The 72089-nt window shown below is 39.6% G+C and overlaps 1 long non-coding RNA gene across 2 annotated transcripts; it reads right to left on the bottom strand.

Annotated features, from left to right (window-relative positions):
* Positions 1-13884: 13884 nt before the first annotated feature.
* LOC129054416 (uncharacterized) lies at positions 13885-60966 on the bottom strand. Of its 2 annotated transcripts, none has more exons than XR_008519117.2 (4): positions 57904-60966; positions 57544-57591; positions 56895-57015; positions 13885-14211 (listed from the first exon to the last, which is right to left on the bottom strand). It is a non-coding gene; the product is annotated as an uncharacterized LOC129054416 (long non-coding RNA). The 2 variants fall into 2 exon arrangements; XR_010136485.1 differs by having other exon boundaries at positions 57799-57927.
* Between the last annotated feature and the right edge of the window lie 11123 nt (positions 60967-72089).

Genomic DNA, 72089 nt, shown 5'->3' with positions numbered 1-72089 from the left:
ATGGTGTGAACCCGGGAGGTGGAGGTTGCAGTGAGCTGAGATTGCACCACTGCACTCCAGCCTGGGGGACAGAGTGAGACTCTGTCTCAAAATAAATAAATAAATAATAATGGTAAATTCTATCATGTATATTTTACAACAGTTTTTACAAAGGCATAAAACTTCATAAGAAAATACCTTCTTTGGAGGCAACCTCTGCAAAAGACAATGTGGCTTTGAGGGAACAGGGCATGGTGCTGCTGAGGCCCAGCAGCGGTGCCAGTAGCCAGGCTCCTGCAAGCCCATCTGTATCCTGATCCCAGCTCTGCCAGCCCGGGGCTCTGCTCTGGGCTCCCCACCAGGGCTGCAAATTGATAAAGCAGCTCTACACATATCAAAACATCTAAGAAACATAAATGATTCTCTAACTTGTATAGTATGAATAATTATCCCAAAAGAGCATTTCCTCTTATGTGTGACAGATGTCAGACCATCAATATAGGAGTGTATTAGGGTTCTCTAAAGAAAGGGACCCAATAGGGGAGATATAGATGTATATCGGGTCCCAGAGATAAATACACAAATATTTGTATGTGTACATATGTATATATATAGGAATCAGTTCACGGGATTCTGGAGGCTGCGAAGTTCCATAATCTGCCATCTGAAAGCTGAAAAATCAGGAAAGCCCACAGTGCAATTAAATCTGAGTCCAAAGGCCTGAGAATTAGAGCACTGCTGTCAGAGGGCAGGAGAAGAGAGATGTCGCAGGCCAAATACCAACAAGGGATTCCCCTTTCTCTGCCTTTTTGTTCTACTTGGGCCCTCAGTGTTTCGGATGATATCTGCCCACATTTGTGAGGGTGATCTTCTTTACCAAGTCCACCAATTCAAATGCTCATCTCTTCCAAATCACACTCACAGACACACCCAGAAAGAGTGTTTGACCAGCTATGTGGGCATTCCTTAGCCCTCTCAGGTTAACACATAAAAGTCACCATTACAAGGGGACAGAGCAAGTGGGGACGTATGGACTATGCACCCTCACCTTCCCAAAGTGGGGACTATCAAAAGTAGATTGAGTTAGTCATGCATAATGCAAAACGTAAATCAAGGCTCTGCTTGTTTCATGATAGTATGAAAGATAGTATAAAAGTTACAATTTTTAAAGATAAAACAAACACAAAGTAAACAACAAACAAACAAAGCTCAGAGGTTGGAAAGTTTTCTGTGAACCAGAATTAGTAGAACTTGTCCTAAATGTGAACTCCGGACCTCCTCATAAGTAACTTAGTCACGGAACAACTGTGCTGAAGATGAACAAGCATAAATGTTGAGAATTGTTTGGTTTTCAAATGCAGAATCAAATTAGCTGTAAAGTCATTTCATTATGTAAGCTAAGCTGTGTCTCTCCCTATGGTAGTGTATATATATGATATTATGGTGAAAGGAAATGGAATAGAGCAGCCTTAAAACCCTTGATTGAATCCAACAAGTCTGGGACAATTACCTCATTCCTCAAATATTTTATTTAATGTCCTGGTGGTATTCACACTCTCATCCCCTAATGTAATTCTGTTTTATAATCAGTATTATCAATGATAAATTGGTATCTTTAATCATAATGAGAATTGTAGGCAAATCTTCTCCGTGCTTCAATAAGAAATCTAATTTTTCTTTTAGAAAACAAAGGATGTTTTCCCCTAGTGATACATATAACTACACTTCTTATTAAATAATTTCAGCTCGCTTGTGTTTTCTAAGCTTTCATTTTGCAGTTCAATAGTACTTAAGATAGGATTGAGTCCCACATCTGTGTTAGCATGCTGGTGCCGCCAAAGTACCACAAACTGGAGGCTCCAGACAACAAAAATGTATTAACTCACAAGTTCTAGGGCCAGAAGTCCAAAATCAAGGCTGTGGCAGTGCTGGCTTCTTCCTGGAGGTTCGGAGGGTGGCTCCGTTCCCTGCCTCTCTCCCGGTGCTTCCCAGCAATCCTTGGCCTACAGCTGCACGAGTGCAGTCTCTGAGCCGTGGTCCATCATGCTTTTCCCTTAGTATCTCTGTGTCTCTTCCTATGAAGACAGGAGTGATAGGAGGAGGGCCCACACTGATCCAGGATGAGCTCATCTTAACTTGATTTTTCTGGCAAAAACCCTATTTCTCAATAAGGTCCTAAGCTGAGCTTCCAGCTGAACAGGAGCTTTGGAGGGACACTATTCAACCCACACGACCTCCCTCTTCTGAAACCAATTTTTAAATAACCTTTCTTGTTATATTTTCCATTGATTTCTGATTTCTTGCTTCAGTCCATCCGTGTGGTGGTGGATGAACAGCAGTGGCCGAACAGTTTCCATGATCCTGTTAGCACTTGTTCTTGTTACACTCCCTGTCCCTTTCTCTTTCATAGCCTTTGCCATTGTTCAACAGTCGGAGGACCGATGCTAGGTGGACCACCAATACAGCCTGTCCACCAAACCTCAGTGGTCCATCCAGATGAGCAGGGGCGAACTAGAACCCTTACCTGGGACTTAATCTTAGAATTACACAGAAAAGCCTTTTTTCTCTCATCAAAAAGCTTCAACACTTCAGCTGCTATGGCATCAGCCTTATGAAGAAGCTGACCTGGGAGAATAAAGCCAGCACAAGAGAGAATCATATATGAAAGATAAGAGAGTCCCAACAGCACCCATGTTCCTAACTTCACACATTAAAGCCAGTTTGAAATGACCTAAGATCTATCCACTTTTTTTCTTAGTATTTGCTAATTGCAACCAAAGAATTCTGACTAAAATAGACATCGGAGGTGTCGTGTTATGTTTTCCCAGGGTTGCCACAACATATTATCATAAACTAGGTGGCATGTAAACAGAAATTTATTGGCTTACAATTCCAGAAGATCAAAGCCCGAAGTCAGGTGACAGCAGGGCCATGCTCCCCCTGCAGGCTCCAGCGGGAAATCCTTCCTGCATCTTCCTGGCTTCAGGTGGTTGCCAGCAATTCTCAGCTCACAGCTGCATCACTCCAATCTCTCCCTTCATCATTGCATGGCCTTCCACCCTCTCCACGTCTCTCTGTCTTTCTGTGTCTCCAAATCTCCCTCTCCTTGTAAGGACACCAGTCATTTCATTTGGGGCCCACCCTAATCCGATATGACTTCATCTTAACTTCATTACGTCTACAAAGACCCTATTTCCAAATAAAGACACAATTCCAGGTTTTGTGTCTATTACATTTACAAATGACGAACACGAAAATTTGACCTTGGCTGATTCAAGCTGTGACAGAGAACCTTGAATAGGCTCAAGGAGGCAAAACTACTTTGCTGCTTAGTGCACTGTGCATTCAGTTCTTCCCTTTTGTCACTTGGGAGTCAATCCCCCTGCATTCTGAAATGATTTAGGGGACCTTGCAGAAAATCAGTGCAGTCAATTGTGTCAACTACTTCCTAAGAAATTCAGTAAGATGCAATGGAAGCTTTAGAGAGAAGCCACAGGCTCAGTCAACCTGCCTAGACACAGAAATGGAACAGGTGAGCAAACATGCATGGGGAGTAGCATTTAGCCCATGTCCAAATAGCCAACACCATTTAAGGAAAATCATGCAGTGACCAGGAATGAGGACACTCAGGAAGCAGCAGAGTGGACTCCCTTAGGCAAAGGGCAACGCAGCTGCTGCTGTCAAGGGGCAGAAAAATCCCAGGCCAGTCCAGACTCAAGATGTGGTTTGTATACTCTCCTTGCTGTGGGAGATTGTATTATGGTCTATCAAAGATTCACTCTATTCTCTTTAACATCCATGACAGGAGCATACTTCTCTCCCCATTGATGTTGGGGATATGGCCATATGACTTGCTTTGGCCAATGAACATTAACAGACTTCACCCAAGCAGGGGCTTGAAATGCTCATGAAATGCCCACCCCTTATGCTTCTGCCATTGCCCCAAGGAGAGCACATGCTAAGCAGCATGGCACAGGAACAGCTACATGAAGCTGACTTGAAACCCACCTGCAGCCTGGAGCCAAGCCCAGCCCTGACTTAATCAGCTTAACTCCAAGCAACCTGCTGATGTGCGAGCAAGAAATCAGTGGTTGTTGCCATAATCCATTGAGTTTGGGGGTGGTTTGTTATGCAGCATATTTGTGAGAATAGCTAACTAATAGAATAGCTAATAGAGGTCTGCTCCCCAGATAAAATGGATAGACAACTGATTAGAGCATTAGAAATTGTATAGTTTTCCAATCCTGGCAAACAGGAATTCAAACCTTATTGTAATTATATTTGCTGAGCCAGAAACATTTCTCTGCCAAAAAAATAAGTTTAAAAATGAATATTCTTAGCGATCCCTGGCCCAAATAAAGCATGATACACATGCTGAGCTAAGTTGCATGTTCTTTACACATTGCTAAATAAGAATTTTCATTATCCTGTTTTTCCTCTACTGTTTCATTTCAGATGGTTGGGTAGCTAAATTTGATATGTGGCAGGATCCCATGAAGCTATTCATCCAGAACTGACCCAGAAAACAAACCTTGGCCACAGTTCTGAGTTCAGAGTTAGACCCAAAGCTGCCTCACTTTGACATTCATCCTTCCTCATCCTCAGCCTGCATGTTCCCTGGAGGGCGCTCCTGCGTGCCCTCCTTACGTGGTGCTTGCGTGCCCACCTGCACCCCAGCAGGAGCTCCCAGCTGGCCTGTTCCAGCCCCATGTCACCTCCTGCCAGATTCTGCCCGGGGCAACCCAGAGAACCTCCTCTCAAGCTGGTGAGCTGCAACCACACCTCCAATGAGGTCGGAGGCCCAGTCTTGGGGAGTGGGGCCCCTTTTCAAGTTTGTTTCTTCCTTGGGGACTCTCCCAGAGCCCAAATATTTTCTTCAGGTATCCCTTTATTGTTAACCCCATGTAACATTTGATATTATTTATATTGATTTTCCTTTCCAAATTACTATGTGGTTTCTGTTTCCTCATTGGATGTTGATTGATTCAATTGCAGAAACTGATACAAGTGTTTCCTAAATAAACATTAATTATATTAGTGACAGTTACTATTCTCTGGAAACCTAAATGACTTAGTTTTCTTTATTAAAATGTTTTGTTTAACAGCCTAAGCTAGGTAGTTTCAAGCTTATTAATTTTCACTACATTTTATTTCAAATACACACTGGTGTATGCAATCTCTCCATCTCAGACTCTATTTAGCTCTCCCAAGCTCCACCGGCCTCACTGTCTCCCTCTGTTTCTAAAGTGGCTAACTCACAGCACAATGTACACAGAGTTTGCGAACACCCTAACCACACTGATCTGAGGAGTAAAAGGAACTAACAAAATTTTTTTGATTTCTATATTGTTGTTTAATTTCTATAACAACTCTACATAATAAAGTTTTATTGTGAAAAAAACAGCTTCAGGTTAATTTGCTCAGAATCATGTGATCATAAGCAAACCTCTATCCTTCAAAACATTTTTTCCACTGTCATGCAACTTTTAAATTAATATTATTTTTAATTGAAAAATCATCATTGTACACATGTATTGGGTACAAAATGAAGTTCTGATATATGTACATGATGTGGAATGTTAAATCAAGTCAATTTACATATTCATAATGTCACTTATTATTTTCTGTGGTGAGACATTTGAAGCTTACTCTTCGAGCATTTTGAAGTGTACTTTTAAAATGGTGGGATCATCATCTGTGACTATACAAGAAATCTGTCAGTATGGTTATAGTTTCATAGAATTCCTTATATATGTGCACTAGGCAAAGAGATGGGAACAGAGTATTATTAAACTGGTGACTAGCACATAGTAGATTCACAATAAATACTTATTGAATACATAAAAAAAACAGAAGAGTACAAAGTGAATCTTAGAAGTTACAAAAAAGGTGGCAAATTTGGTCTGGAATCCAAGCAGCAGAGGAACAGGTGGATAATACGCATTGTTAATTTCAGTATCTGAAACTCAAGGAATAACGAAAGCAATAAAAACAAAAATGGCTGCCACTTATTGAGGATTTACATGTGCCAGATCTCTGTCATATTATTTAACCTTCAATGAAAACTTATTGGAATATAGCCTGTCATTATTCCCAGCCTGCAGATGAGAAAATTGCAGGACATGACCTACCTGGAGACTCAGATTAAGTGGCAAAGTCATGACTGAATCAAAATTCAAACGTTTGGCCAGGTGTGGTGGCTCATGCCTGTAATCCCAGCACTTTGGGAGGCCGAAGTGGGTGGATCACCTGAAGTCAGGAGTTTGAGACTATCCTGGCCAACATGGTGAAACGTTGTCTCCACTAAAAATACAAAATTAGCCAGGCATAGTGGCACATGCCTGTTATCCCAGCTACTCGGGAAGCTGAGGCAGGAGAATTGCTTGAACCCAGGAGGTGGAGGTTGCAGTGAGCCAAGATGATGCTCCATCCAGCCTGGGCAACAAGAGCAAAACTCCATCAAAAAAAAAAAAAAAAACCCAAACTCTTAGCTACTGCCCTTATACTAATTGTCAAGAAAGAAGAAAACACAACCCAAATTCTTGAAAGGAACAGGGTGTGGGCAGCCAGGGAGTGCTCCCAGGTGTGTGGGCCCAGCGGCACCAGACTCTGCACACAGGAGTGCCTCCTTTCCACCCAGGCCTGGTTTCACGGAATGCCTGCTTCACCTGCCAGCATTTGCCTCAGACACATAAACTTCCCATGGAGTATATGAGTAAGCTCTGACAGCTCCATTGTTGGTGAGCTACTGGATAGCAGGAATTATAACCCAATTAAATTCAATACTCTATGGAGAAGGAAAAGGCAATGCAGTCCATCTTACTGATAGACAATTTTAGAATAGGTGTCTGTAATAGAACACACACATTATTTAATCACCAAATAAGGGTAAAGTTTTAAAAGACAGTAAACCATAGCAGGCTCAGATATTATCTCTAAAGATTTTATTTGATATCCAGGATCCAAGAATGAAAAACATCCAACAATTATGAAACCAGCTTTTGCAATGGCTATCATCACCCAGGAAAAGGCATTGTTTAAAAATCCAAAGAAAATGGAGCAATGTTAAAACCAATTAAGCATTCAAGAACAGGTAAGAGATTAAATAGATAATGGTGAATCCATGTTATGAAATATTGGAGCTGTGCAAATGATATTTCAAGTAATCTTTATGACATGGGGAATATTTTCACTGTATAATGTCATCTGAAAAAACATGCGTAACGCCAATCTGTTTACACAATTTCATCTCAATTATTGAAAAGAACACATATCCATAAGAAAAAAAACCTAAAGGAAGAGGCAGATTCCCATGGAGGGCAGTCGTGCCAAGCAAAGGCATGGCCTGATGGGCTCATTGGCACCACAGACATTACTCTGTGGTGGGAAGAGGAGGCTGGAGGGCCAAATTCTATGATGTATGGCTCTCTGCATATACAGCTATGCTCACGCACACACACACACACACACACACACACACACACAAAGGATTTTCAACAGAGATGCAATCTACAAACTTCCTAGTGACAGGTATCATGTGGTGAGTAAACCCCCAAAAGGATCTTATGCCCATGAGACAGAAAATTACAGATTTATCAAACTTTCCCAATTATCTGTATGTGTCCCTGACCCTTTCCTCCCCTGTGCAGAGGATGTCTCATGCTTGTCTTCTCAAAAAATGACAGTTTTGGAAAGGCCCAATGGCTTCATCCGTGAGTCACTAAGGTGCCAGAAACCTTGCAGAATTTCCCGTGGTCTTCTGCTTTTTCAGTCTCTTTGAGTTCGTATTTAGGGGCAGAAAAGCAGGAGAGCCTGAACTTGAGGCCCTGGAGCTGCTGTCAGTAAACCTGGAGAGAAGGGCTGTGTGTCTACACTCCGAGGTGCTAGATCATTATCCCCTTCAGTCTGGGTGTCTGAGAAGCTTGGTCTATTAGTCTAGCAGAACAGACTGAAGATTCCACAGGAACTCAAGGGGAACTGACTCCCGTCCTCCCTCCAGCGCCCAAGCGTGAGAGGGCATCACTAAGTCCTCCTCGGGCTCTGGCTAGAGTTCATCTGCGAGGTCTTAGGAGACTTAATTTTTCCAAATTCTCCTTCTGCTTTTACAGAATAATCCCAAAGTTGATTTTTTATTAAAGAAAAAAGATCTATATTATAAGGGTTCTTACATAATTATTACAAAGGTAGCCTATATAGTGCAGAAATTGGAATTTGATTAGTATAAATGCATTTTTATCTGAATTTTTGAAAAGCAAGTTCAATAAGCCAAGTTTGATTTGTTGATATTCAGTGTTTATAATTTTATGGAGACGTGTTTTAACTTTTACTCTATTCCTGTGCTCAGAGAGTTGTTTGATAAGCCTGTGCAACTTGACTTCGGAGTTTTATTTCAAGCATATGTAGTTTTTATCAGGAAATCATATTTTTTAAGAATTATGTATTCATCATACAAAAATCCTTAATTAGCAGTAGTCAAGAAAAGCTCTTAGACTGAAGACTGATTAGCCTAGCCTCCAGAGGAAATGTACGTTAGTGGGACAATGTCCTCTAATAAAGGAACATTCAAGTCAGAAATCACAGCAAAACACCTTAAATTGTTAACTATGAAGGAAACAGCGCCTCCAAATTGATAAGGCATTTAGATCTGCCTAGGCGTTAGAGAAAGTTTCATAACTGCCCACACATATATTGCAAACATTGAATCATTAGCAATTACTTTAAATATGTTCTTTGCATTTAAAGTGAGAAGAATGCTTTCTCCCTGTGGCATGCTTACCCTGGGTTCTTGGAGAACTTTAGATCAATGATGTGGCCAGCGAGCCCCAGCCCAAATCATGAAATTCAAAGACGTGAGTGTATGCTGGCACTTACTGCATGCTGGGAGGGTCTCTCAAAAGCAGAAGGAACTCAGTGGTCACCTGAGGCGGAATCTTACACACAGCAGCTCTTGTGTGCAAAGAGAACATAGCGCCACTGTTTATTTACTACACTGATTTTTAAATTTTTATTTATTTTTAATTTTTGCAGAGCTGCCCTTGCTGATTATAAAGGAAAATTATCTATTAAGATTTAAAATATTAAACTCATAATTTAAACTGGTTTCTCAGTTAACGCTCAGTATCCTGTAGGAAAAAAACCAGTCTGCCAATGTTCTAGGTTACCCAGCCTCCCTGTGACTAGTCAAGAGGGCATCAGAAAGGCATCATAGCTCACCAATAGCAAATGTGTGTGTGTGTGTGTATGTGTGTGTGTGTGTGTGTCCACTCTGTTCCTAGGCACTGGGGACACTATTGGGAACAAAATGTCAAATTCTTTGTTCTCACACAGCTCATATTTTAGTAGGGAGTTGAAGAAAGAAAATAAACAAATACATGTGTCATATGGTGATAGGTGTTAAAAAGAAACACGGGACCAGGGGCTGTAGTGAAAGTAGTGCCGGGATAATGATTTTAGAAGAGGTGGTCGGGGAAGCCACACTGATGTGGTGGTGACTGGGAGCAGAGATGTGAATGCAGTAAGGGACTCAGCCACCTGGCTATCTGGGCTATGTGGGGAACACATTCCTACAGAGCAGAAGACATGATAGCTGCAAAGGCCCTGAGGTGTGAGGGCGCCCCCACCCCGGGTGTTTCACAGAAAATCTTCATGGAAAGCAGTGGGGCTCATGGGATCTTCAAGCCAAGGGGGAGAGTCAGGATCCTGGGTTGCCACGTCTGGGACAAAGGACCTCCTCATGTCATTGCTTCTTGCCTTGCTGACATTCTCTGCTAGGTCAAGGCTGGATGTTGCTCATGATTTATTTCACTCTGGCCCAAAAACTCAGCAGCCTTCCTGGCTGGTGCAGCCCTACTCAGGTGCACCCTGGCCCTACATCTGATATCTGGCTGCACCTCCAGTTTGGATCTGGACCAGGTGGGCCACTCTTCAGCCTCTTCATTTCTGCCAGGGTGACCCCTCTTGATCCCATATGTGTCCAGGAGCCAAGAGAAGCTCAAGCCCCGCACCTCAGGGCCTCTCACTTGTTGGCTGCGCTACACCACCTAAGGGCCTTGGCTGAGCCTGAGTTGGTGTGGGGGCTGCTTCAGGAGGCCAGTCTTTCCCCGAACCTGAAACATGAATGAATGGGGCGAGGGCCACCCTCCCCACACCAGGACCACAAAGGAGTGGGCTTCCCTTGCATTTTCCCACATCACATCCTCCACTCTTACAGCACCAGCTCTGTGCTGAGAGCAAATGAAGATATTTTCTGCACACATATTTGTAGAATGTGTAGGATTGGAGTCTTCCAGGCTTAGCCCACCCTCATCCAAAGGAGGCTTATTATACTGTGAAGCCTCAGCCAACAAATCAGAGGCCAAATATGACATTGTTCAGCTTCAGTTCCATTTGCAAAATATTTCTGCCTTTAGGCCGCACTGCCTAGTGAAGTGTGCCCCATTCCCTGCCTGTGGCACCTTTTGACTAATAGTCACACATGGACTGCTACATATTTTTTATTAGAGAAGTTACAGCCCCATTCTCACTGTTATTTTAAATTTGAAATTATTACTTCAATTTAAACCTTTACAAGAATTTTAGATATGGTCACATTGGTGAAATAGTGCAATAAACAATTGTGTAAGAAACACTATACGTATGTATACAATCTTAAGATTTTATATGTGTTGCATATAGTTGATTGTATCACTTAATGAACTCAACTGTTAAACTGAAATTTGCATATATATGATAAACGATAGAAAGATAAATGATAGAGAATAGGTTATATATATGTGTGTGTACAAATATATATATATAGATATATATAGAGAGAAATGTATATAATTCACTGAATGATTTCCTTCAGTTAGAAGGAATCTAGGCGCATCTATTTTTTTTCATCTTGTATTAGATGGAAGTTGCATTTTTTCCTTAGGTGTCACCATAAAAGGATAAAAGGAGATCAAGGGAGGCCAGAAGGGAGAGTGTCTGTAGCTACATTCCCAATAAGTTCTTTCCAACTGCCTCTTAGGCAATTGCTAGGCAAACTATCAGCAAAGAACGGGGCTTGCTTTGGCTTAAACTGTCAACACTAGGTTGTTTGGGTCCTCACGCTGATCTGTGCCAAGGTGCAATGCTTTATCAAGGCTGCAGACACCTTTGTAGTGGAAGCGCCACTTCAGCCTGGAGGAAGCAGCAGGGAGACACCAGGGCAGGACCTCAAATACCACAGCCATTCACAGGCCCTCAGGCAGCAGCCACCAGTCTCCCTTACTGAGAAATGACTTGCAGTTGTTTGCTTCTGTAATTCTGTCTTGGAAGCCACGTTGTGGTTCTTACTGGAGTCTGACTCATTTATATTCATGTTTTAAAGAAAAAAAAATTTTTTTTTGAGATGGAGTCTTGTCCTGTCCCTCAGGCTGGAGTGCAGAGGTGTGACCATGGCTCACTGCAACCTCCGTCTCCTGGGGTCAAGCAATTCTCCTGCCTCAGCCTCCCCAGTAGCTGGGATTACAGGCATCTGCTACCACACCTGGCTAATTTTTATATTTTTTTTCGTAGAGACGGGGTTTCACCATGTTGGCCAGGCTGGTCTGAGGAACACCTGACCTCAGGTGATCTGCCCGCCTCAGCCTCCCAAAGTGTTGGGATTACAGGCGTGATACACCGCACCTGGCCAGAAAACATTTTTTAAGTATAGAAAAATGAAATCAACTGCCATGATTCAGGGTTGGAGGAACTGAGTCAGTTGCTTTGTTTTTAAAAGTCTTGTGTTACCACAAATGTGTAGGGAAAGCATCAGAATAAGAGGCCATTTCTATCCACTCAAGGATGAAACAGGGCAGATGTTCAGTGCCTGCTGCCTCCATTCCAATTCAGCAGCTGCCTGGGGTAACAAGGCCCATATTTCTTTATCTTCTAAATGAGAATAAACCTGCTTTGAGCACCGCAGATGACTTCTTCTTTTTTTTTTTTTTTGAGACGGAGTGTCGCTCTGTCGCCCAGGCTGGAGTGCAGTGGCGCGATCTCTGCTCACTGCAACCTCCGCCTCCAGGGTTCATGCCATTCTCCTGTCTCAGCCTCCCGAGTAGCTGGGACTACAGGCGCCTGCCACCTCTCCCGGCTGATTTTTTTGTATTTTTAGTAGAGACAGGGTTTCACCTTATTAGCCAGGATGGTCTCTATCTCCTGACCTAGTGATCCGCCCGCCTCGGCCTCCCAAAGTGCTGGGATTACAGGTGTGAGTCACCGCACCTGGCCGAGCACCGCAGACTTCTAACCATGACTGGGCATTCTGAGCACTCATTCCCCAGCCTGACAAGAGGAACCAGGTGCGCCAAGCATGGGGGGGATGGTCACTATTGCTGACCGGTCTCCCTCGGGCGCTCCACTCTGGGCACCTGAGCACTCTGCGAGGAGATGGGGCAGAACCACCCCAGTGACCACACACTCCCACTCTGTTCCAGGCATAGCGTCCAGCCTCTCTGGGCTTCCTCTGGCAAAGCCCGTCTAATAACTGCATGGGGCACAGATCCTGGGGCCACCTCTCTCTGCAAAGCCCTCTCTCCTTGTCACCTGAAGAAATCTGGAGAAATTTACATAGACCTGAAACCCTGAAACCTACACTGGCCCCTCTGGGGTGCCAAGCTTATTTCTTCTCAGTGGCCTAATTTTTTCTTTAAATTCTCTTTACCACTTAAGAATGGGGAGAGGGAAGAGGAGGTTAAGGACAATCAGGATATCAACACCTTAATACCTGAGTGGACTCTCCTCACACTAGATTTACAAAGAAAAATTAAACTACTTTTTAGTGATAGGATCATTTTAACTTTTCTTCCTGTAACGTTTTCAAAAATGATATGTAAAAAACAAGGAGCTTATTTCAGGTGTTTTCTGCTGGCAGCCTGGGGAAGTAATTGTTATTCTACTATTTTTACTGTTATTTATACACCCCATAATATTTCAGGGAATCTGAGATGAAAGAAACTAGTTTATAAAAACCAGTACACATTCTCATGATTCAAATAAACTGTTGGCCAGGCGTGGTGGCTCACACCTGTAATCCAAGCACTTCAGAAAGCCCAGGCAGGTGGATCACCTGAGGTCAGGAGTTCGAGACCAGCCTGGTGAACATGGCGAAACCCCGTCTCTACTAAAAATACAAAAATTAGCCGGGTGTGGTGGCACATGCCTGTAATCCAAGCTACCTGGGAGGCTGAGGCAGGAGAATCGCTTGAACCCGGAAGGCAGAGGTTGCACTGAGCCAAGATCATGCCATTGTATTCTAGCTTGGGCAACAAGAGTGAAACTCCATCTCAATAAATAAATAAATAAATAAAAATTTTAAAATAAACTGTTATAAAATTTCTTATTCTAATAATTTAACTCAGCACAGTTACAATTAAATAGTGTAAAGATCTTTTGGATTTGGTTTTGGTTATTTTCCTCAGATCACTCTGGGTGGCTCCCTGTTGATGTTCAACCATGTCTGGTTTGGTGGAATATGTAAGTTGAATAGAATGGTATTGGTAGTGATTTTCTGTCAATTGGTAAGTTAAGAAATGATTTAATTATGCAAAAAGCAGCCAGTGCTATGTTATGAAAAGATCTCCTTGAGGGCTTGAGGTCTTTTCTTTCTCAGCACTGCTGAAACAGTGGATACCTAACAAGCTTGGGTACAGTGTCCAGCTGAGGCTTCCAGGGCAAACCTTCCAGCTTACAGAGCAAACCTCACTGCTATGCCAGAGGCTTGTCGGGAGAAGAGCTTGGATCTGGGATACACAATTAAGAACTCATTTAAAAGAAAGATCCTGCAATGTTAAACATCAAAATATCTGTGCATTTGTATATACAGTTACATACTTAGTATGACACTGGTTACCAACTTGGCTGAGTCTGCTGAGATAGAACACAAACACACACAAGTCATGTACGTGGATTTATTACTTACAGATAGGCAGCAAGGGCCAACAGCACCTGGGATTCATGGCAAACTAGTCCTCCAAGGCTGGGGAAAGCTGCTCGGGGGAGGTGTAGTCCTGTCTGTGCATGCCACACTTGTACCTCAGCTAGGGACCCGCAGAAGCAGCCCACCCTGGGTTTTATACTCCAAGGTGAAGTTACCCCCTGGACAAAGCATTGAAAGACATTCAGTTTCCAAGGGAACTGGAACAGGACCTGGGCTATTCTAGCCAGTCCTTTCTTCTCTCAGGATGTTGCATTCCCAGTACATTCTACAGTTATTCTTGAGAACTACAAAAGAGAAAGGGGAGAGAACTGGGTTGGTCCAAGGCCACCCAGAAAACTGTCCTGCACTTAGATTATTCTAACCTTTGCAATTAAGATAAATGCTGCTAATTAGTCAAACTTGTGTTATGATAATCATCCAAACATAGTCTTAAGTGCATTTACTATGTAACTAGAGAAATCAAAAACAAATAAACTGAGCATTCAACCCAAGAAGCTGGATGAAAATGCAAAAAAAAATAAGGGAAAGATATTAAAAACAAGTTTAAAAAATAAAAAAGAAAAATTTTTCAATGACATTTTCTGATTTTTTTCATGTTCATATCATTTGAATATTTTTCTACATGAATATTTGTAGTTTTAGTACTGACTTGTAGGAGCTGTAAATGGCAATTTATTGTTATATAGGATACAAATGTTTTTCATGTATTTATTCACTTTTCTATAAAGTTTATTTACACTATTCTCACTGATAACATTTAAAATTATAACATAGAATTTAACATTCTTCAGATATACTCATCATAGCTAAATTTGATTATTCTCTTCTGTGTTATATAACCATCTTCTGAGTTCTCTGTTACTGGACATTTGGATAAATAGCTTCAAGGGCATGTGTTGGATATATTAAATAAATACTTACTGAGGTACATTGTTAACAAAAACAAAAGTTCAGTGGAGCTCATATTGACCAGCCAGTTTTCCACAGCAGTATCTTCATTCTGTGGATGAAATAAAATCTAATCCTCCAAAAATACTGCTGTGTTTTTCCCTACATGTTCGTTCCTGACTTTAATAAAGTGTTTAAATCCTTCTAAAAGATTCTGCCTTATATCAAATAATAGAAACAAATACCCAGATTCTTCTGTTTTTTTAAAGAGTTTAAAGTCAACTGCTTTTTATTTAATTTTTTTCAGAAATGAAAAGTAGGATGTTTTAAAAATACTTCTTAGGGCCGGGCATGGTGGCTCACACCTGTAATCCCAGCAATTTGGGAGGCCAAGGCAGGCAGATCACCAGGTCAGGAGATGGAGACCATCCTGGCTAACACAGTGAAACCCCATCTCTACTATACATACAAAAAAAAAATTAGCCGGGCTTGGTGGCGGGCATCTGTAGTCCCAGCTACTCGGGAGGCTCAGGCAGGAGAATGGTGTGAACCCGGGAAGTGGAGCTTGCAGTGAGCCGAGATGGCACTGCACTCCAGCCTGGGCTAGAGAGGGAGGCTCCATCTCAAAAAAAAAAAAATACAAAACTTTATAGGATGAGACCACTACACTTTTTTCAAGTGAGATCACTAGATCATTCTTATCATTGTTTTTACTTAGCACTTTCCCACTGTTGGGATGTAGCCACTCTTAGATGATATGTGCCAATAGAGCAAATCATCAAAAATGGAAACTCATCTGTTTCACCAATATTTCAGTTTCACAATTAACTACTTTCTGATTTTAAGATGATGGCTGGTACAAAATAAACCCATTCCATTTTATTATACCATTTCCTTTTGAGAGAAGTCAAGCATCAATGAAGATCTGTAAAACTTAGTTGAGTTTTCATTTCTCATACAGAAGAATTTCCAGGGCTTTATAAACTTAAGAGAGAGCATTCTACTAATCAGTCCACTAAAATATGCTTTGAAAGTAGTTCCAAAATACCTTTTATAAGATTATTTACTATAAGTTTATTCTGCATAAGTTTGTATATAACCTTTTTAAAAATTATTAAGAATATATCATCATATCTTTCTTTAAATTCATCTTGAACTGATCCACACTACATAATACAAAATGAGAAACAACTAAAGTTGACACAGACAAAAATCTGTATCCTTTGGTACTCCTTTTATTAACCAAAAAATGGAAAACAAACTAAGAAATAAGTTATTTTATGAAATTAGGGATGCTACTATGAGGAAAATGTAGTAGTACTGGACCTGCCTGAGGTGAAAAGTTCAAAGAGAGAAACTTCCATCCACAAGCTAAAACCCAAAACGGCTACATAGCCAGTGTGTCAATCTCATTTCTGGAGTGCTGTAAGAAAATAACTGTCAGTCTAGAATTCTATATCCAGCACAAATATTCTTCAGGAATAAAGTGGAACATCAGGAGGAAAGAAAAAACAATAAAAGAGCAAAGCTTTGGGTAAATACAGGTTTTCCTTCTACTCTTGAATTTCCAAATTATGTTTGACTATTGAAGTAAAAATTATAACATCTGATGTGATTCTCGATGTATGTAGAAAAAAATATTTAAGACCGTTATATTATTATTATTATCATTTATTTTTTTTGAAACAGAGTCTCCCTCTGTCACCCAGGCTGGAGTGCAGTGGCACAATCTTGGCTCACTGCAAGCTCTGCCTTCCAGGTTCATGCCATTCTCCTGCCTCAGCCTCCCGGGTAGCTGGGACTAAAGGCACCCGCCACCACGCCCAGCTCATTTTTTGTATTTTTTAGTAGAGACGGGGTTTCACCGTGTTAGCCAGGATGGTCTTGATCTCCTGACCTGGTGATCTTCCCGCTTTGGCCTCCCAAAGTGTTGGGATATACAGGCGTAGGCCACCGCGCCCAGCCAAGACCATTATATTATAAATGGAGGAGGGAAAGAGACACAAAAGGGGATATAATTTCTATACTTTAACCAAACTGGTAAAATATTGATACCAGCAGAATATGCTGTTATATATGTATAATTTAATACCTAAAGGACTCCCAAAAAGCTATACAGAGAGATATACCCAGCAACACTAGAGATAACAAAAAAATGGAATTCAAAAAAAAAAATGAAGTAGCCCACAGTGAAACAGGAGAAAGAAAAACATAGATGTAAGAAACAAAGAATAGACACAAAACAAAAAAAGGAGACTTAAAGTCTAAAATATCAATAATTACATTAAATGTAAATAGTGTAATTTAGAAGATTCTCATAAAAAAACCCACAAAAAAAGTACACAAATGAAGAAGAAATTTGAGCTTTCAAGGGATAGGAATCATGGAGGTAGGAAGGTGACAATAAGGGGTTGCATGAGGGAGATCTCTGTGGTGAGGGAGATCTCTGTGGTGAGGGAGATCTCTGTGGTGTGGGAGATCTCTGTGATGATGGAGTATTTCTGTATTTTAATTGCTGTGGTGGTTACACAAATCTACACATGATAAAATGACAAAGCTATACAAATCATATTATGCCATTGTCAAAATCCAAACTTTGACATTGTGCTACAGTTATGTAAGATACATCTATTAGGGGAACTGAGTGAAGGGTATGAGGAAACTGTTATCTGTGAAATTTTCTGCAAACCTATAATTATTTCCAAGTAGAAGTTTAAAAGACTCCTACAAAGAAACACAGAGATAAAAATATCAATGATTCAATAAAAGGATGGCAAATATACTCTCAGATAAACAAAACTAGGAAAATTTTGCCATGATCATATTATTCTACATCACTAAAGGAATTTCTTATAAAAAGAAGGGAAGTGACAACAGATGGATGTTCCAGAATGCAAGAATAATTAAAGCACTGAGACTGATAAATATAGGAGTTAATCTAAGTGAACGTTGGCAATTGAAAAGCAATAGCATTTTACACACCTAGTAACAGATCCTCAAAATAGATGAAAGAAAAGTTGACATAACTGAAAAGATAAATATGCAATTCTACAATAATAATAATTGGAGACTTCAACACCACACATTCAATAAGAAATATATAACAAACAGAAGATATGTAAGAAAATGGAGGACTTGAACAACACTATAAATCAAGTGGATCTAAGAGGCATACACAGAATACTCCACCCAACAACAACAGCAAACAAATTCTTAAAGGCACATGAGACATTTCTCCAAGACAGACCATATGTTAGGCCACAAATTAAATCTCAATAGATTTTAGAAGATAGTTGCCATACAAATGGTATCTTCTCAGACCACAACAGGATGAAGTTAGATATCAATAACAGAAAGCAAACAAAAAAAAATGGAGATGTGCTATTACATGAAATGGACACTGCATTTCAAAAACTTAGTGTAATGGGAAAAGTTTCCTTATCCCCCAGCAGGGTGTGTGATGGGGGTGTGGCTCACTTCTTTGGTGCCCTGCTACTCGTACCTCTAGGGGAACCATGCAGACAGGCAGGTCATGGGAAGTGCTGGCACCATGGCAGCCTCTAGAGTTGAGTGTTTACAACTTCTGAAGCCCCAATGGGCATATATTACAGTTAACTCTTTCAGTTTTGCGGTCTGCAGGTGGCTTGTGTTAATTAGCTCAATTAGACGCTGTGCCTTATTTCAAGGACAGAGGGCTTTTTGTATCCTGGGTTCTTGCCTTGGTGTACCAAAAAAATTAGATCACACGTGGGTTTGGAGAATGAGTGCAAGGTTTTATTGAGTGGAAGTAGCTCTCAGCAGATGGAGGGGAGCCAGAGGGGGGATGGAGTGGGAAGGTGGTTTTCCCCTGGAGTGGAGCCGCTCAGTGGCCAGACTCTCTGACTGAATTCCCCTCAGCGTTTCGTCATTCCACTGGTGTCTGCCAAAGTGTTCTTCTGCCTGTGTGTTCCTCTCAATGTCCAGCCATTTGAGTGTTCCTCCACTGGTTTGTGTTCCTCTTGATGTCCAGCTTCCGTGTCTCTGCCCGCTAAGGTCTCAGGGTTTTATAAGCACAGGATGAGGGCATGGCAGGCCAAGGTGGTCTTGAAAAATGCAACACATGGGAACAAAAGCAGAAATATCTGTCCTCACCTAGGCCCATGGGCACGGGCCTGAGGGTGGAGCCCTAGCCAGGGACCTTACCCTTCTCTACCCAGCACTGCCCTGCCCCCCTCCTGTATCATTAGTACAAAAGAAAGAATGTAAGATATCTCGATATTAATTTCTTTCATTGATGATGTATTGGAATGGTATGATAATACTAAGAATATATTAAGCTAAATAGAGTATACTATTAAAAATATTTTTAAAGAAGGAAAACTAGAAAATTCAAAAATCTGTGGAAATTAAACAACACATTCTTAAACAACCAATGGATCAAAAAAGAAATTGCAAATGAAATTAGAAAAGAGATGAATGAAAATGAAAACACAACATATCAAAGCTTGTGGGATGCAGTGAAAGCTGTGCTCACAGGGAAATTTATAGCTATAAATAACTATATTGAAAAGGACATTCCAAATCAGTAACTTAACTTTCCACCTTAAAGAATGAGGAAATAAAGAACAAATTAAACTCAAATCTAGAAGGAAATAAACAATAAAGATTAGAGCAGAGAAAAACAAAATGGAGAATAGAAAAACAATAGAGAAAAATCAATAAAATCAAAAGTTGGTTTTTTGTAAAGATCAACCAAATTGACAAACTTACCTAGAAAGACTAAGAAGAAAAGGGAAAACATGCAAATGACAAATATTAGACATGAGAATGGGGACAATACTAGTGATGTTATAGAAATAAAGAATTAAGAGTACTGTGAGCAATTGTATGCCAAACAAATAACCTAAAATAAATGCATAAATTTCTTAAAACACACAAATTATCTAAACTGACTAAAAAGAAGAAACCAAAGTGATTAACAAATATAAATTTTAACAGATATAACAAATAAAGAAAGAGAGAGAGAATTCTGGAATGGCAAATTAAGAAGCACCAGGAAACTGTCTCCCCCAACTAGACACAATTGCATTGATAGAATATGTCTGATGTAATTCTTTTTTTTTTTTTTTTGAGACGGAGTCTTCGCTCTGTCAACCAGGCTGGCATTCAGTGGCACGACCTCGGCTCACTGCAAGCTCCGCCTCCTGGGATCATGCCATTCTCTTGCCTCAGCCTCCCGAGTAGCTGGGACTACAGGTGCCTGCCACCACACCTGGCTAATTTTTTGTATTTTTTAGTAGAGACGGGGTTTCACGGTGTTAGCCAGGATGTTCTTGAGCTCCTGACCTGGTGATCCACCTGCCTTGGCCTCCCAAAGTGTTGGGGTTACAGGCGTGAGCCACTGCACCCAGCCTGATGTAACTCTTTTGGAACTCTAGAGTCTGTCAAAGGTTTGCAACTTCCAGGGAAATGTTGGATGGTAAATTGCATTAATTTTGTCAATTTCAGCTCTTAGCACAGTAGCAACTATCCATCCCTTACCTCCAGTCACATGGCAGGTAGCTGTGCATGCATTCCAATAGCAGTTTCCATTCAGCTTGCAGAGGCAGGGTGGCCAAATAGTATCCTGTCCTCCAAATATCAGAGACCTATTCTCTGACTGCTAATTGCTGCTTCTGATCTCAGATATTCTGATAAAGGATTAATATTCAGACTATATGAAGAACTCTTAGATCAGAATATCTCAGACATTCTGATAAGGGATTAATATCCAGACTATATGAAGAACTCTTAATACTTGATATGGTTTGGCTCTGTGTCTCCACCCAAATCTTATGTTGAATTGTAATCCTCACATGTCGGGGGGACCTGGTGGGAGGTGACTGAATCATGGCGGTGGACTTCCCTCTTGCTGTTCTCATGCGAATGAGTGAGTTCTCACGCTAATGAGTGAGTTCTCACAAGATCTGGTTGTTTGAAAGTGTGTGGCACTTCCCCCTTCACTCTCTCTTTCTCTCCTACCACCATGTGAAGAAAGTCCTTGCTTCCCCTTCACCTTCCGCCATGATTGTAAGTTTCCTGAGGCCTCTCAGTCATGCTTCCTGTTAAGCATGCAGAACTGTGAGTCAATTAAACCTCCTTCTTCATAAATTACCCAGTTTCGGGTAGTTCTTTATAGCAGTGTGAAAACAGACTAATGCAATACTCAACAACAAAAAACAAACAAACAAACATTTAAAAATGGGCAGACAACTTGAATAAACATTTCTCCAAAGAAGACCTACAAATAGTCAATAAATACATAAAGAGATGTCCAACATCATTAGTAGATAGAAAAATACAAATCAAAACCACAACAAGATACCAAGTCACACCTACAAAGATGGCTATACAATTAATAATAATAATCATAATTGAAAAATAATAAATACTCGTGAGAATGTGGAGAAATTGGAACCCTTGTGCATTAAGGGTGGAAATGTAAAATGGGGTGCAACTGCTTTGTAAGATAATTTGGCAGTTTCTCAAATAGTTAATCTAAAGACTACCAAACGACTCAGCAATTCCTCTCCTAAGTATGTATAGAAAACAATGGAAATCAAGGACTAAAGCGGGTATTTGTGTACTAATGTTCATAGCGGCATTATTCCTAACATCCAAAAGGTGGAAGCAATCCAAGTGTCCATCAACAGATGAATAGATAAAGAATATGTGGCATTGTGATGGAATACTATTCAGGTATAAAAAGAAATAAAATTTTTATATTTGCTACAACATGAATGAACCTTGAAAATATTATGCTTTGTTTAATAAGGCAGATATAGCAGGACAAATATCGTACAATGCCATGTATATAAGGTACCTAGAGTACGCAAATTTACAGACAGAAAGTAGAATCAAGCTTACTAGAGGATAAGGAGTGGGGAAATGGGTACTTATTGATTAATGAGTACAAAGTTCATGTTGAGGATAATAAAAATTTTTGGTGTAGGGGACAAGCACGGTGGCTCACGCCTGTAATCCCAGCACTTTGGGAGGCCGAGGCAGGCGGATCACGAGGTCAGGAGATCGAGACCATCCTGGCTAACACGGTGAAACCCCGTCTCTACTAAAAATACAAAAAATTAGCCGGGCGTGGTGGCGGGAGCCTGTAGTCCCAGCTACTCCGGAGGCTGAAGCAGGAGAATGGTGTGAACCTGGCAGGTGGAGCTTGCAGTGAGCCGAGATGGTGCCACTGCACTCCAGCTCGGGCGACAGAGTGAGACTCCGTCTCAAAAAAAAAAAAAAATTTGGAGTAGATAGTAGGAACAATAGTTCTATAACATTGTAAATATATTTAATGCTACTGAACTGCATACTCACAAATGGTTACAATGATAAAAAGTATGTTATGCATATTTTACCACAATAAAAAATGTAAAAACAGGCATCACCTTGTAGAATGTTTAAGATAAAAAATGAAATTTTATTAACAGCAGAATAAAAAGAGAGGAAGGAAAATAAAGTAAAAGAGTCTTCTAATGCTCTTTTATCATTTGGTATGAGGTCTAGATACAAATTAACTGAGACACTGATCAATTAAGTGCTGTAGCGCTCAATTTTATGTGTTCAACTTTATTGGGTCACATGGTACCCAGACATTTGGCCAAACATTATTCTGGAGGTGTCTGTGAGAGTATTTCTGGATTAAATTAACATTTGAATCAGTAGACTGAGTAAGGCAGATTGTGCTCCCCAATGAGAATGGGCCTCATTCAATCAGTTGAAGGCCTAAACAGAACAAAAAAGCTGAACTTTTTTTTCATGCCTGACTGTTGGAGCTGGGATATGAGTCTTTTACTGCCTTCAGACTTGAACTGAAAAATGGATTCTTCTTGGGTCTCAAGACTGCTGGCTTTCAGACTGTGTGTGTGTGTCCTGTTGGTTCTGTTGTTCTGAACAATATGGATATTAATATAGTATCTATGTTATAATTATTACAATAAAAATAAAAATAGTATACAACTTCTAAATTATAAGGGGGGAAATTAGATAAGAAAATATAAACAACCTAAGATAAAAGGAAATGGAACACGGATAAACTACGAACACAGATATAATGGAAAATACACACCTATATATATCAGTAACTGTTTTAAACATAAATTGACTAAACTATTTATTTTAAAGTAAAAATGAACTGACTATAACACAAAACCCAATTTGCTACTGTTTTCACAAGATATATATAAAACATTAGGATACAGAAAGGTTAATGATTTAAAAAGTAAAAAGGCATACCAGGAAAATATTAACCATAAAAGCTAATATAGACATGTTACTATTAGGAAGATACAACAATTATAATATATATACATCTAATTACCTAGCGTCAACACGCATAAATAAAAACATCCCTAGAACTACAAAGAAAATCCTCTACTCTGATTATTTTTATTTTTAACACATTTTTATCACTAATTAATAGAAGAAACTAAGAGGATTTAGAAGATTTGAACCTCATAAAACTGTCACTCAATCAAATGCTGCCAAAATACACATCATTTTCAAGCACATACAGAACACTTATTTAAAAAGAAGCATACACTGAGCCATAAATAAAATCTCAACAAATTTCAAATGATGGAAAATCTACAGATATTTTCTGACAAGGAAGCCATTAATCTGGAGAAAAATAAAAACAACATCAAAAATATCTAGAAAAATATGGAAATTAATAAACATGTGCTTCATTTCCCCATAAGTCAGAAAGAAATCTAAAAAGTAGAAAATATACAGATGTCTATAAGAATAATTAGTTCAAAATTACTGTAGGAAAATGTATATGGTACATCTCGCTAATAAAAAAATGTACAATAAAAATCCCCTCCAAGGGATGGGCCAGCCAAGATAGTCAAAAATAACAAAAGATATCCAGATTGAAAAAGAAGAAGTAAAAGTATCTCTACTTATACATGACCTAAGTTTTGTATACAGATAATTCAAAAGAACACCCCAGAAAACTATTAGAACTACTGAGTTCAGCAAGTTTGAAGGATAAAAATCAATATTAAAAATTAATTTTATTTTTATATATTAACAATGAACATTCAGTGAATGAAATTAAGAAAACAATTTCATTTGACATGTGAAGTAATTCAGGAATGGAAAACCAAATACCATATGTTCTCACTTATAAGCTAAGCTATGGGTAGGCAAAAGCATACAGAATGGTATGATGAACATTGGAGACTCAGAAGGAGAAGGGATAAAAAACTGCTTATTGGGTACCATGTACACTCCTCAGGTGGCAGGTGTACTAAAATCTCAGACTTCACCACTACACAATCATCCATGTATCCAAAAACCACTTCTACCCCTAAAGCTACTGAAGTAAAAAATATATATATACACAATTCCATTTGAAATGACATCAAAAAGAATAAAATACTAAGCTATAATTTAACAAAAGAATTGCAAGATTTGTATTCTAAAAACTACAAACCAGTTTCAAAAGAAATTAAAGATCTAAATAAATGGAAAGATATTACCTAGACTTAATATTGTTTTTGTTGTTGTTGTTGTTTGTTTGTTTGTTTTGAGGCAGAGTTTCACTCTTGTTGCTCAGGCTGGAGTGCAATGGCACAATCTCGGCTCACTGAAACCTCCCCCGCCTCCCGAGTTCAAGCGATTCTCCTGCCTCAGCCTCCCAAAGACTTAATATTGTTAAATGACCATACTTTGTAAGCTGATCTACAGATTCAACACAATCTCTATCAAAATCTTAGCTAGCTCTTTTTCAGAAACTGACAAACTGATCTTAAAAGTTCTGAAAATTCAGGGACCAAGAATCCCCAAAACAATTTTGAAAAAGAATAAATTTAAAGGATTCACGTTTAATGATTTTAAAACATAACACAAATCTATAATAATAAAAACAGTGTAGTATGGCCATAAGAATAGACACATAGATCAGTAGAACAGAATTGAGAATCTAAAAATAAATTGTTATATTTATAGCCAATGAATTTTTCAGAAGGGTTCTAATAAAAGTGATTGGAGAAAGAAGAGCCTTTTCAACAAATGTGGCTAGATAACTCAATGCCCTACCTCACACCATACACAAAAAGTTTATTCAAAAAGATTAAAAACCTAAGTATAAGCATAAAAATCTGTAAAACTTTTAGAAGAAAATAGAGGAGTGAAATTTTCTGACCTTGGGTTTAGGCAAAGATTTTTAAGGTACAACAGCAAAAGCATGAGCAATGAAATAAAAAATAAATTTGACTTCACCAAAATTTAAAAGTTTTGTGCTACAAACAATACCATCAAAAAAAGACAAAACTTGCAGAAATGAATAAACTATTTGCATGCCATATATCTGATAAGGGTCTTATATCCAGAATATAAAGGAATCATACCACTCTCAATAGTAGCAAGGCAAATAATCCAAATACAATATAGGCAAAGGATTTAAATAGGCATCTCTCCAAAGAAGATGTACAAATATCCACAAACATATGAAAACTGGCTCAACATCACTATTCATTACGGAAATGTGAATCAAAATCACGTCTACAAAGACAGCTATAATCGAAAAGGCAGACAGTGAAAACTTTTGGCAAGGATTTGAAGACATTTAAACCCTCATACACTGTTGATAAATATGTGAAATGATGCAGCCATTGTGGAAAACTGACAATTCCTCAAAAAATTAAAGATAGAATTACAATACGATTCAATAATTCCACCATTAGGTGTGAAACATGTTCACACACACACAAACGAGTACATAGGCCGGGCATGGTGGCTCACACCTGTAATCCTAGCACTTTGGGAGGCCAAGACGGGCAGATCATGAGGTCAGGAGTTTGAGAGCAGCCTGGCCAATATGGTGAAACCCCATCTCTACTAAAAATACAAAAATTAGCCAGGCATGGTGGCACGTGCCTGTAGTCCCAGCTATTCGGGAGGCTGAGGCAGAAGAATCACTTGAACCCAGGAGGCAGAGGTTTGCAGTGAGCGGAGATCATGCCACTGCATTCCAGCCTGGGCGACACAGCAAGACTCTCTCAAAAAAAAAAAAAGTGCCCATGAATGTTCATAGCAGCCAGAAGTGGAAACAACCCAATGTCCAAAATGCCCATTTATCCTGATGAATGGATAAATAAAATGTGGTACATAAATACAATGAAAGATTATTCTGTCTTAAAAATAAAAGAAGTATTGATATAGGCTACCACATAGATGAAACTTGAAAGCATTATACAAAGTAAAAGAAGCCAGCCACAAAAGACCATATATTGCATGGTTCCATTCTATTAAATGCCCAGAATAAGCAGGTAGATTAGTGGTTACTTCGGGTAGAGAGGTGAGGAGTTGGTGAAGTGGGGAAGGAGAGGAGAATAGCAAGTGACTGCTAATGGGGATGGGGTTTCTTTTAAGGGAAATAAAAGTATTCTAAAGTTGAATAATGGTAATGGCTTTACAAAACTGTGAATATAGTAAAAAATATTAAATTACATACTTTAAATGGGTGAATATTATGGAATGTAAAATTATATCTCAATAAAACTGTTTTTTTAAAAAACCTTTTCTTATAGAACATATCTTCCCACCTTTCATTATAAAAACTCAGTGCTTAGGCAGGAACTAAAAGGAACTCTGTGTTTGTTTAATGTGTGATTGGGCTTAGGGAAAAGTATTGAATGAGCACAACAGATTGTAACATCAGTTACTTACAGATTACCCAAATTTTGTATACATATAATCCAAAAGAATACCCCAGAAAACGATTAGACCTAATAAATGAGTTCAGCAATTTTGAGGGATAAAAATCAATATTAAACAATTAATTGTATTTCTATACACTCGCAGTGAGCACTAAGTGAATGAAGTTAAGAAAACAATTCCATTTGAAATGTGAAGTAACTCAGAATAGAAAACCAAAACCACATATTCTCACTTATAAGCTAATATGAGTAGGTAAAGGTACAGCGTGGTATAAAGGACACTGGAGACTCAGAAGCAGGAGGGGAGAGCTGATGTAAAAACAGGAAATAGGATAGAAGAGGGGTGTAGAATAATTTTTGTTTGTTTGTTTTTTGAGACGGAGTCTCCTTCTATCGCCCAGGCTGGAGTGCAGTGGCGCGATCTCAGCTCACTGCAAGCTCCGCCTCCTGGGTTCACGCCATTCTCCTGCCTCAGCCTCCCGAGTAGCTGGGACTACAGGCTCCCGCCACCACGCCCGGCTAATTTTTTGTATTTTTAGTAGAGATGGGGTTTCACCGTGTTAGCCAAGATGGTCTCGGTCTCCTGACCTCGTGATCCACCTGCCTCGGCCTCCCAAAGTGCTGGGATTACAGGCGTGAGCCACTGCGCCCGGCCTAATAACATTTTTTTAATCATGTAGAAAAGAGAAGATATAAACAGAATATTAACTGAACAGGAAGAATATAAAATTCCGTGTATAATATCTGCAAGTGTAAAAATGTGCAGAAACAAAAAGCATACAGTGTACGCCCTATTAAAATAATTATATAGCAAGTTGGCTGGTTTTGTTTGGTTAAAATTCAATAATTAGCTTGACAAAAACTGAGTTTTTTTGGCCTATTCATGTAAGATCTTTTTTAAGAGGCATATACCACTGAAGTTTTTTTCTCTAAAAAGGTTTAAAACCCAAAAGAGTATATGTAGATTCAAGAGAGTAGATAGGAAGCATGCCTTTCATTCGACTTACCCCTGAAATGCCACTAAGATGACAATAAGGGGGTTGTCTTTGTAAAAAACATAATAAACCCATAAGGATGAAAGAAGAGAAAACAGGAACTTGGGGATCTGGAAAAAAAGATGGATATATGCCGTTGACTTAGTAGTTATATCACGTGTAGAAGAGGTGTGAATTATACGAAATGGTCCCACTCCCAAAGTTCAGGAATTGATGACATTAGGTACACTTGAGAGAAAGGGCCGTGTAAAGGACATTGCCAGGAGTCACATTACCAGGTCCCCCTCCCAGCTCTAGATAGCTGCCTTTCCCCCAACATGTGTCCCATCTCAGGTCCTCTCAACCCCCTTTGACTTCAGCCATGGCTGCACTACCCTGAATGCTTTCTGCAATGAGCTTTACTGAAATTTCTCAGGACACAGCACTCAGGCCTGCATAACCTGGGAGTTGAGAGGCATTAACTCCAAAGAAACAACCTGCTTCTGTTGGAATACAGTAGCCATCAAGAGGATGCATTTCATGTAGTTCCTCAAACAGTTCCAGCAGTATTCAGCCCTATCTGCAGAGGTGAACCCCTATGTATTTTTTTTTTTTTTTTTGAGACAGAGTCTTGCTCTGTTGCCAGGCTGGAGTGCAGTGGCGCAATCTCGGCTCACTGTAATCTTCTCCTCCTGGGGTCAAGCAATTCTCCTGCCTCAGCCTCCCAAGTAGCTGGGATTACAGGCACCTGCCACTACACCCGGCTGATTTTTGTATTTTTAGTAAAGATGGGGCTTCACCATGTTGGCCAGGATGGTCTCGATCTCCTGACCCTGTGTATTTTTTAATTGGCTTTTCCTTCTCTCTGTCATGTTCTCCAGGCCCTCATATTACTGTATCCTACAGTCACTTCCCAAATAAAATAAAATGCCTACATACCTTTGTACTAGGCTCTGCTTTTAGAGAAAACCCAGGTTAAGAGAAATTTGGTTTAAATATTAGTAATAATGTATAAAAAGAAAGTATAGCCCCCCCAAACAAGCAATCATTAATCCCAAAGGAAAGAAAATGCTGTTCTTGAAAGGAAGAGTAATCATAGTACCACACACAGCTAAACTTAAAGTAGCAGGTGGGCAGTCATCACAACAAAGGCTGAATGGTAATCTTACTTCACTGTTGTATGAGAAGATTCGATTGCTGCAAGAATGCGGATGAGAAGTGTGGATGACTGTTGTATGGTACAATAAGAAACATATCATACCTGTAAGATTAATGATGGCCATAAAGCGCACTCAAACATCTCATGGGACCTACACTATGTGTCACTTAGCAGTATGATATAACCTGGCCTGGGGATTTCCAGCCCTGGCTGGGGGATGATTACTGGGTCCCCATGAAAATAAGACCTAAAAACCCTGATTGCCTAGGCCTCCTCAGCACATATGCCACTTTCATGAACCCTAAAACAAAGCTTACCCTTATACCATTAAAATTCCTCTATGAAAGAAACACCTAATGACTGAACCCAGATTAAATACAGGAATAAAAAAGGAGGAAGAATCCCCCAAACACTGAGAAGGGTCTGTGGATGAAGATCCTCCCCATCAGGTGGTCATCTGACCCTGACTCTATCTGGCCTGTCCTGCTCCCACTATCCATCTTATAAGAGCACTGCCAGAATAAATTGCTGGAGCATCAGACAGTGCTGAAGACTCACCTTGGATGCTGAATGGACAAAAGGTGAACAGCTGCGTCTGGAGAAGCTGGTTAACTAGGACCACCTGAGACTACTGAAGGTGATAACTGGATACAAGAATGAGATTTGTGCAAGCAAATGAGTAACCACACCCATTCTCATGGGAAAAGTAGGAGGGTAGAAAGGTGAAAACAAAAATAAAACTTTAAGAAATACCCAAAATTAAGATGTGTTAACAGGTTGCCATTGCTTCATTGTCCGGAGTTGGGGCAAGTCATTTATCCATGATCCCAACTTTTCTCCTGGAATATAAAAAGAGTAATTATTGGCTGGGCACGGTGGCTCATGCCTGTAATCCCAGCACTTTGGGAGGCCAAGGTGGGTGAAGTGCGAGGTCAAGAGATGGAGACCAGCCTGGCCAACATGGTGAAACCTCATCTCTACTAAAAATACTAAAATTAGTTGGGCGTGGTGGTGGGTGCCTGTAGTCCCAGCTACTCGGGAGGCTGAGGCAGGAGAATGGCGAGAACCCAGGAGGCACAGCTTGCAGTGAGCCTAGATTGCACCACTGCACTCCAGCCTGGCGACAGAGCAAGATTCCGTGAAAAAAGAAAGAAGAAGGAAGAAGAAAGAAGAAGAAGAAAGAAGAAAAAGAAAGAAGAAGAAAGAAGAAGAAGAAGAAGAAGAAGAAGAAGAAGAAGAAAAAGAAGAAGAAGAAGAAGAAGGAAGAAGAAGAAAGAAGAAGAAGGAAGAAGAAGAAGAGGAAGAAGAAGAAGAAGAGGAAGAGGAAGAAGAGGAGGAGGAAGAGGAGGAAGAAGAAGGAGAAGAAGAACAAGAGGAAGAAGAATTATTATTGTGAAAAGGTTATATTGTGAATATAAACAGAGTAATTATTTTGAAAATATTTTCTCACTTTCCATTTTATCTTTTAACTCTCTGCAAGAAAGAAGAAAATGGCACAGACCTAAATCATTCTATCTACTCTCCATCATCTATCTACTCTCCACATCACTCAAGAGTACTGCTTCAAGCCTTTTAAAATTCTGTATTCCAAAGAGAACCAGCTACCAAAATATGAGTGATTAGGTCCTCTGAGTCTTGTTTGACATTTGACAACATCGGATACATTCCTCCAATGGCAACAGACAAGTAGAATCTTTTTAGGAAAAATAATCCATGTCTATTTTTGTTGTAGCTGAATTTTTGCATCCTCTTTTTTACCAGAAAAGGGATCTTGATACAAACCCCAAGAGAGTGTTCTTGGATCTCACACAGGAAAGAATTCAAGGTGAGTTGTAGAATAAAGTGGGAGGGGAGAGTTTATTGAAAGCCTCTAGGTTATGGAGTAAGGTACCCTCAGAAAGCAAGAACAGGAATGCCCCATCTTTGTTTTAAGTTTTTCTTACATAGACGTCTTCTTTATGTAAAGAATAAACTAAGCTGTGCCTATGTGCAGGTGGGCTGACAGAATGACAAAATTTATTATTCTATTGATTTAAAGAAAATGATCCTTGACATTTTAGTGTATGAGTACATCAAAGCATAACTATAATTATCTTGAAAGCATATATTGTTATGGGCATTGGGACATCTGGACTGCCTGTTATTGTAGGAGTTTGTTCTTGCAGGCATTACCAAGCTCTTTCCTTAGCTGTAAACATGTCAGGACCATGAGTCATGACTGGCAAGGAATGTACCTTGCTAACTTAAAGATGGAGTTGATGTTAAAATAGTGTCACTCTGGCTCTCCTAGGCTTCCGCTTCCCTAACGCTCTTGAGGTGACTATTTTATTCTTGAGTATAAACTGTCAAATGCAAAAATAAATGAAAGCATTTTCTGAAAACAGGATCCACTCTGTGGAATACACCCAAGTCATTTTCCTTCCTCATTCCCATGACCCTGATTCTAAAGTTCCCACAGCAGAGCTGCCTGGACACTGGTCCTTCTAAGTCCACCTTCATTGATCTTTTTTATTTTTTATTTTTATTTTTTACAACCATTGAATAGCCTCACACCTCACATTTTCAGGCAGTGAGCTCTGCTTTTTTGCATCTAGTAGGGGTTGATTTCCCATCTCAACATTAATCCCAAACTTTGTAAAGTACCTTTGTAAGGTGAGGCAGAAAGGACAATTTCATCAGTTAGCCCAGGTAATCAAAGAAAATGTAGGCATTTATTTCTAAAATGATTGTACATGTTTAGGAAGATAACTTTTGGATACAGTTACTGTCAACCTCAAACAATACTTGCCTGAAATCTCATTGCATATTGGCTAGAGGGAATCAGACACTCCAAAGTTTGGGAGATGATGGTCCTGAACTCTCACAGGAATGATTTAGGTTGATGTCATTTTCTGTCTTTGTTGCAGACAGTTAAAAGCTAAAATGGGCTGGGTGCAGTGGCTCACACCTGTAATCCCAGCACTTTGGGAGCCCAAGGCAGGTGGATCAGGAGGTCAAGAGAATGAGACCATGCTGGCCAACACGGTGAAACCCCGTCTCTACCAAACACACACACACACACACACGCACACACACACACTAGCTGGGCGTGGTGGCACACACATGTAGTCCCAGCTACTTGGGAGGCTGAGGCAGGAGAATTGCTTGAACCTAGGAGGCAGAGGTTGCAGTGAGCCGAGATTGTGCCACTGCACTCCAGCCTGGTGACAGAGCGAGACTCCATCTCAAATAATAATAATAATAAATAAATAATAAAATAGAAAGTAAGAAAATATTTTCAAAAGGTTATATTTTCTAGCAAACAATAAATGGATTACTTGAACTCTCCAGAGTTACAAAAGGAAGGGAGCTCTCCATTGTTGAATGTGTTCCAGAAGAGGCTGGAAACTGAATAGAAAATTCATGAATCGACTGGGTGCAGTGGCTCATGCCTGTAATCCCAGCACTTTGGGAGGCTGAGGTGGGCAGATCACGAGGTCAGGAGATCGAGACCATCCTGACTAACACGGTGAAACCCCATCTCTACTAAAAAAATACAAAAAAAAATTTAGCTGGGCGTGGTGGCAGGCGCCTGTAGTCCCAGCTACTCAGGAGGCTGAGGCAGGAGAATGGCTGAACCCAGGAGACGGAGCTTGCAGTGAGCCAAGATCGTGCTACTGCACTCCAGCCTGGGCGACAAAGCAAGACTCTGTCTCAAAAAAAAAAAAAAAAAAAAAATTCATGAATCAAAAGTGCAGTTGCGCTTCCAGCACATTAAAGCCTCTTCTAATCTCAAGACTGAAAAGTTAACAAAACCCTCTAACAATTTCATAGGTGAGAAACAAGCGACTCCTATGAGAAAGTAGTTGGTAAAGTGGGGAGAGCCATGCAAATAAAACATACTCTTGTCACCATTCAAGGGCACTCCAAACCATAAGCCTATTCTGGAGGCTCCTGGATTAACTACAGAAATTAAAAATGGACAAATGCTTTCCCCACCTACATGCACAGATTAAATAGAGTGTTTTGATGCACCAAAGAGGCATTTCTTTCTCTTTCCTGTTTTTGTTTTTGGCATCAGCCTCCATTCTCCCTACTTTTCCAGCCATGTTCCTCAAGCAGGAACTCAGGAAGAGGCCTCCTCCCTTTGGTTGATGAGTGTGATGAATGTGATGGGGTGACTCCTACTGAACCCCAACATGATTGTCTTTGATTACAGGCTTCCACTGCTTTTTTAAAAGGGGGAGCCAAAAAATTGAATACACTTTCCTTGTTATCCAAAAACATCAGAATGGGCAAGAACAGCAGAGCTGCCCCATGAGGTGAGGCCAATCTTCCCACCTTATCTGTCAGCCGCTTTTCTTATCAGAAGCACTGATTGTCTTAGGAGTGCAGGCTTATTTCCTTCTGGGTTATGACCTCTTCAACCTGACAATCTTCAGGAGATTTCTTAAGAACCTAATTGATTTACTGAACATGACCCGTAAAATTTAACAGCCCAAATAACCAAAACGTTTTTGTGAGCTAAGCAGGATAATATCTTTTTTTTAAAAAATGTCTGGTTATAGTACTTCTTATTGTAAAAAAACAGTTGACATATGCTGTTTTTTATATTTCAAAGCAATGTTGTTTTAAAGAGACATTTAATATGTCTTCCATGAAGAATGATACTGCAGGGATGGGGAGAGGAAACTGGAGAAGGAAAGCAAAGTTGAGAAGTTTATTCAGTTTATTCAATACAGAAGCTAACACATGGTTTTATTATTTCACATACGGGTATGATAATGGCAAGAATTCCAGGATGCGGTGGCTGGACTGCCTGCTCAGTCTCACAAGGCTGAAATAAAGATGTAAGTTAATGTTTTCTTCCCTAGACCCCAGGCTCCTCTTCCAAGTTTACTCCTGCTATTGGCAGGATAAAGTTCCTGACATTGGAGGACTGAGGTCCTGGTTTCCTTGTTGGCTGCTAGCCAGGACCTGCCTTGTACCCTTCAGGCCACCCTCATTCCTGCTGTCTTGTCTCCCTCTGTTTCTGAACAGCAGTACACACTGAGTCATTCTCATACTCTGAATCTCTCTGACTTCTTCTACCAGTCAAAAAAAAACACTCTTCTCCTAAATTGTGTGATGACATTAGGCCCACCAGATAGTCTCCCTACTCTACAGTGAACTGTGCCATATGACACAACATAGTCATGGGATTCCCTGTTCTCATGGGCTCTGGGGGATTCGGGTGTGAAATCATGGGGTTACATTGCGAATTCTGTCTACCACACATATGTAGAGAAAATATTTATCGGTTCACTTTATTTCTTATCAGATTTTTCTTTCTTCTCAATGAAATGAATCCTCAGTATTTACTGTGCAATTGTGATACACCCCGCATGGATCAAGGGCTCTGCAGGAAAATCCCCACTGACGTATTTTACTGCCACCACCACAGTACGTACTCACAGATCACAAAATAGACCTCAGCAAATGTATTATAAAATGTGACCCAACAGTCTGGGCGCGATGGCTCACTCCTGTAATCCCAGCACTTTGGGAGGCTGAGGTGGGCGGATCACGAGGTCAGGAGATCCAGACCATCCTGGCTAACACGGTGAAATACTGTCTCTACTAAAAATACAAAAAATTAGCCGGGTATGGTGGCGGGTGCCTGTAGTCCCAGCTACTCGGGAGGCTGAGGCAGGAGAATGGCATGAACCCAGGAAGTGGAGCTTGCAGTGAGCCGAGATCCAGCCTCTGCACTCCATCCTGGGAGACAGAGCGAGGCTCCGTCTCAAAAAAAAAAAAAAAAAAAAAAGCAGAACTGCTCACAGCTGTCCTAAATCCTCCTCATTGCCCATCAAAGCCTCCACATGTGCCTCCACCAGGAGAGTGTGTTCTTTCCACATGCTTGCTGATATCACAGACGAGCTTCAACCTCAGGCTCTGAGGTTCACCCTGTCCTTCATCTTCATTTCACTGATCAACTCATGTCTCTCCTTTACTCCTGTATGTAGAGTCCTATATGTGGAGTCCTATCATGACACACGTTCCCATGTGTCATGATAGGACTCCACAGGACATGAGAGCTGTTTAACAAGACTGTGCTGGGCAGGCTGGGCGTGGTGGCTCACACCTGCAATCCCAGCACTTTGGGAGGCCAAGGCAGGCAGGTCATGAGGTCAGGAGATGGAGATCATCCTGGCTAACACGGTGAAACCCCGTCTCTACTACAAAAAATACAAAAACAAAATTAGCTGGGTGTGGTGGTGGGCTACTCGGGAGGCTGAGGCAGGAGAATGGCATGAACTCAGGAGGTGTAGCTTGCAGTGAGCTGAGATGGCACCAATGCACTCCAGCCTGGGTGACAGAGCGAGACTCTGTCTTAAAAAAAAAAAAAAAAAAAAAAAAAAAAGACTCTGCTGGGCAGTAGTGATGCTTGTGCATAGGCAAGCCTGTATTTCCCAGCCTTTAACATTATGCAGGGCCTCATGACTAGTTCTGATCAATGAAATGTGAGCAAAAGTGAGGCCGATGCTGTCAAAGTCCCAGTGTGGTTCTCTGTTCTCTTTCTCCTGCTGCAGCGACCAGAAAGGCCACAAATTCCACCAGAAGCAGTGACAAGAGGATGGAGCCGTTGTCAGCCTAGACTCCTGAGTGTCAGTGTGAAACAGAGCTCCCCATTCACCCTCACTGGACATCTAGCATGAATGAGAAATAATCCTTTTTTTTTCTTTTTTCTTTTTTTTTTTTTTGAGACGGAGTCTTGCTCTGTCACCCAGGCTAGAGTGCAGCAGCACAATCTCAGCTCACTGCAACCTCTGTTTCCCAGGTTCAAGCAATTTTCCTGCCTCAGCCTTCCAAGTAGCTGGGATTACAGGCACCCGCCACCACACCCGGCTAATTTTTGTATTTTTAGTAGAGAAGTTTCACCATGTTGGCCAGGCTGGTCTCAAACTCCTGACCTCATGATCTACCCACCTCGGCCTCCCAAAGTGCTGGGATTACAGGCATGAGTCACTGTGCCTAGCCCCTTTGTTGTTTTCACCTACAGAAATTTTGAAATTGCTTTACCAGTGCTTAATGTAAATTGTCCCCATTAAAATAAAAACTAAAGAACAGTAATTATTTAAATGTGACATAATCAAGCATTCTCTTTTACCTATGGAAATATTTTAAGTGAATTTTGATAATCCACAATTCATGTAATGCTTTAAATTTTAAATTTCACATTTTGTTTCACACTTCTCTGATATACTTTTTTTCTCCATAGCTCAGCATACTGATTTTCACAAAGACATGTAATGTATACAGTAACATTTTAAACGTGGCTTTGAGAGATGAGATGAGAGGTGAAGCAGAGAGGTGCTAATGGCTCCAGTCACTGAGGGGCAGTGAGAAAGTAGATTAAAGGGAGGAGGATGAGTGTGACGGTTACTATCATGTGTCAACTTGACTGGGCCACAGGATGCCCAGATAGTGGGTTAAACATTTCTGGGCATGTCTGCCAGGGTGTTTTCAAAAGAAGTATATATCTCTTTAAATTTTTAATTGGAGTACTGAGTAAGGCAGATTGCCCTCCTCAATGTGAGTGGGCCCCATCCAATCCACTGAGGACTTGAATAGAACAAAAATGTCAGAGGAAGTGAGAATCCTGCCTCTCTCTTTCCCCGCCTGACTGCTTGATCCAGGACATTGCTTGGTTTCTGTCCTTGAACTCGGACTTACACCATCAGTGCTCCTGATTCTCAGGCTTTCGGACTCAGACTGGAACTATACCACCAACTTTCCTGGGTCTCTGTCTTACAGACACAAGACAGAAGATTCTCAGCCTCCACAATTACAGAACTGCCCCCAGTGAGTGCTGGAAATCTCTGATCAAGCGATTTCGGAGTGGTATACTGCCTAAGACTTCGTTGTGTTGGAAAACCACTCACCATTACCCCTAGCAACTCAGTAGCAAATGTTGACTTCCTGTTTTCACAATCTTATGCTCTACTATAGAGGGTATAGTAACTACCTAGAGGTTATAGTAACAGAGGGATGAATGCTCCCACTAGGAGACGCAAGAATGATTCTACCGAACTGGAAGTTAAGAATGTCATCTGGCCACTTTGGGTTACTCATGCCTCTGAATCAACCGGCAAAGAAGGGAGTTATTGTGCTGGTTGGGGTGATTAATCCTGACTACCAAGAGAAAATTGGACTACTATTCCACAATGGAGATAAAGAAGAGTATGTCTGCAACACAGGAGGTCCCTCGAGGCACCTTTCAATATTATCATGCCTGGTGGTTAAGGTTGATGGAAAACTACAACAAACCAATCCAGGCAGGAACACTCATGGCCTAGACCCTTCAGGAATGAAGGTTTGGGCCACCACATAAAGCAAAGAGCCATGTAGTGCTGGAGGGCTTACTGGAGGAAACAGAAATACTGAACTGGTAAAGGAAGAAGCTAATTATAAACACTAACTACAGCCACAAGACAAATTATAGAAATGAGGACTTTGTCACATGTATATCTTTCTTTCTTTCTTTCTTTTTTTTTTGAGATGGAGTCTTGCTCTGTAGCACAGGATGGAGTGCAGGGGTGCGATCTCGGCTCACTGCAAGCTCCGCCTCCCAGGTTCACGCCATTCTCCTGCCTCAGCCTCCCAAGTAGCTGGGACTACAGGTGCCCACTACCATGTCCAGCTAATTTTTTTTGTATTTTTAGTAGAGACAGGGTTTCACCGTGTTAGCCAGGATGGTCTCGATCTCCTGACCTCGTGATCTGCCCTCCTCGGCCTCCCAAAGTGCTGGGATTACAGGCGTGAGCCACCGCGCCCGGCTGTCATATGTATATATTTCTTATTTAATTATAAATACATTTGTGTGTGTGTGTGCAGGTGTGTGCGTGTGTGCATGTGTGTCCTATTGGCTCTGTTTCTCTGGGAAGTTCTAACACAAAGAGGGTAATATGATAATATTGTGCCACTGGTAAGTGGTACAAACATCAGAGGCACCAGGCTTTTCAAAGGTAGAAAAAGAAGAATTGATTTGGAAGTCGTAATGAGGCCTATGGAATTGGAGGGGGGATGATGACTAGAGAGAGGCCAATTTTCAATTAAGGCAAGAAATGGGAGAGAGGGTTTAAGTAAAGGATGTCTATATGGAAACTATACTGATCAGGAATTCCAGAGAGCACAGAGAAAGGGTTTGAAGAGGAGAAGACTGATGGAAGATGGAGTCAGATTGAGGAACATTCACAAAAGAGGTGAAGGGTAGGGGTGAGAGAGGGAAATTCCAGGAGCCTGTGACAGCAGTAGGTGGGGAGGTGAGGGTCCAGATCTGTTTTCATGGGGAAAGAGCGTAATAGGTTTATCATTAATGTAAGTACTCAGCCTGCTGGTGTGGCTGCCTTATGGTAACTGTGCCCTCTAAAACACCACGTCTCTAATAAGCACCAAGAGTGTTTTGAACATGGTAGGCAAAAACTATGAGTGTGTTAATTTGAATTTAATTTCTTAGCAAACTTTGTGAAAAGATGAAGATGATTAATTCCACTTTTTTGTATTTTCTTGTGGGAGGGAAGATCCTCCCAACTGCATATCCTGCTGCAGTATTTCCTCCCACTGTGAGCTCACAGGCTTCTCGGTGTAATAGAATGACTCTGTTACAATTCTGTTGGCTGGAGGTTTCACCTGAGTTTCACAGGGAAGGCCAGGAGGAACTTTTAGTCAAAGCAGCAGATGTTTTTCTTTCCTGTATGTAAGTGGGAGTTTGAGTGGATCTTGGGACCTCATTGCACAAATGAAGCCAACTGAGACACTTAAATATATATAAACATATGCCAGATGATTTTAACTTTTTCCACACTGGGCCAGGAGACCTCCAAATCAAGGTAGCACAGCAAGTTCATGCTTCAAAATTTCCCCTTCTTTGCAAACAACAATAAATAAATCAAAAGAGGACACTGTCAAACAGATAGCAGGTCCAAAATGCAAAATAAAATGCCTGTGCCTTGGGATAGATGTGTGGAGAAGGAAGGGAAAGAAGAGAGAAAAAGAAATGCCCAAAACACTTACCAATTAAAATCCATTTATATGGTATTAGCCAACCAAATATAGTATGGGTATTTTTTTAGAACTCAATAAACAGAGACCCCTAGAGGTATTTTTTCCTTGGTAGGTCCTTCATAGTTTTATGACAACAGTGTCCCTCCGTACCCCGCCAGTCCTAACTCACCTCAAAAATGACTAAATATTTTCATGAACAAAGTACCTAATTTTGGCCATACCACTAATTTTATTTGCTTGCTTTTACATTTCTGGGCCTCGGTTTCTTTCTCTAAATGAGGATATTGGACTAGAATTTTTAAATATTTTTTGAGCACTCTAATTTTATCTTTCTACATTCGTAATGATATTAAAATATTTCAAATATGCTTGAGATTCTCGTGGTTGTTATTTATATGTATTGGTTTAAGTAAGAAGAAATATGGTAAAAGTATTAAATATACTACAATAAAATGATTGTTTTAGTATTCCCAAACAGACAACAAAACATAATTACACTGCAAGAAACTCAAGTGAAATACAGATTTGAAATTCTTATTACTAATCACATCCAAATTGAGATTAACTTCTTAAACAAGTAGAGGAAAATCTCAATCTATCCAAATAAATAATATGCCTCTAGCAAGAAGAAAGACTTCATTTTGGGTTGAGTTTTACAGATTCTTCCCTTACTTCTCCTTAGTCAATACATATTTAAAGCAGATGCATCTGACTCATTTAAAGTATCCAGTCAGAAATATGAAGGCCAAATCCATATCTTCCAAGCATGAAGCAAGCAAATAAAGTATAATGATTTTCTGTCAATGAAGCTCATGCATGAAATAAAACTGGGACTCACCATGTAGACTCAAAGCACACAATGACCAAAGGGCCAGAGTTCGATCCAAGGTGACTACAACACTGCCCACAATGAAAGTCAGGAAAGTGCCTCCATAAATCCATGCAAAGAATGAGAAAAATAGAAGGTAAAACAAAACTGATGAGTAATAGTATTAAACTTTGCACAAGTCCTGGAAATACAGCACAGTACAACCATGGATCCAATTAGGGGCATCTGGGCTTTTCTTGCCTCTTGAGTTAGAATCAGTTAGAACAGTATTGGTTCACAAAAATTGCATACCTGGCCAAAAAAAGTAGCTCTTGGTAATTATTTCCAAATGGCTGGAGAAAAGAAAGAGGTAACATAAAACATGTGATTGAAGAGTACTGCAGCCTTGGGGCAGAAGGCTGTAAGCAAGATGGTGAGTAGGACTTTCTAGCTCTTGTTCCCCTGCAGAAACATCAATTGGAACAACTATCCATGCATAAAACCACCTTCACAAGAACTAAGGAAACCAGGTAGGAGATTACAGAAAGGATGCACTAAAGAGATAGAAAGGACAGTTGGGGTAGTAGCCCGACCATAGCTGATCAGTAGCCCCAGACTTTGGACTAACCCCAACTCCAGGTTATCCCCCACAGACTCAGGCTCCAGGCCCACCCCAGGGCCAGGGAGCCAAAGGCTCTGGACTGCTTGCAGCACCAGGCTGGTCCCCATGGCCCGAGGATTCAGACCTACCCAAGAACCAGGCCAACCCCTACAGCTCTCATCTCCAAACAGGCACCCACAGACCCACTCTTCAGATTTTCCCCTGCAGCCACACATTACAGCAGACCCACAGCCCAGTCCCTTCCTGGTAGACTCCAGCACTGGATTAGCCCCCATGGACCCAGGCTCCAAGATGACCTCTGTAGACTCAGGTTTCAGGCCAGCACCTGGAGCCCCCAGACAGAGGTCAACCCTAATGTTCCTAGCCTCCAGGCCAACACCCACACATCTAGCCCCTAGGACAAGATTGTTTAAAGAAATAATCACTAAAAAATTCTTAAACCTGGGGAATGATATCAAGGTATAAGGACCAAATGTCTCCAACCAGATTCTATCCAAACAAGACTATAACAAAATGTATTATAATCAAACTATCAAAAATCAAAGACAAAGAGAGAATCCTAAAAGCAGCAAGAGAATAGAAATAAATCACATATATGAGAGTTCCAATAAGGCTAGCAGCATATTTCTTAGCAAAAACCTTACATGGCAGGAGAGAGCAAGATGATATATTCAAAGCCCCAAAGAAAAAAAATCTGCCAACTAAGAATACTGTACTTGCCAAAGCTGTTCTTCACAAATAAAAGTGAGATAAAGACTTTTCCAGACAAATAAAAGCTGACTTGTCTCACAAGAAATCCTAAAGGAAGCTCTTCAGGCTGAAAGAAAGAAAAGAATGCTCATTGTTGTCATGGAAACATGAGAAAGTATAAAACTCACTGCTAAAAGTAAGTACACAGTCAAATTCAGAATATTCTAATACTGCAGTGATGGTATGTAAATCATCTGTGTCTTTAGTATGAAGATTAAATAAATAAGTATTAAAAACAATAGCTATAATAATTTGCTAAGGGATATAGAATTAAAAATATAAATTATGACATCAAAACATAAAATGGGGGCAAGGGGATGGAGTAAAAGTGGAGACTTTTTTCTATGTGATCAAAGTTAAGTTGTTACCAAGTATAAATAGTCTGTTATAAGAGGTTTTATGTAAGCCTAATGGTAGCTACAAAACAAAAACTTATAGTAGTTACACAAAGCAAAAATAAACAAAGTCAAAAATTGTTACAAGAAATGAATTAAGGTCATTATATATTGATAACTCGTAAATTTATCAAGAATATAAAATACTTATAACTGTATAGATACCAAAAATCAGAACTCCAAAATACATGAAACAAACATCAATAGGCTTGAAGGAAGAAGCAGATAGTACTACGATAATTGTTGGAGACTTCAATACCCCACTGCATTTGGCAAATTATATGCCTCATATCGTTTGAATGTGGTTTGGCTTTGCCAAGGCTCCTGTGGAAACTTGATCCTCCATGTAACAGTGCTAAACGGGGGAGCCCACTGGGAGGTATTTGGGTCAGTGGATGGATCTCTCTCTCTCTCGCTTTCTTTTTCACCACATGATCTCTTTGCACATGCCCACACCCCATCCACTTTCTGCCATGAGTGGAAGCAGCATGAGGGAGGTCCTCACTAGATGCAGCTGCTCAATCTTGAACCTTGAAGTCACCAGAATCATGGGCCAAGTAAACCTCTTCTCTTTATAAATTACCCAGTCACAGGTAGTCTGTTACAGCAACACTAAATGGACTTAAACACTCACTTTCAATAATAGATAGAACATCTAGACAGAAGATCAATAAAGAAATAGAGGACTTGAAAAACACTGTAAATCAACAAGACCTAACAGACATATAGAAAATACTCCACCGAGGCCGGGCGCAGTGGCTCACGCCTGTAATCCCAGCACTTTGGGAGGCCGAGGCGGGCTGATCACGAGGTCAGGACATTGAGACCATCCTGGCTAACACAGTGAAACCCCGTCTCCACTAAAAAATACAAAAAAAAAGAATTAGCCAGGCGTGGTGGCGGGCGCCTGTAGTCCCAGCTACTTTGGAGTCTGAGGCAGGAGAATGGCGTGAACCCGGGAGGCGGAGCTTGCAGTGAGCCGAGATCTGCGCCACTGCACTCCAGCCTGGGCGACGGAGCGAGACTCCATCTCAAAAAGAAAAAAAAAAGAAAATACTCCACCGAACAATTGCAAAATACACAAAGCACGTGGATCATGTGTCAGGGTAGGCCATAAAACAAGTTTCAATAAATGTAAAAAGATAAAGTTATGTAAATTGTAAATTATCTTCTCTGACAAATACAGAATGAAACTAAAAATCAATAACAGAAGAAAAACTGGAAAATTTACAAATATGTAGAAATTAACACAATCTTAAGCAGCCTATAGGTCAAATAAAAAATTACAAGGGATATTAGAAAATGTTTTGAGCCAAATGAAAATGAAAACATGATATACCCAAATTATGAATGTAGTCAAATCACTGCTCAGGCCAGGCATGGTGACTCATGCCTGTAATCCCAGCACTTTGGGAGGCCAAGAAGGGCAGATCACCTGAGGTCAGGAGATTGAGACCAGCCTGGCCAACATGGTGAAACCCCGCCTCTACTGAAAATACAAAAATTAGCCGGGTGTGGTGGCAGGAGCCTGTAATCCCAGTTACTTGGGAGGCTGAGGCAGGAGAATCTCTTGAACTTGGGAGGCAGAGGCTGGAGTGAGCCGAGATTGCGCCACTGCACTCCAGCCTGGGTGACAGAGCAAGACTCCGTCTCAAAAAAAAAAAAAATTACAAACTATTTTATGCCAACAAGTTAGATAACCTAGATGAAATCAGTAAATTCCTAGAAACACACATCTATCAAAATTGACTCGAGAATAGAAAATCTGAATAGACCTATAACAAGTGAAGTAATTCAATCAGTAATCAAAACTTACCACCACCAACAAAAAAGTTCAGGACCAGATAGCTTCTCTGATTAATTCTACCAAACATTTAAAGAAGGATTCACACCTAATGATATAATCATATAGTTTTTGTTTAATTTTGTTTATGTGATTTATCACATTTATTGACTTGTGTATGTTAAATCATCCTTGCATCCCTGATATAAAACCCACTTGATCATGATGCATTATCTTTTTCATATGCTGTTGGATTCAGTTAGCTAGTATTTTGTTGGGGATTTTTGCATCTATATTCAGGGATATTGATTTGTAGTTTGTTTGTTTTCTTGTGTCATCTCCTTTTGGTATTAGGGTGATACTGGCTTCATAGACTGATTTATGGAGGATTCCCTCTTTCTCTATCTTTTGGAATAGTTTCAGTAGGATTGATACCAGTTCTTCTTTGAATGTCTGATAGATTTCAGCTGTTAATCCATCTGGTTCTGGATTCTTTTTTTGTTGGCAGTGTTTTTTTTTTTTTTTTTTTTTTTATCACTGATCAATCTTGCTGCTTGTTATTGGTCTGCTCAGGGTTTCTATTTCTTCCTGATTTAGTCTAGGAGGGTTGTATATTTCCAGGAGTTTATCCATCTCCTCTAGACTTTCTAGTCTGTGCATGTAAAGGTGTTTATAGTAGCCTTGAATGACCTTGTGTATTTCTGTGGTATTGGTTGTACTATCTCCAGTTTCATTTCTACTTGAGCTTATATGAATCTTTTCTCTTCTTGGTTAATCTCACTAATGGTTATCAACTTTGTTTATCTTTTCAAAGAACCAGCTTTTCATTTCATTTATCTTTTGTATTTTTTGTTTCATTTAGTTCTCTTCCATCTTTGTTATTTCTTTTCTTCTGGTGGGTTTCAGTTTAGTTTGTTCTTGTTTCTCTAGTTCCTTCAGGTATGACATTAGGTTTTCTATTTGTGCTCTTTCAGACTTTTGACGTAGGCATTTAATGCTATAAACTTTCCTCTTAGCACCAGTTTTGCTGTATTCCAGAAGTTTTGATAAGTTGTGCCATTGTTCTCATTCATTTCAAAGAATTTTTAATTCCTATCTTGATTTCATTGTTAACCACCAAATCATTCGAGAACAGATTATGTAATTATCATGTATTTATATCATTTTAAGTGTTCTTTCTGGAGTTGCTTTCCAGTTTTATTCCACTATGGTCTGAGAAAATACTTGATATGATTTCAATTTCGTTAAATTTGTTGAGACTTGTTTTGTAACCTATCATAGGTTATCTTGGAGAATGTTCCATGTGCTGGTGAAAAAAAAAGTATATCCTGCAGTTGTTGGGAAGAATGTTTTGCAATTATCTGTTAAGTCCATTTGTTCTAGGGTATAGTTTAAGTCCATTATTTCTTTGTTGACTTTCTGTCTTGATGATCTGTCTAGTGCTGTAAGTGGAGTATTGAAGTCCCCCACTATATTTGTACTGCTGTTTATCTCATTTCTTAGGTCTAGTAGTAATTGTTTTACAAATTTGGAAGCTCCAGTGTTAGGTGCATATAAATTTAGGATCATAATATCTTCCTGTTTGACTAATCCTTTTATCATTATATATAAATCCAGCATTCCTTTATAATAAAAACCTTCAACAAAATAAGCATAGAAGGGACATATCTTAAAGTAATAAAAGCCATATATGACAAACCCATACTCAACATCATATTGAATAGGGAAAAGCTGAAAGCATTCCCCCTGAGAACAGGAACAAGACAAGGATGCCCACTTTTACTGCTTCTACTTAACATAGTACTGGAAGTGCTGGCCAGAGCAATCAGACAAGAGAAAGAAATAAAGGGCATCCAAACTGGAAAAGAGGAAGTCAAACTGTTGCTGTTCACTGATGATATAATTCTATACCTAGAAAACCTTAAAGACTCATCTGAAAAGCTCCTAGACCTAACAAATGAATTCAATAAAGTCTCAGGATACAAAATAAATGTACATAAATCAGTAACATTGCTATACACCAAGAGTGACCAAGCTAAGAATCAAATTAAGAATTCAATTCAGCCAGGCACGGTGGCTCGTGTCCACAATCCTCAGCACTTTGGGAGGCTGAGGCGGGTAGATCACCTAAGGTCGTGAGTTTGAAACCAGCCTGGCCAACATGGCAAAACCCACTCTTTACTAAAAATACAAAAATTAGCCGGGCACATTGGTGGGCACCTGTAATCCCACCTACTCAGGAGGCTAAGGCAGGAGAATCACTTGAACCTGGGAGGCAGAGGTTGCAGTGAGCTGAGATTGCGCCATTGCACTCCAGCCTGGGTGACAGAATGAGACTCTGTCTCAAAAAAAAAAAAAAAAAATTCAACCCCTTTTACAACTGCAAAAGTAAAACAAAATACTTAGGAATATATTTAACCAAGGAGGTGAAAGATCTCTACAAGGAAAACTACAAAACACTACTGAAAGATTCATAGATGACATGAACAAATGGAAACACGTCCCACACTCACGGATGGGTAGAATAAATATTGTGAAAATGACCATACTGTCCAAAGCAATCTACAGATTCAATGCAATTCCCAACAAAATACCATCATCATTCTTTATAGAACCAGAAAAAGCAATCCTGAAATTCATATGGAACCAAAAAAGAACCTGCATAGCCAAAGCAATACTAAGCAAAAGGAACAAATCTGGAGGCATCACATTACCCAACTTCAAATTATACTACAAGGCTAAAGTCACCAAAACAGCATGGTACTGGTATAAAAGTAGGCACATAGACCAATGGAATAGAACAGAGAACACATAAATAAAGCCAACATACTTACAGCCAACTGATCTTCAACAACACAAACAAAAACATAAATTGGGGAAAGGACACTCTATTCAATAAGTGGTGCCGGGAAAACTGGCAAGCCACACGTAGAAGAATGAAACTGAATCCTCATCTCTCACTTATACAAAAGTCAACTCAAAATGGCTTAAATCTAAGAAAACTTAGACTTAAATCTAAGACATGAAACCATAAAAATTTTATGAATGAAACTGAATCATCATCTCTCACTTATACAAAAGTCAACTCAAAATGGCTTACATCTAAGAAAACTTAGACTTAAATCTAAGACCTGAAGCCATAAAAATTTTAGAAGATAACATCAGAAAAAGTCTTCTAGACATTGGCTTAAGCAAAGAATTCTTAACTATGACCCCAAAAGCAATGCAACAAAAACAAAAATAAATACATGGCACCTAATTAAACTAAAAAGCTTCTACAAAGTGAAAGAAATAATCAGCAGAGTAAACAGACAACCCACAGATTGGGAGAAAGTATTTGCAAATTATGCTTTTGACAAAGGACTAATATCCAAAATCTACAAGAACTCAAACAAATCAACAGTAAAAAATAATAATAATTCCATGAAAAAGTGGGCAAAGGACATGAATAGACAATTCTCAAAAGAAGATATACAAACATCCAACAAAGTGAAAAAAATGCTCAACATCACTAATTATCAGGGAAATACAAATTAAAACCACAATGAGATATCACCTTTCTCTTGCAAGAATAGCCATAATTAAAAAGTCAAAATACAATAGATGTTGGCATGGATGTAGTGGAAAGGTAACACATCTACACTGCTGGTAGGAATGTAAACTAGTACAACCACTATGGAAAACAGTATGGAAAAACTAGTTTTCCACTGTGGAAAACACAGGTTTTTTGTTTTTTTTTGTTTTTGTTTTTTAATTTTATTTATTTATTTATTTATTTGTTGAGACAGAGTCTCACTCTGTTGCCCAGGCTAGAGTGCAGTGGCACCATCTTGGCTCACTGCAAGCTCCACCTCCCAGGGTGAACGCCATTCTCCTGCCTCAGCCTCCTGAGTAGCTGGGACTACAGGCACCCGCCACCATGCCCAGCTAATTTTTTGTATTTTTTAGTAGAGACAGGGTTTCACCGTGTTAGCCATGATGGTCTTGATCTCCTGACCTCATGATCTGCCTGCCTTGGCCTCCCAAAGTGCTGGGATTACAGGCGTGAGCCACTGTGCCAGGCTGGAAAACAGTTTTAAAGGACCAAAAGTAGAACTACCATTCGATCCAGCAATCCTGCTATTGGGTAACTACCCAAAGGGAAATAAGTCACTATATGAAAAAAGATACATGCACACACATGCATATTGATAGCAGCACAATTTGCAATTGCAAAGATATGGAATCAACCTAAGTGCCCATCAACCAATGAGTGAATAAAGAAAACGTAGTATATATACACCATGGAATACTACTCAGACATAAAAAGGAATAAAATAATGTCTTTTGCAGCAACTTGGGTGGAGTTGGGGGCCATTATTTTAAGTGAAGTAACTCAAGAATGGAAAATCAAATATCATATGTTCTCCCTTATAAGTGGGAGTTAAGATATGAGGATGCAAATGAATAAGAATGATATAATGGACTTTGGGGACTCAGAGGGGAAGAGTGGGAGAGGCATAAGTGATAAAAGACCACATGTTGGGTACAGTGTACACTGCTCAGGTGACAGGTACACCAAAATCTCAGAAATTACCACTAAAGAATTTATCCATGTAAGCAAAAACTACCCGTACCTCCAAAACTATTGAAATAAAAATACAAATTGAAAAACAATTAATATCTATCCTTCTCAAGCTTTTCCAAAAAATTGAAGAGGAGGGAACACTTTCTAACTTATTCTATAAGGACAGCATTACCCTGATATGAAAACCAGGCAAAGATATTCTAAGAAAAGAAAGCTACAGACCAATATCCCTTATGAATAAAGATGCAAAAATCCACAACAAAATGCTAGCAAATGAAATCCAACAGCATATTAAAAGGATTTTATACCATATCTAAGTGGAATTCATCCCAGGAAAGCAAGGATGGTCCAACATTAGAAACTCAATGTATTATATGACATTAATAGGATATAGGTGTGTGGGGGCGAGGAGAAATTCAGGATCATCTCAACTGCAGAAAGTGCATTCAACAAAATCTGCCACACTTTCATGATAAAAATCCTCAGGCCAGGCGTGGTGGCTCACACCTGTAATCCCAGCACTTTGGGAGCCTGAGGTGGGTGGATCACGAGGTCAGGGGTTCTAGACCTCCTGAGACCAGGCTGGTCAACATGGTGAAACCCCGTCTCTATGAAAAAAAAAAAAAAAAAATTAGCCGGGCGTGGTGGCAGGTGCCTGTAGTCCCAGCTACTCAGGAGGCTGAGACAGAAGAATCACTTGAATCCGAGACGTGGAGGTTGCAGTAAGCCAAGATCGAGCCATTGCACTCCAGCCTGGGTGACAAAGCTAGACTTTGTCTCAAAAGAAAAAAAAATCCTCATATAAAATTACAAATTGAAGGGGAATTCCTTAACATAAAATAAGGGCATTTATGAAAAACCCATAGTCAAAATCATATTCACTGGTTAAAGACTAAAACTTTCTCCTAAGATCAGGAACAAAACAAGGAGGACCCCTTTTACCACTTTCATTTAACATTGTACTGGAAGTTCTAGCCAGAGAAATCAGAAATGAAAAATAAATAAGAAGCATCGAAAGATCTGTATTCACTGACAACCCTAGATATAGACAATCCCAGAGAAACCACTACTACAGCTGATAAACAAATTCAGCAAAGGTACAAGCTGAACACAAAAATCACATGTGTTCTTAGAAAGGTGCAGTGAATAATTTAAAAACTAAATTAAGACAATTCCATTTATAATAGCATAAAAATGGTAAAAAAAAAAAACACCTCAAATTAAATGTTATCAAGGAAGTGAAAGTATTACACAATGAAAACTACAAACCATTGCTGAAAGAAATTAAAGAATACCTAAATAAATGGAAATATGCCTTGTGTTCATGGATTGGAAGACTTGATATTGCCACAGTGGCAATACTTAAACAGATCTAGTTTCAATACAATCTATGTCAAAATTTGAATAGTCTTTTTGCAGAAATGGAAAAGCTAATTATCAAATATGTAAGGAATTGCAAAAGATCTCGAACAGCTAAGACAGTATTATTGAAAAAGAAGAGTAAAGTTGTAGGACTCACACTTTCCAATTTCAAAACTTATTACAAAGTTAACAATAATCAAAACAGTGTGGCCCTGTTTATCCTTATGGATAAACATATAGATGAGAAAAATAGAATTGTGATTCCAGAAATAAGCCCATGCATTTGTGGTGATTAATTTTTGACAGGGTGCAAAGACCATTCAATGGGGAAAGAATAGTCTCTTCAACAGATAGTGCTTGGACAAGCAAATAGCCATGTGCAAAAGAATGAAGGTGAACCCTTATTTCATACCATATAGAAAAACTGACTCAAAATGTATCAAAGACCTAAATGCAAGAGCTAAATCTACAAAACTCTTAGAAGAAAACCTATGGTTAAATCTTCCTGATCTTGAATCTGAGATTAGGTTCTCAGATACAGATTAGGTACATACATGTTCTTAGACATGACCCGAAAAGCATGAACAACAAATTAAGAAATATATAAATTGGGCTCCATCAAAATTTAAAACTTTTGTACACCAAATGATATTATTAAGAAAGTTTAAAAATAACCTACAGAATGGGAGAAAAAAATTGCAAATCTCTAAATGATGTGTCTATATAAAGAACTTTAACTACTCAACAATAGAAAGACAAACAACCCAATTAAAATAAAATGGTCAAAGAAATTATATAGGTATTTCTGCAAAGAAGACCTACAAATGGCCAAGAAGCACATGAAAAGATGTTCAATACTATTAGTTATTAGAGAAATACAAATCAAAACCACGATGAGATACCACTTCACTACCAGGATGGCTATAATTAAAAAAAAAATTAAACACCAAGTGTTGATGAAGACGTGGAGTAAATCATACATGGCTAGTGATGATGATGTTTGTGGAAAGCAGTTTGGCAGTGGTCAAAAAGTTGAACATAGAATTACTATATGACCCAGCAATTTCACTCCTAGGTATATACCCCAAAGAAATGAAAACAAGTTCTCAAACAAATACATGTACATACATCTTCAAAAGAGCTCTCTTCAAAATAGCCAAAAGTTGGAAACAACCCAGATGTCCGTCAACAGAGGAATGTATAAACAAATTATGATATACACATATAGTGGAATATTATGCAGCCATAAAAAGAAGTGGAGTACTGATAAATGTTATAACATGAATGAACCTCAAAAACGTTATGCTAAATGAAAGAAGTCAGGCCCACAAAAAATTATACAGGGTTATTGTATAATTTCATTTATATGAAATATCCGGGACAGGTAAACCCATAAAACAGATTGGTGGTTGACAGAGACAGAACGAGAGGACAGGTGGGATTTGACTGCTTACATGGTTTTATTTTGTAGTGATGAAAATATTTTGAAACTAAACAGAGGTGGTACTTCTATAACATTGTAAATATGCTCAGTGCCACCGAATTGTTCACTGTAAAATGGTTAACTTTATGTTATGTGAATTTTACCTCAATTTTTTTATAAAAGCAAGACAAAATTATTTGCTTTATTATAAACATAAAAAATTCAAAAGAGTTTGCTTTTTAAAAAAAGTCACCATTTACTGGTACCAAAATGGATATATAGACCAATGGAACAGAACAGAAGCGTCAGAAATAATGTCACACATCTATAACCATCTGATCTTTGACAAACCGGACAAAAACAAGCAATGGGGAAAGGATTCCCTATTTAATAAATGGTGTTGGGAAAACTGGCTAGCCATATGCAGAAAACCAAAACTGGACCCCTTCCTTACACCTTCTACAAAAATTAACTCAAGATGGATTAAAGACTTAAATGTAAGACATAAAACCCTAAAAACCCTAGAAGAAAACCTAGGCAATACCATTCACAACATAGGCATGAGCAAAGACTTCATGACTAAAACACCAAAAGCAATGGCAACAAAAGCCAAAATTGACAAATGGGACTTAATTAAACTAAAGAGCTTCTGCAGAGCAAAAGAAACTGTCATCAGACTGAACAGGCAACCTACAGAATGGGAGAAAATTTTTGCAATCTATCCTTCTGACAAAGGGCTAATATCCAGAATCTACAAGGAACTTAAACAAATTTACAAGTAAAAAAACAAACAACCCCATCAAAAAGTGGGCAAAGGATATGAACAGACACTTCTCAAAAGAAGACATTTATGTGGCCAAAAAACATATGAAAAAAAGCTCATCATCACTGGTCATTAGAGAAATGTGAATCAAAACCACAATGAGATACCAAAACCATAATGAGATTGCCAGCTAGAATGGCAATCATTAAAAAGTCAGGAAACAAGAGATGCTGGAGAGGATGTGGAAAAATAGGGATGCTTTTACACTGTTGGTAGAAGTGTGAATTAGTTCAACCATTGTGGAAGACAGTGTAGCGATTCCTCAAGGATCCAGAAGCAGAAATACCATTTGACCCAGCCATCCCATTACTGGGTATATACCCAAAGGATTATAAATCATTTTACTATAAAGACATATGGAAATGTATGTTTATTGCAGCACTGTTCACAATAGCAAAGACTTGGAACCAACCCAAATGCCCATCAGTGACAGACTGGATAAAGAAAATGTGGTATATATACACCATGGAATACTATGCAGTCATAAAAAAGGATGAGTTCACATCCTTTGCAGGGACATGGATGAAGCTAGAAACCATCATTCTCAGCAAACTTACACAGGAACAGAAAATGAAACACCCCATGTTCTCAGTCATTAAGTGGGAGTTGAACAATGAGAACACATGGACACAGGGAGGGCAACATCACACACTAGGGCCTGTCAGTGGGGGTGGGGGGCTAGGGGAGGGATAGCATTAGGAGAAATACCTAATGTTGATGATGGGGTGATGGGTGCAGCAAACCACCATGGCACGTGTATACCTATGTAACAAACCTGCACGTTCTGCATACGTATCTCAGAACTTAAAGTATATATATATATATGTCTGTGTGTGTGTGTGTGTATATATACAGTCACCATTGAAACTAATAAGAAAATTTTATCGCGTGGCTAGAAACAGGTAAATTTTACAGAGCAACTTTCCTTTATGATGGAAATAATCAACCAGAAAATTGAAATAAGGAAAAAGATTCTATTTGCAATGTCAGAAAAACAAGAAAATACCTAGGAATAAACATAATAAGATGGGTTCAAGGTCTGGATGAATGTGATGTCATGTTCCTGATTGAGGAAAAATCAAACAAAAGTTGAGGAAGCCGTGGGGAGGCAGTGGGTACACAGGGCCAGTCCCTCCTCCTGCCCCCACAGAGAACCTGCTCTGTGTTCTCCTCCTTGGGGAGATATACCTCAGCATCATTTATACTTTACTATGTTCCTGGCTAAGTGAAATGTTTCAAGTGATTCCAACAGCAAATGTGTCAGACCCTATTCAAGGCACTGGGATGCACCAACTCTGACCACACAGAGCAGGGGGTGGGGATATGGAGTTGTCGGGAGGGTGAGAGGATTACATTTTAAACGTAGGTCAAGGTATGTGAAGGAAAAATACAAAATCCCATTTATTTGCATGTATTATTTTATTCCTCTCATTCAAAACAGTAATAGTCAAAAGAGTACTCTATATATATATTTTTTTATGAAACTTAAGAAATACTGGTCAGGGCCAGGCGTGGTGGCTCATGCCTGTAATCCCAGCACTTTGGGAGGCAGAGGCGGGTGGATCACGAGGTCAGGAGATCGAGACCATCCTGGCTAACACAGTGAAACCCCGTCTCTACTAAAAATACAAAACCAAAATTAGATGGGCGTGATGGCAGGCACCTGTAGTCCCAGCTACTTGGGAGACTGAGGCAGGAGAATGGTGTAAACCGCAGAGCTTGCAGTGAGCCGAGGTCACACCACTGCACTCCAGCCTGGGCAACAGAGCGAGATTCCATCTAAAAAAAAAAAAAAAAAAAAAAAAAAAAAACTAATAAATAAAAGTTTAAAAGTTAGCCATGTTACCATCCCCTAGAAATGGTTATAAAGCATCATATATTTTTTTCTCAAAAATGTCCTAACAAAAGTGCTTTTGAGGCTGATTTTGGGGGAGTCCTTTGTATAAAACTTGAGCCAGTTCATAATTTCTCTTGGGTGAAATTTAAAAGAGGTGACAATTGAGGAAGTTGCTGTTCCCATAAGGATCACATGAGGACAATCCCAGGAAGCCGGGCTGCGAAACCAGAGACATTGGGTACAGCCCACTGGAGCATCAGCCTCACCACAGGGGACACTGGTCTCCAGGGATAGGAAGTGTGTGGAGGGGGTGGGAAGGAGGAATAGCAGTGCCCACAGGGTTTCCAGGGCCAAGGGGAGGCCCTCAAGGGGCCTGGGATGAGGACTGTTTACCAACCAATATTAAAGTATTTTAATATTTTAATAACCAGTGCAACCACACCAGTACATGTCAGCTAAACATCAGCCGTGGCCACAACAGTATTATTTCAATAATTAGGATGTCCACTTCCATGCAATAGTCAAAACTTTGATTTTCTCTACTTCCCCACCTCAGACCTGCTTCAAACTGGGAAGGAAGCTCACTGAGTATGTCTATCTGGGGGAAGAAAGGCATGAAAGAGAGAAGAAGAACAGAAAAGGCCCTATTTAATCTGATGTTACAGAATGTTCACAACCGGCTCGATCCCTGAAAGATTCCTATTGAGAGATCCATAGTGATTTCCCATTTTGCACACCCAGTTATGTCTCAAGATACAAGCAATGTGACTCTCCCTGCTGACTCCTTTCAGGTACCACTTCCAGCATCTGCCCCTGGAGGTACAACCCACAGCCTCTCCGCTGGTGCCCCTCAACTCTTGGTCAGGGTCCCTTCAGCACAGCTCCACCTCAATTACCTCCTAGACTGTACTTGACTCATGGGACCCCCTTGTCATGCAAATGATGAAAAGTGTAGGCACCCACACCTCTTTCCTCTCTTCTTACCAAGGTTCCTGGTTCCTCTCAGTGTCTTGGACCTGTGGTTTTCACAGGCAGCGGTCCAACATTTGCTTCTTAATTTGCTCCTAGAATCCAGGGAGATGATACAAGCTCACAGAATAGTCTCCTTACAGGCCCTGCTGCCAGGCAGGGATGTGGGAGAGTAAATATTCAACCGCACCCAACAACATTCTCCTGAGAAATCTCCCTATTCAACCATTCAATGCAAGTGTCTTATATCCTTGAATGGATCTTGAACCAGAGTTCTGTCACAAAACTATTCACCAATTCATCTGCAAAATCCAAGAAGATGATTAAGCATCATTTTTATAATGACTAAGAACTTGACATCTTTTGTTTCATTCTTTTTTTTTTTTTTTTTGAGACGGAGTCTCGCTCTGTCGCCCAAGCTGGAGTGCAGTGGCGCTATCTCGGCTCACTGCAAGCTCCGCCTCCCAAGTTCACACCATTCTCCTGCCTCAGCCTCCCGAGTAGCTGGGATTACAGGCGCCGGCCACCACGCCCAGCTAATTTTTGTATTTTTAGTAGAGACGGGGTTTCACCATGTTAGCCAGGATGGTCTCGATCTCCTGACCTCGTGATCCGCCCGCTTCGGCCTCCCAAAGTGCTGGGATTATAAGCCTGAGTCACAGCACCAGCCTGTTTTGTTCTTAAAATAGAAGTCATCACATGTCATTAAATATTCCACAATATTCTGTTTAGGGTTGAGTATTATTCTAGTCCCCTTTTGATGGACATTTAGATTGCTTCCAGTTTGAGGTTATTAGAAATAAGCTGTGACAGTTTTATAGCCAGGTATTTCTGTATATTTACTTTTTTTTCTTTTTTGAGACGTAGTCTTGCTCTGTCGCCCAGGCTGGAGTGCAGTGGCGCGATCTCGGCTCACAGCAAGCTCTGTCTCCCGAGTTCACGCCATTCTCCTGCCTCAGTCTCCTGAGTAGCTGGGACTACAGGTGCCCACCACCACGCCCGTCTAATTTTGTTTTTGTATTTTTAGTACAGACGGGGTTTCACCATGTTAGCCAGAATGGTCTTGATCTCCTCACCTCGTGATCTGCCCGCCTCGGTCTCCCAAAGTGCTGGGATTACAGGCGTGAGCCACCGCACAGGGCCTGTATATTTACTCTGTTAGGGGAAATTCCTAGATATCTAATTTCTACCAAATTTTCAATGGGTATAAAAGACACTTGAAAATGTACTGCTTATTGTCATATTGTCCTCTGTTCCTCTGTGAAGATTTAGATATTTATATTAACAACAGCACTATATGAGTGATTGATTCCCCAGAAACCGGGATTTTTATTTTTCACTTTTTTTTTTTTTTTGATATGGAGTCTCGCTCTGTCGCCCAGGCTGGAGTGCAGTGGCGCGATCTCGGCTCACTGCAAGCTCCGCCTCTGGGTTCACGCCATTCTCCTGCCTCAGCCTCCCGAGTAGCTGGGACTGCAGGCGGCTGCCACCACGCCTGGCTAATTTTTTGTATTTTTTAGTAGAGACGGGGTTTCACCGTGTTAGCCAGGATGGTCTTGATCTCCTGATCTCATGATCCGCCCGCCTCGGCCTCCCAAAGTGCTGGGATTACAGGTGTGAGCCACAGCGCCCAGCCTATTTTTCACTTTTTAAAAAATCATGACAGGCAAGAGAGATATCTCATCGTGCTTTCCAATTTGCACATGAAAAATGTGTAACCCCAATGATAGAATGGTCTTGATGTCACCTAAAATAAAACTAAAACAAAGTTAGCAAGACAAGCAAATCACCCTCACATGCAAACTGGCATGTGAGATACAACAGACATCTTGATATGGGAGGTGGCTTAGAGTTACCAGCCTCAGGAGAGAGGAGCTCTATTGCACACCATTAAGTAGGAAATATTGACTCTAACAAGCAGAATTTTAAAGTGGGATATTTTATGCCTTAACATCTTTAATAGTTTACTTTAGGCTCAAGAGTTATCTATTATTAGTATTCTGTCCATTTACCTAGGCTGTTAGAAAAACTCAGGTTTTATCAGTCATACTTGGTAATAGCCTATTCTTTCATAATCCTAGAAGCAATTAATGTTACTCCAGAAATGAATGATTTGCATAATAACAGTTGTCTGTCACTTTCATTTTTCTAAAATTTATTTTGCTCGCTTTATTCAATAAAACAAAAATACTCAGAGTTTATCAGTATCATAATTTCTAGGCTCTAGAACAGTGTTTTTGATTGGTAAAATCTGCCTTAATACAAAAATCAAACATACAGTCATCCATTAATATTTGGTCAATAGTTCCAATAAGGTCTCATTTGTGAAACAATTCTAAGAAGCATAATAGTTGCAACTTTTTCCTAATGGTATTCACATCACAGTAAAAATACCTGCAAGCTATGGTGTTTAATTTCGAATAAGGGAAATGAAAGATGCCCTCTATTGTTGCTACAGGCTGAACATCATGCAGGTAAGTGAATTTTTAAAGGAAATGCTCTTCATGAGCTAGATTAGTGAAATTTATCACAACAAAACCATAAAAATACATGAAATTTGTTACAGTTCTCATTATTTTGCTCTATCCTGTTGTTTCATGGTAAAATTTGCAGGTTGACTGTTCAACAAGTAATTACTAAACACAGAAAATTTATTTGGAAGACAGCAGTAAAAAAAGGAAACTTCAAGTATCACCCGCTATTCCCATAGCCTGAGCAATCAAGGATGCCTATGTCATCATCCCCAGGCTCACTTATATTCCATTATCACCTAAGCAAGGGTATTTTTTTAAAATTATTCTTTAAAAACTTTTTGACCCTATTTTGATTTTGAAATTATAAAACATATACCAAAAGTTGTATAAGAATTCATTTTGCAGAGCTCTTGATACCTCATCAAATCCCGCAAGCTTCGCCCACTTGGAATTTTCTAAACATTTCTTTGCAGGCTGCTTACTTCTCCTTTGTTTTTCTCTTGTTTAAATCCTTCACAGAAATCTCGCATGGCTGGAACTATGGACACAAAGAGAAAGAAAGAGCCCTTGAATATCAAAAGCTTTCCTTACTACTTCTCAGGAAGAGATTACCAGTACAAAGAGAGAGTAAAATTCAATACATTTTATTCATATTTGCTGAGAAATACATTGAAGACTCGGAAGGATCACCGGTAAATTCAAAGCCCATAACAATCAGGGACCTAGACAATGCTTCCTTATCCCACTTAGGAATAATCTGCTTACCTGGGGTTTACTTGACTGGGTTCCCCAAAGTCTACAGAGTACGGACCACTCGGTAAAATAACACTAATCCACACTAACCCATTCTGGAACCTCAAGTCTGTCCCTGAGGTCAGTGTGACCGGTAGTGTTACTGATTGAGAGACAGTGTTAAGTGTGAAAGGCAGACCACAAGGTACTCTGATTCGTTCTAACACGTTGGTGAGGTATTCCCTGTTTCTTTTTTACAATTTGAAAAGTATTTATTCAGTTCCTACTCCATGGAAGACATTATCAGCAATTAATACAGTAGAGTAATATATACCTCCTGACAGATCGAGACTATGGTGGCTAACACGGTGAAACTCCATCTCTACAAAAAAAAAAAAAAAAATACAAAAAAAAAAAATTTAGCCAGGCGTGGTGGCGGGCGCCTGTAGTCCCAGCTACTCCGGAGGCTGAGGCAGGAGAATGGCGTGAACCCGGAGGCGGAGCTTGCTGTGAGCCAAGATCGCGCCACTGCACTCACTCCAGAGGGAGACTCTGTCTCAAAAAAAAAAAAAAAAAAAAAAAGATCTACCTCCCTAAGGAACTTGAAATCTAAGTGGGGGTAGGAGGGTTGGAGAGTGGGTTGAGGCGAAGATGCAGTGGATTCGGCAAGCCCATAATAACCACCTAACCAGACCTCAAAGCCGCAACAAAAGGAGACGGTTCACAATACGGGAGGAAGCATGGCCAGGTCGGCTGTCCCGGAAACTGCACAAATCTGATGACACCAAAATTGATGCCTAAGAGGGCCAATTATGTTGTCACAAGGATGAACCAAACAAGAGGTTATCCTAACTGTTCTGCTCGTGGTATTCATCAGTCTTGGAACCTGGGTCAAGCTCTGTGGTCTGGCCGGTCTCAGCTTCCTGAAGTTCTCTCCAGGTAGAGAAAATGGGGAAAGTACTCTTTTCAGAAGGAACAATGTTAAGTACACGTTTGGGAATTGAATATGAAGACCACTTTGGAAAAAATCTTGAAATTTGGCCATTATTTCTATCAGCTGTACTCAACCAAGGGAAATTTTGCCGCCTCGGGACATTCAGCAATGTCTGGAGACATTTTTATTTGTTACAACTTTTGGGGGGAGGTGGTGCAGAAGGTCTGAAGAAGAGAATGGAGAGAAAGTATGTGTAATACAGAAATAAATTGATGGAGAGATAATATGTCCTTAGATATCCTATCAACTGGACATACTCTACTAGACAATGATAGAAAACTTAAAAATTTAAGAATGATGAACTAATAAATCAGAGACTTTAAGAACTTTAATTTTCAGGAAATTACCTAATTAGAAACCACTTAAAAATTAGAAGAAAATAAAAGGCTGTTACATGTTCAAATTTCTCTTTGTCAATAAATGCCCCAGTTACAATTTGGGCAGATTAAAAGTCAGAACCTGGAAGAAAAGAAACCAAGAACAGACTCTCCTGTGCATAAGGAATGAAGCTGAAGTGTGGCTCGGAAAGAAGAAAAGATAGAAATCACAAAAGTATTTTGGAGGAAATATAAATAAGACAGATCTGGAGAATCTGTTAAAGAGCCAAGAGAGAAAAATACAGGTTTACATCCCAGTAATATGCTTCACTTTAAAGGCAATGGGATTCCCAAGTAAGGATAGCATTATACTTTATTTTCAACAAAATACCTTTATTCTGTTTACACCATTTCTTTAAATGCTCTGGTTTTCATATAGAATGTCTGAACATCTGGTGTGCCTGGGACTGAGGTTATACTCAGGGTGCAGGACTATCGGCAGTAAGATCTGGACAGTGCCAGACAAGCTGGGAGTAAGCAAACTCACTGTATCTTCGTGGGCTTCGATGCTTCACTTTCTTATATGCTAAGCATTTCTTATTTTCATTTATTTTTTAATTTCTCATTGTGATTTTAAAAACACATACAGGCCAGGCGTGGTGGCTCACGCGGTAATCCCAGCACTTTGGGAGGCCGAGGTGGGCGGATCACCTGAGGTCAGGAGTTCGAGACCAGCCTGGCTAACACGGTGAAAAACCCCATCTCTACGAAAAACTACAAAAAATTAGCTGGGCGTGGTGGCAGGCACCTGTAGTCCCAGCTACTCGGGAGGCGGAGGCAGGAGAATGGCGTGAACCCAGGCAGCAGAGCTTGCAGTGAGCCGAGATCGCACCACTGCACTCCAGCCCAGGCAACAGAGTGAGACTGTCTCAAAAAAATTTTAAAAATATTAAAAATTAAAAAAAAATATATTTTAAAACACATATAAAATTTACCATTTCAACCACTTTTGAAGTGCACAGTTTAGTAGTGTTCACTGTATGCACATTGTTGTGTAACAAATTCCCAGAACTTTTTAATCTTGCAAACCTGAAACTAAACCAGTTGAACAACATCTCCCCATTTCTCCATGTCCCCAGTCTCTGGCAATCACCATTTTAGTTTCTGTTTCTGTGAGTTTGTCTATTTTTGAAACCGCATATAAATGTAATCATACAATACTTGTCTTTTTGTGATTGGCTTATTTCACTTAGTACAATATTCTCAAGGTTCATTCATGTCGTAGCATGTGACAGAATTTTCTTCTTTGTTAAGGTCAAATAGCATTCCATTGTATGTATAGTCCGCATTTTCTTTATTCATCTTTTAATAGACATTTGGGTTGCTTCCAACTCTTGGTTTTTGTGAATAATGCTGCAATTAACACGGGTATGCAGATAACTCTTTGACATAATTATTTTAGTTCTTTTGCATACATATCCAGAAGTGAGATTCCTGGATCATATAGTAGTTCTATTTTTAATTATTTGGGGAACCTCAGATCATTTTTCCATAGCAGCTGCACCATTTTTTCATTCCTACCAACAGTGCACAAGGGTTCCAGTTTCTCCTCCTCCTTCCAATATTTTTTGTTTGCTGTTTTTTTGTAGTAACCATCCTAATGGGCAGGAGATCACTCATTGTAGTTTTAATTTGATTAAAGGCACTGAACATGTTTTTTTATGTTTGTACTTCTTCTTGTGAGGAATGTCTATTCAAGTTCTTGGCCCATTTTTTTAACAGATTGTCTTTTGTTGTTGATTTGTAGTGGTTCTCTATAGACAAGTATTCTGGATATTAACCCCTTTTAGATATAATTTGCAAATATTTTCTCTCATTTCACAGGTTGCTTTGTCACTGCTTCTTTGATGTGCAAAAATTTTTAAGTTTGGTGTAGTCCTATTTGTCTACCTTTTTCTTTTGTTTCCTATTCTTTTGGTATCATATTCAAGAAATCATTACCAAATTCAGTGTCATGAAGCTTTTCTTACACTTTTCTCCTAGGCATTTTATAGTTGTAGGTCTCATGTCTAGGTCTTTAAATAATTTTAAGTTAATTTTTATATATGATATAAGGTTAAGTTTCAACTTCATTCTTTTGCATGTGGATATCTAGTGTTTACAACACCAGTTATTGAAGAGACTGTCCTTTCCCCATTGTTTTGTCTTGGTACCCTTGTTGAAGATCATATATGTGAGAGTTTAATTCTGAACTTCCTGTTCTGTTTCATTGGTCTATATATGTGTCTTTATGCCAGTGTTACACTGTCTTTAATTACTCTAGCTTCAAAATATTTTTAAAATCAAAAGTGTGAACACTGTAACTTCATTCTTCTTTTTTAAGATTGTTTTGGCTATGCAGGGTCCCTTGAGATTCTATGTAAATTATAGAATGGTTTTATTCCATTTCTGCAAAAATGTCATTTGCATTTTGATAAGAATTGCATTGAATCAGTAAATCACTTTGGATACATGGATATCTTAACACTAAGTCTTTCAGTTCATGAGTACAGTATGTCTTTCTATTTATTTACATCTTCTTTAATTTCTTTCAGCAATGTCTTGTAGGTTTTTTGTGTTTTGCTGTGTTTTGTTTTGTTTTGTTGAGACAGGGTCTCACTCTGTTTGCCCAGGCTGGAGTGCAGTGGCATGATCTCGGCTCACTGCAGCCTCAACCTCCTGAGCTCAGGTGATTCTCCCACCTCAGCCTCCTGAGTAGCTGGGACTACAGGCACGTGCCACCATGCCTGGCTATTTTTTGTATTTTTAGTAGAGAGAGAGTTTTGCCATGTTGCCCAACTTGATCTTGAACTCCTGGACTCAAGCAATCCACCCACCTTGGCCTCCCAAAGTACTGGGATTATAGGTGTAAGCCACTGCACCCAGCCTGTTTCGTAGCTTCCAGTGTGCAAGGTTTTCCCATCCTTGGTTAAGTTTATTCCAAAGTATCTTATTCTTCTTGTTACTATTGTTTATGCTGTTACAAGTTCTTGATGGGAGTGTTTTCTTAAATGCGTTTTTTGATTACTGACTGTTAGTGTATAAATATGCAATTACTTTTTGTTCACTTTGGATGATAAAATTTTGTTGAATTTATTAGTTCTAACAGTTTTTAGTGCTTTCTACACATAAGATTATGTCATCTGTAAACAGAGATCATTTTACTTCTTGTTTTCCATTTTGGATACCTGTTATTTCTTTCTCGTATCTAATTTCCCAGGCTAAGACTGTCACTACTATGTTGAATAGAAGTGGTCAGTATGGGCCAGGCGTGGTGGTTCACGCCTGTAATCCCAGCACTTTGGGAGGCTGAGGCAGGTGGATCATGAGGTAAGGAGATCGAGACCATTCTGGCTAACATGGTGAAACTCCGTCTCTACTAAAAAAAGACAAAAAAAAAAATTAGCCGGGCGTGGTGGCGGGCGCCTGTAGTCCCAGCTACTCAGGAGGCTGAGGCAGGAGAATGGCTGAACCCAGGAGGTGGAGCTTGCAGTGAGCCGAGATCGTGCCCCTGCACTCCAGCCTGGGGAACAGAGCGAGACTCCGTCTCAAAAAAAGGAAAAAAAAAAAAAAGAAGTGGTCAGTATGGACATTCCTGCCTTGTTCTTTTTATTATTATTATTATACTTTAAGTTCTAGAGTACATGTGCACAAAATGCAAGTTTGATACATATGTATACATGTGCCATGTTGGTGTGCTGCACCCATTAACTCGTCATTTAGCATTAGGTATATCTCCTAATGCTATCCCTCCCCCCTCCCCCCACCCCACAACAGGCCCCGGTGTGTGATATTCCCCTTCCTGTGTCCAAGTGTTCTCATTGTTCAATTCCCACCTGTGAGTGAGAACATGCAGTGTTTGGTTTTTTGTCCTTGCGATAGTTTGCTGAGAATGATGGTTTCCAGCTTCATCCATGGCCCTACAAAGGACATGAACTCATCCTTTTTTATGGCCGCATAGTATTCCATGGTGTATATGTGCCACATTTTCTTAATCCAGTCTATCGTTGATTGACATTTTGGTTGGTTCCAAGTCTTTGCTATTGTGAATAGTGCCACAATAAACATACGTGTGCATGTGTCTTTATAGCAGCATGATTTATAATCCTTTGGGTATATACCCAGTAATGGGATGGCTGGGTCAAATGGTATTTCTAGTTCTAGATCCTTGAGGAATTGCCACACTGTCTTCCACAATGGTTGATCTAGTTTACAGTCCCACCAACAGTGTAAAAGTGTTCCTATTTCTCCACATCCTCTCAAGCACCTGTTGTTTTCTGACTTTTTAATGATCGCCATTGTAACTGGTGTGCCATGGTATCTCATTGTGGTTTTGATTTGCATTTCTCTGATGGCCAGTGATGATGAGCATTTTTTCATGTGTCTGTTGGCGGCATAAATGTCTTCTTTTGAGAAGTGTCTGTTCATATCCTTTGCCCACTTTTTGATGGGGTTGTTTGTTTTTTTCTTGTAAATTTATTTGAGTTCTTTGTAGATTCTGGATATTAGCCCTTTGTCAGATGAGTAGATTGCAAAAATTTTCTCCCATTCTGTAGGTTGCCTGTTCACTCTCATGGTAGTTTCTTTTGCTGTGCAGAAGCTCTTTAGTTTAATTAGATCCTATTTGTCAGTTTTGGCTTTTGTTGCCATTGCTTTTGATGTTTTAGACATGAAGTCTTTGCCCATGCCTATGTCCTGAATGGTATTGCCTAGGTTTTCTCCTAGGGTTTTTATGGTTTTAGGTCTAACATTTAAGTCTTTAATCCATCTTGAATTAATTTTTGTATAAAGTGTAAGGAAGGGATCCAGTTTCAGCTTTCTACATATGGCTAGCCAGTTTTCCCAGCACTATTTGTTAAATAGGGAATCCTTTCCCCATTTCTTGTTTTTGTCAGGTTTGTCAAAGATCAGATGGTTGTAGATGTGTAGTATTATTTCTGAGGGCTCTCTTCTCGTCCATTGGTCTATATCTCTGTTTCGGTAACAGTATCATGCTGTTTTGGTTACTATAGCCTTGTAGTATAGTTTGAAGTCAGGTAGCGTGTTGCCTCCAGCTTTGTTCTTTTGCCTTAGGATTGTCTTGGCAATGTGGGCCCTTTTTTGGTTCCTTTGAACTTTAAAGTAGTTTTTTTGAATTCTGTGAAGAAAGTCATTGGTAGCTTGATGGGGATGACATTGAATCTATAAATTACCTTGGGCAGTATGGCCATTTTCATGATATTGATTCTTCCTATCCATGAGCATGGAATGTTCTTCCATTTGTTTGTGTCCTCTTTTATTTCGTTGAGCAGTGGTTTGTAGTTCTCCTTGAAGAGGTCCTTCACATCTCTTGTAAGTTGGATTCCTAGTATTTTATTCTCTTTGGAAGCAATTGTGAATGGGAGTTCACTCATGATTTGGCTCCCTGTCTGTTATTGGTGTATAAGAATGCTTGTGATTTTTGCACATTGATTTTGTATCCTGAGACTTTGCTGAAGTTGCTTATCAGCTTAAGGAGATTTTGGGCTGAGATGATGGGGTTTTCTAAATATACAATCATGTCATCTGCAAACAGGGACAATTTGACTTCCTCTTTTCCTAATTGAATACCCTTTATTTCTTTCTCCTGCCTGATTACCCTGGCCAGAACTTCCAACGCTATGTTGAATAGGAGTGGTGAGAGAGGGCATCCCTGTCTTGAGCCAGTTTTCAAAGGGAATGCTTCCAGTTTTTGTCCATTCAGTATGATATTGGCTGTGTGTTTGTCATAAATAGCTCTTACTATTTTGAGATACATCCCATCAATACCTAATTTATTGAGAGTTTTTAGCATGAAGGGCTGTTGAATTTTGTCAAAGGCCTTTTCTGCATCTATTGAGATAATCATGTGTTTTTTGGTCTTTGGTTCTGTTTATATGCTGGATTACATTTATTAATTTGCATATGTTGAACTAGCCTTGCATCCCAGGGATGAAGCCCGCTTGATCATGGTGGATAAGCTTTTTGATGTGCTGCTGGGTTCGGTTTGTCAGTATTTTATTGAAGATTTTTGCATCAATGTTCATCAGGGATATTGGTCTAAAATGCTCTTTTTTTGTTGTTGTGTCTCTGCCAGGCTTTGTTATCAGGATGATGCTGGCCTCATAAAATGAGTTAGGAAGGATTCCCTCTTTTTCTATTGATTGGAATAGTTTCAGAAGGAATGGTACCAGCTCCTCCTTGTACCCTCTGGTAGAATTCTGCTGTGAATCCATCTGGTCCTGGACATTTTTTGGTTGGTAGGATATTAATTATTGCCTCAATTTCAGAGCCTGTTATTGGTCTATTCAGGGATTCAACTTCTTCCTGGTTTAGTCTTGTGAGGGTGTATGTGTCCAGGAATTTATCCATTTCTTCTAGATTTTCTAGTTTATTTGCATAGAGGTGTTTATAGTATTCTCTGATGGTAGATTGTATTTCTGTGGGATCGGTGGTGATATCCCCTTTATCATTTTTTATGGTGTCTAATGCTTCTCTCTTTTCTTCTTTATTAGCCTTGCTAGCAGTCTATCAATTTTGTGGATCATTTCGAAAAACCAGCTACTGGATTCATTGATTTTTTGAAGGGTTTTTTGTGTCTCTATCTCCTTCAGTTCTGCTCTGATCTTAGTTATTTCTTGCCTTCTGCTAGCTTTTGAATGTGTTTGCTCTTGCTTCTCTAGTTCTTTTAATTGTGGTGTTAGAGTGCCAATTTTAGATCTTTTCTGTTTTCTCTTGTGGGCATTTAGTGCTATACATTTCCCTCTGCACACTACTTTAAATGTGTCCCAGAGATTCTGGTATGTTGTGTCTTTGTTCTCGTTGGTTTCAAAGAACATGTTTATTTCTGCCTTCATTTCATTATGTACCCAGTAGTCATTCAGGAGCAGGTTCTTCATTTTCCACGTAGTTGAGTGGTTTTGAGTGAGTTTCTTAATCCTGAGTTCTAGTTTGATTGCACTGTGGTCTGAGAGACCGTTTGTTATAATTTCTGTTATTTTGCATTTGCTGAGGAGTGCTTTACTTCCAACTATGTGGTCAATCTTGGAATAAGTGTGATGTGGTGCTGAGAAGAGTGTATATTCTGTTGATTTGGGGTAGAGAGTTCTGTAGATGTCTATTAAGTCTGCTTGGTGCAGAGCTGCATTCAATTCCTGGATATCCTTGTTAACTTTCTCTCTCATTGATCTGTCTAATGTTGACAGTGGGGTGTTAATGTCTCCCATTATTATTGTGTGGGAGTCTAAGTCTCTTTGTAGGTCTCTAAGGACTTGCTTTATGAATCTGGGTGTTCTTGTGTTGGGTGCATATATATTTAGGATAGTTAGCTCTTCTTGTTGAATTGGTCCCTTTACCATTATGTAATGGCCTTCTTTGTGTCTTCTGATCTTTGTTGGTTTAAAGTCTGTTTTATCAGAGACTAGGATCACAACCCCTGCCTTTTTTAGTTTTCCATTTTCTTGGTAGATCTTCCTCCATCCCTTTATTTTGAGCCTATGTGTGTCTCTGCACATGAGATGGGTCTCCTGAATACAGCACACTGATGGGTCTTGACTCTTTATCCAATTTGCCACTCTGTGTCTTTTAATTGGAGCATTCAGCCCATTTACATTTAATGTTAATATTGTTATGTGTGAATTTGATCCTGTCATTATGATGTTAGCTGGTTATTTTGCTCATTAGTTGATGCAGTTTCTTCCTAGCATCGATAGCCTTTACAATCTGGCATATTTTTGCAGTGGCTTGTACTGGTTGTTCCTTTCCATGTTTAGTGCTTCTTTCAAGAGCTCTTGTAGGGCAGGCCTGGTAGTGACAAAAATCTCTCAGCATTTGCTGGTCTGTAAAGCATTTTATTTCTCCTTCACTTATGAAGCTTAGTTTGGCTGGATATGAAATTCTGGGTTGAAAATTCTTTTCTTTAAGAATGTTGAATATTGGCCCCCACTCTCTTCTGGCTTGTAGAGTTTCTGCTGAGAGATCCTCTGTTAGTCTGATGGGCTTCCCTTTGTGGGTAACCTGACCTTTCTCTCTGGCTGCCCTTAAAATTTTTTCCTTCATTTCAACTTTGATGAATCTGACAATTATGTATCTTGGAGTTGCTCTTCTCAAGGAGTATCTTTGTGGCATTCTCTGTATTTCCTGAATTTGAATGTTGGCCTGCCTTGCTAGTTTGGGAAAGTTCTCCTGGATAATATCCTGCAAGTGTTTTCCAACTGGATTCCATTCTCCCTGTCACTTTCAGGTACACCAATCAGACGTAGATTTGGTCTTTTCACACAGTCCCATATTTCTTGGAGGCTTTGTTCATTTCTTTTTACTCTTTTTTTCTCTAAAGTGAGAAGATAACTTCTCTTCTCACTTCATTTCATTCATCTGATCTTCAACCACTGATCGAATTGGCTACTGAAGCTTGTGCGTTTGTCACATAGTTCTTGTGCCACGGTTTTCAGCTCTATCAGGTCATTTAAGGACTTCTCTACACTGGTTATTCTAGTTAGCCATTCGTCTAATCTGTTTTCAAGGTTTTTAGCTTCTTTGCGATGGGCTCGAACTTCCTCCTTTAGCTCAGAGAAGTTTGATTGTCTGAAGCTTTCTTCTCTTGTCAAAGTCATTGTCTGTCCAGCTTTGTTCCATTGCTGGCGAGGAGCTGCGTTCCTTTGGAGGGGGAGAGGCACTCTGATTTTTAGAATTTTCAGCTTTTCTGCTCTGTTTTTTCCCCATCTTTGTGGTTTTATCTACCTTTGGTCTTTGATGATGGTGACGTACAGATGGGGTTTTGGTGTGGATGTCCTTTCTGTTTGTTAGTTTTCCTTCTAAGAGTCAGGACCCTCAGCTGCAGGTCTGTTGGAGTTTGCTGGAGGTCCACTCCAGCCCGTTTGCCTGGGTATCAGCAGCGGAGGCTGCAGAACAGCGAATATTGCTGAACAGCAAATGTTGCTGCCTGATCGCTCCTCTGGAAGCTTCGTCTCAATGGGGTACCTGGCCATGTGAGGTGTCAGTCTGCCCCTACTGGATGGTGCCGCCCAGTTAGGCTACTCAGGGGTCAGGGACCCACTTGAGGAGGCAGTCTGTCCGTTCTCAGATCTCAAACTCCGTGCTGGGAGAACCACTACTCTCTTCAAAGCTGTCAGACAGGGACATTTAAGTCTACAGAGGTTTCTGCTGCCTTTTGTTTGGCTATGCCCTGTCCCCAGAGGTGGAGTCTACAGAGGCAGGCAGGCCTCCTTGAGCTGTGATGGGCTCCACCCAGTTCGAGCTTCCAAGCCACTTTGTTTACCTACTCAAGCCTCAGCAATGGCGGGTGCCCCTCCCCCAGCCTCACTGCTGCCTTGCAGTTCAATTTCAGACTGCTGTGCTAGCAATAAGCGAGGCTCCGTGGGCATGGGACCCTCCGAGCCAGGCACGGGATATAATCTCCTGGTGTGCTGTTTGCTAAGACCATTGGAAAAGTGCAGTACTAGGGTGGGAGTGACCCGATTTTCTGGGTGTCGTCTGTCACCGCTTCCCTTGGCTAGGAAAGGGAATTCCCTGACCCCTTGCGCTTCCCAGGTGAGGCGATGCCTTGCCCTGCTTTGGCTCATGTTCAGTGGGCTGCACCCACTGTCCTGCCCCCACTGTCCTGCCCCCCCAGTGAGATGAAGCCAGTACCTCAGTTGGAAATGCAGAAATCTCCCATCTTCTGTGTCGCTTATGCTGGGAGCTTAGACTGGAGCTCTTCCTATTCGGCCATCTTGGAACCACCCCGCCTTGTTCTTGATCTTAGGGAAAGTTTTCAGATTTTCATCATTGCGTATGGTGTTAGCCCTGTATGTGTGCACACATATTACATTTACATAACATATATGTGTCTACCTATGCATATACATACATGCTTATTCAAACCCACACGTAACATTTATTATGTTGAGGTAATTTTCTTCTATTCTTAGTTTCTTGAGTAATTTTGTCATGAAAGGGTGTTCAATTTTGTCACATGCTTTTTCTGAATCAATTAAGATGATTGTGTGCTTTTTGTCTGTTATTCTGTTAATGCAATGTATTACACTGATTTTCATATATTGAACTATCCTTGCATTAGGAGGAATAAAACCTGGTCACAATATATAGTTCTTTGAATGTACTGTTAATTTCAGTTTGCAAATATTTTGTTGAGGATTTTTCATTAATATTCATCAGGTATAATAATCTATAGTTTTCTTGTATCTTTGTCTAGGTTTGGTATCAGGGTAATGTTGCCCTTATAAAATAAGTTTAGAAGTGTTTTCTCTCTGAGATTTTTTTGGAAGAGGTTAAGGATAATTATTAATTTTTCTTTAAATGTTTGGTAGATTCTCCAGTGAAATCATATGGGTCTGGTCCATTTTTTTTGGGAGATTTTTGAATACTGATTTATTCTCCTTACTAGTTATACATCTGTTCGGATTTCTTTATTTCTTCATGATTCCATCTTGCTAAGTTGTATCTTACCAGGAATTCACCCATTTCTTCTAGTTTGCCTAACTCGTTGCTCGTTGGCTTATAATTGTTCTTAGTAGTCCCTTATAATCCTTTCTATTTCTGTGGTATCAGTTATAATATCTGATAAAAAATGAATGAGGCATTCATTTCTGATTTTAGTTATTTGAGTATTCTCTCTTTTTCTTAATCTAGCTAAAGGATTTTCAATTTTGTTGATATTTTTTAAATCTAACTTTTGTAAAATTTATTCTTTATTCCATTTATTCCTACTCTAATCTTTATGTTCTTCCTTCTGCTAACTTTGGATTTAGTTTGTTCTTCTTTTACTGGTTCCTTTGTGTATAAAATTAACTTGTTGATTTGAGACCTTTCTTTTTCTTTTTTTTGAGACGGAGTCTTGCTCTGTTGCCCAGGCTGGAGTGCAGTGGCACCATCTCAGCTCACTGCAAGCTCTGCCTCCCAGGTTCACACCATACTCCTGCCTCAGCCTCCTGTAGTTGGAACTCCAGGCACCTGCCACCATGCCGAGCTAATATTTTGTATTTTTAGTAGAGATGGGGTTTCACCGTGTTAGCCAGGATGGTCTCAATCTCCTGAACTTGTGATCCGCCCACCTCAGCCTCCCAAAGTGGTGCGATTACAGGCATGAGACACTGCGCCCTGCCCAGAGACCTTTCTTTTTTTAATGGCATATTCCACTATAAAATTCTCTCTTAGTATTGCTTTTGCTGCTTCTGTAAGTTTTAGTGTGTTGTATTTTTGTTTCCTTTTTACAAATTATTTTGCAATTTTCCTTGTGATTCCTTCTTTGATTCATTGGTTATTTAAGAGTGTGTTGATTAAATTCTGCATATTCATGAATTTTCCAGTTTTTCTTCTGCTATTGATTTCTAGTTTCATTCTATTGTACTGGGAAAAATACTTGATATTATTTCAATCTGCTTAAAACTGTTAAGACTTGTTTTATGGTCTAATATGTGGTCTTTCTTGCAGAATGTTCCAACTGTGCTTGAGAAGAATATGTATTCTGCCATTGTTGGGTGAAATGTTGTATGGATGTGTGTTTGGTCCATTTGGTCTATGATGTTATTCATGTCCTCTGTCTCATTATTGATCTTCTGCTGGCTGTTCTACCCATTATTGAAAGCGGAGTATTGAATCCTACTACTATTGTATGCTGTTTATTTCTCCCTTGAATCCTGTCAATGTCTGCTTCACGTATTTGAGAACACTGACGTTAGGTGTGTATATATTTATAATTATTATATTTTCCTGGTAAATGGACCAGGTTATTATATATTGTTCTTTGTACCTTGTGATATTTTTTACTTAATGACTATTTTTTTTCTGGTATAAATGTAGCCATCTATACTCTCTTTTTGTTACAATTTGCAGGGAGTATCTTTTCTATTCTTTTACTGTCACCTTATATGTCTTCTTAGATTTAAAGTGAGTCTCTTGTAGACAGCATATACTAGAATTTTTTAATCCATTCAGCCAACCTGTCTTTTTATTGGGGAAACTAGTCTATTTACATGGAAGATATTACTAATATGGAAGAGCTGCTATTGACATTTTATTCATTGTGTTTTTGTATGCCTTGTAGCTATTTTATACCTCTTTCTCTCTGGCATCCTTCCTTTTTGTTTCATTGATTTTCTTTTTGGTAGTATATGCCTTGATTTCTTTTTCATTTTCTTTTGTGTATTTTCATTAGCTATTTTCTTTGTGGTTACTGAAAGGATCACATTTTCTTTTGTGTACATTCATAAGCTGTTCTCTTTGTGGTTACCATGGGGATCACACAAAACTTCTTAAAGTTTCAACAATATATTTTAAACTGGTAACAACTTCAATCACATGCAAAAACTCTACTTCTTTACGTCTTGCCTCCCCACTGTGTGTTTCTGATATTCCAAGTTCTCTCTTGAGCATACTGTGCTGTGCACACTAGGTGAAGGGGGTATCACAAGTAAATATAATACACTTTCTTATCCACTTCAATACAGCTCTTCTTGGCTTTGGATTTACCTGGGGTGCTGCAACATAAGTTGTTTCTAGAGTTCTAAAAAAGGTAATTTGTTCCATATATTGTTGTTAAGTTGCTGTCTCTATTGGGGAACAAGGCCTAGGGCTCCCTATTCCACCATTTTGGTAACAACACTATTATCATAGTTTTAACTGAAGACATGAATTGTCCTCCTGACCAAGCCAAGAATTGTTTCAAAATTTCTTTTCCATCTTTTGAAGGGTGATTTCACAATTAATCATTAAAATGTGTCTTAAATATCTGTCTTTAGTTTTGATGCTTAATTTAAGAACCTATTTTTGTTTCTCTTTTATCATTTAATTCCATGAAGAAACAGGTGAAAGTTAAACAAAAGACTAGATAATACTATACACTTTCCCTTCTCAGTCATTTCTTGGATGAGACAAATCAAAGTTAGGCAAGTAGTCTAGGAAATTAATAGCACAATGTTATCTGTGCCTCCAAATTAAGTCCTTTTTATCTCCAAACTGGATTCTGGCAGGCCATAGTCAAGGGCCTATTTATTTGTTTTTCCCTGAATTTTTTTTTCAGATGCTGTAATTTAAAAGACTCATGTTCTTACAGATTCAAGAACAGCCAAGTATTTTACTTGAAAATATCTAATCAGGCCAACATTTTATTTGGGAGCAGGAGTGAAAACTTCTGATCATGATTCTGTGACATGTAGATATCATGTAGTATAATTTAATTGTATCTTTCTGAGATTTTGTACTTACAAGTTTCATAGAAATCCATTTACAAAAGAAAGGTTTTAAATTTGGAAACTTTTATTGGTTACCACTTTGAGTCAATTAAACAAACTAAAGAACCATGGAAACATGAAGTCTACACACTAAACTACTCAGTGGCCTACTAACTAAAAATGAAATTAAATTTTCTGGCAGCAGCAAATGGATTAAAATGAAAAAAGAAAAGCCTGGAACCTGATGATAGTTTTACTGCTGAATTTTACCAGACATTTAAAGAAGAACTAATACCAATCCTACTCAAACTATTCCAAAAAGTTGAAGAGGAGGGAATACTTC

This window comes from Pongo abelii, chromosome 13 (genome assembly GCF_028885655.2).
Source record: "Pongo abelii isolate AG06213 chromosome 13, NHGRI_mPonAbe1-v2.0_pri, whole genome shotgun sequence".
Classification (NCBI taxonomy): domain Eukaryota; kingdom Metazoa; phylum Chordata; class Mammalia; order Primates; family Hominidae; genus Pongo; species Pongo abelii.
This window is presented reverse-complemented; position numbering and strand designations above follow the sequence as displayed.